At 37.6% G+C, this 69,505-nt stretch overlaps 3 protein-coding genes across 7 annotated transcripts; 2 read left to right on the forward strand and 1 right to left on the reverse strand.

The window, feature by feature from the left end:
* The first annotated feature begins 28,496 nt into the window (after nt 1–28,496).
* Nucleotides 28,497–29,796, forward strand: LOC133795246 (elicitor-responsive protein 3). Its single transcript, XM_062232702.1, has 5 exons — nt 28,497–28,563; nt 28,682–28,747; nt 28,847–28,985; nt 29,093–29,228; nt 29,650–29,796. The coding sequence occupies exons 1-5, from the start codon at nt 28,497–28,499 to the stop codon at nt 29,794–29,796; spliced, it is 555 nt and encodes a 184-aa protein (XP_062088686.1).
* A 2,250-nt stretch (nt 29,797–32,046) lies between these two features.
* LOC133796715 (rop guanine nucleotide exchange factor 3) lies at nt 32,047–34,869 on the forward strand. The gene is made up of 7 exons (XM_062234354.1): nt 32,047–32,640; nt 32,739–32,855; nt 32,940–33,097; nt 33,214–33,288; nt 33,398–33,697; nt 33,903–34,247; nt 34,396–34,869. The coding sequence occupies exons 1-7, from the start codon at nt 32,295–32,297 to the stop codon at nt 34,516–34,518; spliced, it is 1,464 nt and encodes a 487-aa protein (XP_062090338.1). The 5' UTR covers nt 32,047–32,294; the 3' UTR covers nt 34,519–34,869.
* A 3,324-nt stretch (nt 34,870–38,193) lies between these two features.
* On the reverse strand, nt 38,194–50,959 carry LOC133796713 (mediator of RNA polymerase II transcription subunit 12). Of its 5 annotated transcripts, none has more exons than XM_062234352.1 (13): nt 50,555–50,954; nt 49,297–49,488; nt 48,731–48,790; nt 48,301–48,406; nt 47,909–47,977; nt 47,749–47,802; nt 47,425–47,532; nt 46,614–46,763; nt 46,167–46,508; nt 43,584–46,006; nt 40,548–43,088; nt 39,503–39,833; nt 38,194–39,221 (listed from the first exon to the last, which is right to left on the reverse strand). In XM_062234352.1, the coding sequence occupies exons 2-13, from the start codon at nt 49,419–49,421 to the stop codon at nt 38,769–38,771; spliced, it is 6,762 nt and encodes a 2,253-aa protein (XP_062090336.1). In that variant the 5' UTR covers nt 49,422–49,488; nt 50,555–50,954; the 3' UTR covers nt 38,194–38,768. The 5 variants fall into 5 exon arrangements, 3 of the variants coding, with proteins under 3 accessions (XP_062090336.1, XP_062090335.1, XP_062090337.1); XM_062234351.1 differs by having other exon boundaries at nt 49,297–49,519; XM_062234353.1 differs by lacking the exon at nt 50,555–50,954 and adding an exon at nt 50,253–50,267 and having other exon boundaries at nt 49,297–49,519.
* Between the last annotated feature and the right edge of the window lie 18,546 nt (nt 50,960–69,505).

Below are 69,505 nucleotides of genomic sequence, written 5' to 3' on the forward strand. Positions count from 1 at the left end.
TGCAATAGGTGCAATGGTGTTAGAATGTCAAGTCACTAAGATATTGGATGACATAAATAACAGAAATAGAAAATGGGGAATGAAATAGTTTTATCACTTTGCAGCCATTTTAAATTGGTTTATCAGAACATAATCATAAATTTGGTTCTCTAAACAAATAGTCAATGTAAGATAGCCGATGATGATTGAAAATTTTCAGTTATATAGGGTTGAAGACAGCCTGGTAAGATGGTATCTTGCTGATGATATAAATATTTTTGTTGTTCATGGGTTGAAGATATACATATTTTTATGACTTGGATTCTTGTGAAGAAAGTTTTTGACTGACTCTAACTCTTGTGCACCAAGCATGTGTAGAGTTGAGTTTGAAAAACCACTTGGTTTCAAGTAGATATATAATTAAATCACTCTAAATTTTAATCATTATCTAAAAAGAAAGAGATATACTCATAACTAAGATTTCCCCTTATCTAAATTAAATTTTCAGAGCTGAAAACTCTTAAAATGTCATGCAGCACTAATCCAAATGAAACGGGGCATAACCATAATGATATCGTGATGGTGGTGGTGATGTTATGGATAAATCAGGATAAATTTGCAAACATTTCCCATCATTGTGGGCACATCCAATCAGGCAAAGATTTGAATATGGTTTATAAAAAGTGATATAATTATCTCTTAAGTAAGATATTGCACAAGCAAAAGCAAACCCCAAAATTAATATAAAAAGAGGCATAATGATAACTTAAGGCTAAAAACATTGAACCGAATGCCAACAAATTGACTGCACTAATTCTAATTGCCCCAGTACTTAGAATTGTGCATATAAATTTATTATCATAATGGAGTTCATAAAAATGAGCATGACACAGGACTTGATGATACAACAAAACAAGTGCAGTACTTTAACACAATTTGTACAATATATTATTAAGTAATGGATTTGTACTGCTGACTTTCACCTCGCCCCACTATCTTTTTTTTTTCCTCTTTTTATTAAAAAGACCAATTTCATATAAGAGCTCTCCCCACTATCTTTTAATAAAAATAAAAATAAAAAGGCTTTGTTAGCTTAATACCACTATATAATTACAGCAAAATAGCAAACCCATTAAGCCATTAATAAATTTGGTGTGCTCATCAGTCATAATGAAAACTAAGAAGTCTCAGCCTTAATTATGCGTCCATTATGTATATTTTTATATAAATACATATTATATGCACATTAGGCCATTATATTGTATATTTTTCTTTAATGGCATCTTAAATGTAAATTAAAAAGATAAATTGCTACATCATTTAGTCAAAAAACAGTATTACCTAATTGATAGTAATTCTCCCAGTTAACATTTAAGAAAATTAATAAATAAATGAATGAATAAAGGGGTTTGTTGAACTGGACCATACCAAAATGTTTACATAACTGTCGGGAACCAACCAACGAAGTGTTCTATAAAAAGGAAGTGAAAAAGTTAGACAAGACAAAACGACATGTAGTTTTAAAGAACAGCAAAAGTTTCGTAAGTACTGCAATTACGTGTCAGATATACGGGAAAAAAAAAGCAAGCAAGAAAAGAAAAATAAAATAAAATGATGTCGGTTTCATATATACATATTTTTTTTGTTGCAATGAAATGTCGGTTTCATATATATATTCTTCCTCTTTTTTACAGATATGTACGACATTTAAAATTGCTACCCAAAAGAATGTCGTTTCGTTTTACTTTAGAACGATATGCAAACTTCCGAACGACAAACAATATGTTTCTTTTTTCTCATAAACGACAGAAGATAATGTAAGATACGTCAGTGTCAAAATTAAGAGAGAACATCCCGGCAAAAACGAAATTTCGTTTACAACACATTTCTATCCAACTGAAATGTCAACAACCGGGTATTTCAACTATTTAGTCAATTTTCTAAAAGCACGTGATATAATATATATTTTTTTAAATAAATTACGGAAATGTTGTTGTTACAACATCATTTTTATAAATTTTCAAAAAATTCTAAATAATTTACAATATAAAAAATAGAATTTTTGATATTTCAATTTACCACGAGCGTTGAAAAAAAAATACAAATTTGTTTTTGGTATTATAAACTACTTTAAATTTTTTAAAAATTTACAGAAATGATATCGTAATTACAACGAACAACGTTATAAAAAATTATAAAAAAAATACTCCAAACATATAATTTTAGGGACATAAATTGACTGAGAAATTGAAATAAGATGTGGACCATAACACTCTTTGCAAAAAAAGAATAAAATAATTTATTAATAACATTTTAGAAAAATTGAGAGACAAATTATACATTATTCATTACATTAATATTATATTATTTATACATATAATTAAATTTACATTGTAATATAAATTTTTAAAATACTGATTTATTCCCATCATTATATTAGTTTATTGGTTATAATATTATAATAATATGGTATATTTAAAAAACTTACTATTTTTTAACTCATTCACTATTAGACTCCTATTTTTTAGTTAGTCGGTATCATTCCTTTAATTTCTCTGTCATTTAAATTTAATGTGAACATAAAATTTGAGTTTTAGATTTTACTTCCGGAAGAATAATGCTCTATGTGACGTCCCTAAGGTAGGGTACGTTCGCCACATACTCGTAATTCTAGAGTTTACGAGTATGTTAGGCACTTGACCAAAAGAATTAAATAAAATGATACGAAGAAATACAGAAAAATTTTAAACTTTTGTATAAACTTATTAGTAGAAATTATTACACGTATGAATACTTTAAATTTAAGGCAGCCATATGAAAACTCTAAACCATTATTGCATTGTTACTGAGTCCGTGCTCCACAAGTTACTCAACAGCTAAAGCCACACCTGGAAAAATGTTGGAAAATAACATAATGAGCTAACGCTCAGTAAGCAAATCTCATGCATACACATACACATGAATGTCGTGAGTTTGTAGTGCACATATATTAATATGCTGACTTATATACTTATGCATTTCATTTATTGCTCATGCACTTTCAAACTTTAATTTTATGCTCTTTCTTTTAGTTTCACATTTTTATGGGCCCAATATCACTTGTGCACACTGTTTGATTCGGCCAATGCCTGCAGGGCTTGTTACACATATCATATAGAATCCCATGGGTTCTCCTCCGGCTAGCCATCATCACAGCTAGGCTCATCATAACACTCATTTCATCGTTGCCATAGCTGCCATACTTATTACACATATGGAGGAGAAAGACGGAAACATGGCAAACACATCTTAATGGTCAACTCTGACCTAGCCCACACTAGTGGGCAGCCACTATAAGTCTTATAGACTTCCGTCTTCTTTACTAAACTTACTTGATTGCTTCATTAAAACAGTGGCACCCTTTTTAAACATCTTATTATCACTTTGCTTAAGCCTTGTGTCATTAAAATGTTCACTTCACATAAGACATTTCAAGGCATTTCACAATTTTCCTCATATTTATATGCATGGTCTTATATCACATAATAATGTATCACATAACTGTACATGCCATGCATACATGCTGATGCTGAAATGTCAATGTTCATGTTCATGATTCATGTTTGATGGTATTCAATCAAAGCATTGTATCACATCTCATATAACTCAAAACATCTTTAGTCATAATACATGAAGCTTTGAGTTGGTGGCGTTGTTATACCTTAACGTAGAGCTATGGCTCAGGTCTAAGGTTTCCAGCCTAAAAACTTAAACGCTTCATATATCATAACATATAACAAATCATGAACTTAAAGTAATCCACATATCCATTAACATAAGAACACATACTTGCACATAATTCATATCACTCTTAACCAAGTAACACATCTTTCACATATCACGGAATTCATCAATTACATATCACACAACACCCTTATGGTGTTCATATAACCATTTTTCACATACTTATCATATGCATCATCATCATACCATACTTAACTCATCAGATGTACACAATCAATGTAGTGATGCATCTTACACTTAAGCACAAAATGTGAGATTTACTTACCTTAGGTCCTTAGCTTATTTTAAAATTGCTCAGCAAGAGTCAATCAATCAAATCCATACAAATCTTATTCAAGGCACATCATTTATTAAATTCTATCAAAATCGTAAATATACACTATTGATAGTGTATATTAACAATATCATAAACTATATGAATGATACTAATAATTATTATCAACGTAATACAAATAACTCTTCATATAAAACATTGCTCATTTAATAATGTACTCTCATGATAATAATAATAATAATAATAATAATAACAACAACAACAATAATAATTATCATCTATAAATAAACTTATTTCAATAATAATAACAAAATACCTCAATAACAATACATATATGAATGTATATATATCAAATAGTCATTTTATAAAAAAAAATCATATTTTTAACATAAAATTGTAATAATCAATATAATGATAATAATATAAATATAAATATTTATATTATTATTAATTAGTCATAATATCAATTCCAGTGATATAATAAATATATTTTCTCCAAAATTCACTAGTCTTACAAATATCAATAATTATAAGAAACTAATATTTGATACTATTTTAATATTTAAATATTAATAAAAATATTAATATACAATAATAATGGTTAAATAATAGGTTTACTATAAATCACACTTTTCATATATATATATATATATATGAATCTGTATTCTTGATTTACTTAACAAAACAATAACAATAATAATTAAAATTAATTAATCATAATAATTTCCATATTAATAGAAAATCAATTAAATATGTATTTTTATAATTTATTTAATATTTAATATTTTCTAGAAAATTGGACAGCACAACGGCTATAAAGTGGACAATTCCAAAATCAAAATCTGTATAAAAAATACATATAATCTCAGATAGCTAGTATAATTACAGAAAAATATTCCATATATCAAGAATATATAATTATATACTATAAATACACATAATAACAATTATTCTAATTAATCACAATTTAATCACAATATATAGGTCAAAGAAATTATACAAAAGTGATCGGGTTCCACAACAAGTCAAACGATGATTTTCTGAGACTCAAAACGTACTTCAAAACCTCGAACACTAAGTTTCGACCGTCGGTCTATGGTGGATCGCGGTGGCTCGTGGTGGGCCCACCACCCAACTATAGTAGATGTAGGAACTAGTTATTGGGTTTTGAAGCCCACAACACGAGGAACACGATGGTGGTGACGGATCGACAAACGGATGCCCGAGGTGGCCGAATCGCAACTTTGAAGTCGCGGGGTGGCCGAACTTAAATCGACCAGTTGAGGTGTTTAATCGGCGAGTGAGCTCTAGATTCCCGCGTGGTCGATAGTTCGGAGGCCTCTGAATCTAACAGTCCGGCGCGTGGCTATAAACGATGATCGCCGGTAGACGTTCGGTGGTCGGGCAGACGCACGCACGTGAAAGAGAGAGATTTTCTGAGGAGAGAGAGAGAGGGGCCCGGGTAAAAAAAGAAAGGCTGAAGCCTTTTCTTTTTTTTTTTAATTTATTTTTAAAATTATACTTGGACCCAAAATACTAAAATTCTTTTCAAATAAGCCCTTTAGCAAAACTTTCTTAATTTTATAAAAATCCCCAATTAAAATTATATGACATTTGGGTCCAATACTTGACTACTCAAGTTTCTCTCTCTTTAATCTCATTAAAAACATAAAATCATATTTTAAACACTATTTTTCCATTACTATTTCTTAAATTTGTAAACTTGTACATTTTATGTATTAAAACTCTGATTTATAATAAAAAAATGTATAATGAAAATGTTGGATATTACACTCTATCTATTAAATAATGTTTTCTTCGGCTTCATAAAATTTAGGTTGAAAAAGTTTTGGTTTTTTTTTTTTTTGTTTATACTTTTTTTAATACTGTATTTTGTTCCATCACTTGTATGAACTTTGTGTTTTGATAAATAATTTTTTGAATCTTATGTTTTGTAAAATAGTTTAAATAGATACATATATCTGATTTTGGTCAAAACTTTTAAACAAAATCACAAATAATTCACCAAACTAATAATTTCGAACAAAAACACAATCAATTGGCCTGACAATTATGTTGTTATATTCAATTTTTTCTTCATCAAAATTGGATTTAAGGATCTATTTGAACTATTTTACAAAACACAATGTCCAAAAAATAATTTGTCAAAATACAGAGTCCAAACATATAATAAAACAAAATAGAGTCCAAAAAAATATAAATTTTTTTTATATATACTATGAATTTGTTTTGATTTTTTATGTATGCATTTTGTATGTTTTTTTCTTGGACTAATTATTGCTATGTTTTTTTTACGTCAATATTGTTTTTTTTATCATGAATGGTATTTTAGTAGTTTGCTTATTTTTATTGAATGTATAAAAAATCAAATATTTATGTTTATTAACTTTTATTATTAAGATTGTGGTTTTTTTATTTATATGTTTTTTTTATGATTCCAAATGTTAATTATATTGATGCTTCTAGTTATATCTCTTCTATATAAAAAGTGTGCAGATAACAAATAAATTTTGTTTTGACAAATTTTTATTTTTTTCGTTAACTTTAACGGAATATTCTTATATTTAATATAATATTATTATATTTAACAGTAAATTGTAAACATGACTTAAACTTGAATAAAATTAAATAAATAAATAATTAAACAAATTAAAATATGATATTTTTGAGATATTTTACAATGATAATTATTTAAAAATAATAAAATCATACATTTTGTAACTTAAAAAAATTAATTAAACTTGATATTATATAAACATATAATATATAATATTTTGTGTCACTGTCAAATTCAAATACTAGAACAAACATAAACTTATTACAAAAATAAATGAATTAATTAATTAAAATATGATATTTTTAAGATATTTTAAATAATTAAATCATATTTATTTAAAAATAATAAAAACATACATATCATTTTTTTATTTTATAAATTTGTGTGATAGTTTGTTTTTTATCAAATGATTGAAGCTCTTTTTTTCATCAAATTCACCAAAGGACATTGCGAGATATATTAAAAACTAAAAATAATTGATGCTTATATACTACTATCTACACTATGACTTTTTATATTCTTATTTTAATTCTATTATTAATTTCTTTTTAAATATTATTATATTTTATATATATATATATCATGTAGCCATATAAATATTATATTTATATCAACGTTGTGTTTAGATGTTATATATGTAAAGATTATTGATATAAATATTTATATAAAATAGAACTATAATTCATTTTATTATATATATATTTTTTTTAAATAATCAACTAGTTTTTATTAAAATTATAGACAATGTTTACAACTTCAAAATTAAGTAAATATATTGCACGTTACTTCTACCTAGTATACATATATATATATATATATATATATAAATTATTATGTTTAATTTCGATAATATCAAAAATAAATATTATTGTAGGTTTTACGAATTGTAATTTTTTTTTTTTTTTTTTGTATATAGTTTGTTTTGTTTATTTCATTTAGCGGTTGATTTATAGGAGTTTTTTGATGTTTTTATTTTTAAACATATGTGAGATTTATACTTCATACTAGAGAATGAGTCAGGAAGAGTAACTTTATACATCTGAGGACGATGTCATCAAGCTCATAAGGATCCTCCCAAATAACATTGTAATAACGAATTGTATTTTTTCAGTTTAATAATAAACATAAATATTTTTATCTGTAATAATATTGTAAACAAAATTGTAAATTTTATTAATAAAATAATCAATAAAATATCATGTTTATTTAGAAACAAATTAGTTTGTGTGTTTACATTATATCTGTAAGAAAAATTACAAAAGTGTTTATATTATATATGAGCAATGTTTATTACTATGTTCATCATTATAATCAACAGACTAATAAAATAAATAACTTTGTTTACTTAGCTATAGTCAGTCAACCTTTATAACATTTTTTTCTTCAGAAAATATGTTAATCTTACATGATCATGGTTGATTTATTGTAACACTTCCAACAATTTTTTTTATGAATATTCTATAATAAATAATGGTGTATTGATTTCTATAATTATTTGACATTATTATATATATATCTTCTATATAAAAATAGCGTAGATAACGGAAATTTTTTGTTTTAACGGTTTTTTATTTTTTTCTGTTAAAGAACGGTAGATAGTAAACATGACTTAAACTTAAATAAATAAATTAATTAATTAATTAAAATATGATATTTTTTAAATATTTAAAATAATAAAATCATACATTTTATAACTTAAATAATATTTAATTGAACTTAAGCTTATTAATATTATATTAAATATATAATATATAATCTTTTGTTATAACTAAAAAATTCAAAAATTAGAACAAACATAAACTTAAACAAAAATAAATAAATAAATTAAAATATGATATTTTTAAGATATTTTATAATAATTTAAATAATTAAATCATATTTATTTAAAAATAATAAAGGCATACATATCATTTTTTTATCTTATAAATTTGTTGGAGCTCTTTTCTTCATCAAATTTTTTATACCCAGATTTCGAGCCATGATTAAATGTAACCTCGAAAATTGGATTCGCAACGAATGAACTCGTAAAGTTTGAAGTATGCTCCAGGACTAAATATCGAGCCTGCAAGACTGAGACGACCTCGAATGTGGTGGTCTCGAAATATTCACAATCTCGAAGGGTAGCTCCCGAGACGCATCTATCCTCAGGGATGACCTCGGATCAAGGGTTCTGAGCCTGACGCGCGTATAATCTCGAAGCCATGTGACCTCGGGAGATGTCATTAGCTCGAAAGCTGATGAGAAACCTGGGAGAATAAGGCCTTAGGGATATATGATAATAACCTTGAACATCTACAAGTGTTGTCTATAAGGGACGTGTTCTGCATTTATTATTGTAAATCCCATAAAATCATGGGATATTATTTGATTAGTTATACGTCCCCTGGTCTTCAGGAGACGTTTCCTTTTATATCGGATTGCAGGCATTTAAAGCCATTTAATTTATTTACACAAAAAGAGTAACTACCCAAAATATGTGAGATAGTATTCTGCATCCTCCTCTATAAATAGAGAGGTTATGCACCATTGTAAAGGACCGAAATTCTGAATCTTGAGAGAAAACTCTGAAGAATCCATGCTTAAGAATTTTCAGAGATAATCTTGAGTTTAATAACAAAGACTCGTGGACTAGGCAGATTTAACTGCTGAACCACGTAAAAAATCGTGTTTTGTATTGTCATATTTTAATTAGTCATTACTAGTTATTGTTTACGTGCTCTTCTTTCACTGTTAACGAAAAGCGGCGTCAAAAGTTTGGTGCTTTCATTGAGAGCCTTAAGCATTCATTCCTGAAAAGTCATGGCCACTAATAATCAGAACACACCTGAAGAAAATTAACCAAGACGTCCTGGAAACAGCCAATGGAAAACCCGGATGTTGAAGAGAGAAGTGGATCTTCTGATTCCCGGGGACCACCTCCTCCACCAAGAGATGAGGATATCTACTACAATCCTGAGCGGTATGTTCCTATTGTGGAACTTGAAAACCGGCAATTGAAGCAACAGTTGGCAGAGGCCAACAGACGGAATGAGGAGTTGGCAAGGATAGCCGCAGAGGCGCAGGTGGCTCAGCCCCCGCCTCCGCGCGAAAACCAAGTCCCTCCTCCAAGGAACGTGCATGTTCCTCCCCGTAGACCCCGTGGGCGTCCATGAAAAGATGCTGCCACAAGGAGGCAAGCTCAACCTCCGGCACCAGCAGAGCCATCCGCTCCACCTAGGCCCCAGAGGAGTACTCGGGCTCGGGCCCCGGCTAACCCGCCTGCGGAAGTGCCTGCAGGAACTGAGAATAACCGAACCCCTGCAGAGGCTCGGACTCAAATACCTGGGAGCGCACCAAATGCGACCGACCCATCTCGGGCAAATTCTGGACCGTCTAGGCAGCGACATGGGTGGCAACCACCGTCGCCTATACGGTTCCCTCCATCACCCATAAGATATCCTTCGCCCCCCCCCCCCCCCGACAGGAACGCTCAACCCGTTCGAGATCAGGGCGAAGGGCGTGTGGGAGGAAGACAAGGAAACGGGGAGGCTTTCCAGGAGCGGAGAGGCGCCCCATCTGAAAAAAGTCAAACATCTCGGTCTCGCACGGCGGAGACGAGGCGACGTGGAAAGAATCCATCGCGAAATAACCAGGCGACGAGTTTCACCAGTGATGAATCTGGAGATACCAGGTCGATCAGTAAGCATGACCGAGGTCGTAAGAATACTGGAAGCCGCAGAAATCGTCTCGACCTGCGAGATCACCTGAATCAGATTCGGGGTAATTGTGACCAAACAAATCTGGACTTGAGGGATCGCTTGAATAGGCGTAGAGATCCCTTGCGGAGACGCGAGCCTGGGATTGTGATCAATGACAGCCGATTCCAGACAGTGCCTCTTGCGGACCCAGTCCAAGAAAGAATTGACCAGCTTGAAAAGGCTTTTAAGCTTTTGAAAAACGAGCAAAGGAATGATCGATATAAAGACTCTGACGAGGATCTCGAACTGTTTGCTCCTCATATTTCCAATACTCCTTTTCCTCAAGGGTTTCGGATCCCTCACGTCCCAACGTTTGAAGGAAAGACCGACCCGTGTAGCCACCTGAGCACGTTCAACACCATCATGAGAGCCAGTAACGTGGGTTACGAGCTCAGGTGCATGTTGTTTCCAGCATCATTGACAGGACCCGCCAAGAGTTGGTTCGAAAAATATAAGAGGCACTCAATAACTTCTTGGGAGCAGTTGTCTAAAGACTTTAAGAAGCAGTTCAGAGCAATGATGGGGGTCAGACTAGAGGTGTAATGCCCCAAATTTCCTAATAAGGTTTAGGACCTTGATTAGGAGGCCAGGAGGGCCATAATTGATTTATTATAGTATTTAATGATTATATGCATGTTTACGTGAATTATATTATTATATGATGGTGAATGCATGCATATGGGCTCATATGTTAACTATGAGGGTATTTTGGTAATTTGGCCACTGTGGGCGTAATTGTATATTTTGGGTGCATGATTGTGATTAATTAATATAGCCACATTATAAGGTGGATTGGTTCGAGCTAGTCGACAGGAGACGATCATGAGATGTAAGTGTTCGGTCTAGTCATAACGGGTTTAAGTTCGAGGCTCGGGTTGAGTCTCGGGGTGAATTTAATGATTCGAGCATTACCGGGAATTAAAGGGTAATGGGATATGGAATATTGGTGTTTGAGGTTATTGAGAATAGCAGGAATTGGAGGGTGTTAATTGTGATTAATGAAGTAGGTGCGAAAGGACGGTTTTGCCCTTGGTGGCTGTTAATGTTTCATTTTAGACCTAAGGGTATTTAGGTCCTTTCCCATCAAAGGATATGTATAAGCCATTAAGGCTGTAGAAGAGTAACAAAAACAGAGTCTCTCCTCTTTCTCTCCCGATAGATTTTCTTCCTCTTTTCTCTTTGGATTTTCAAGCTCAAATTGAGGAATTAACCCAAGGAACCAAGCTTAGCCAAGCTAGGGTTATGCTCCACCATTGAAGAGAGTGTGTTGCTGAGATCAAGGTGAGTTTCTAGCCACTAGAACTCTTGAATTTGCTCTGTTTTCTAAGTTAAGTTTCAGCTGGTTTTTGGGTTGGAAACTTGGGAATTGTTTGGAGTTTTGGCTAGGGTTCTTGGGGTTGTGGTCCCTAGGACATGTGGGGATGGTTTTTGGGTTTATTTGGCATTAAAAATGGGATTTGGAAGCATAGGAATCGAGTTAGAATTGAAGAAGTTGAAGAAGAAAGTTTCAGGGGTGGCTCTGTCTGGGGGTAGCGCTACAGCGCCCATCAGAGGGCGCTATAGCGCTACACAGGGCTCAGTTGGGCGGTTTGTGATTCTGTCTTGAGCGCTGGGGCGCTAGAAGGGCAGCGCTGTAGCGCTACCCTGTTCCTTCAGAACCCTGTTTTGGGTGTTTTTAAGGGCTTTTGGCTTGGGGTTTCAATCCTTAAGGCCCGGGATCAAATCTACTCACTATGTGGGCATGTTTTGAGGTCCCGAGAGTGGGGTTTAAGTTAAGACCCTATCTTTGGTAATTTTCATTAATTGGAGGTTATTTTGGTTATTACTAGGTGACCGTTAAAGGGTTAAGGATTGATCGTCCTCAGGGGTCGTTCTTGTTCTAACTCTCACTCGAACCGGAGGTAAGAGAACTACACCCTGTGTATATGAGACATGCATGGTTGTTATTGATGCATGTCGGTTGGTTATTATGTATGGCATGCATGGTTATTATTGATGCATGTCGATTGATTATTATGTATGACATGCATGGCTACTCTTGATGCATGTTGGTTGACTATTAAACGTGACATGCATGGCTATTATTGGTGCGTGTTAGATTGCTGGATTTATTGCATATGATGCATGAGAAACATGTGATTGGGACATGCTTTATATACTGAGTATGATATTGTTCAGAGCTTGAGCCTCTGTGGTTGTGCATGGTCCTAATTGTACTGGTATCTGTTTAGTAAGCATGCTAAATACCTTGTTTATGGATATTGAACATGTGGTATACGATTGGTGGCATGACTTGCTTGTGATGACACTGACTAGTCAGGGACCGACTCTAAAGTCGAGAATCACGCATTGAATGGCTCTATGGCATTAATGCTAGACCGACCCTAAAGTCGAAGAACTTATAAGCGCTTGCCTGGTCTACGACCAGATGACTATAGCCAAGGTATATGACCCCGGTGACCGTTTGTCACATGGCTAAGGGACGAAGTCCATAGTTTCGACTCTAGAGTTGTGAGGAAAGGTTATGTTGGTGACTAATCACCTTGCACCTGTCCTAATCAAATTTATGAAAAGATCACTTATCAGTTAAGCCCTGGTGACCCTATCGTCACATGGCTAGAGGGAGCGATGCTCATTATTGTGAAATTTGGCTACTGTCACCTATCTGTATGGACCGTTGGTCCTGAATGGTGGTTACAAGTACTGCTGATATTATATCATGTTATCTATTGGTATTATACCATGTTATCTGATGATATTACGTCATGTTATTTGTTGATATTATATCATGTTGGACCGTGTTTTCTTGCTGGGCTTCGGCTCACGAGTGCTACATGGTGCAGGTAAAGGCAAGAGGAAGCTGGACCATCCTTGAGTTGGAGAGCTTAGGTGATGACGTGTACGTATGCAGCTGCTCGTCCGCCACGGCCGAGGTTTAAAGTGGAACTAGGGTTGAACCCTGTTTTGCCGCTTAGAACGGCCTGTTGTAAATATTTTCTGTAATAGACTCTGAAACTATATATTCGGGATCTCAATGTATATATTAAACGTTTTAGTGAAACGTTACATCTTAACCAAAGTTTTTAATCCCTAAACTGCTAATCACACTTAGTTCACGATTTTGGCCAAATGACTCGATTAGCGAGTTTAGCACTGTTTACAAGGCACACCGTAACGGTCCCTGGAGTTTGGGGCGTTACAAGAGGCATCCACCTTAACTAACGTCCGACAACAGCCGGGCGAAACACTAAAAAGTTACTTAACAAGGTTTAATCTGGAAGTCGCCCGAGCTCGGGACGTGGATGACAGTGGGCACCTAATGGCTGTCCGAGCCGGCGTAATGCCGGGAAGTGCCCTTTGGGACGACATGCAAAGAAAACCAGTAAGGTCCATAACCGAGTTTAACAGACGAGCGCAGAGGTTTGTCAATGTAGAGGAAGCGAGGTCGACGCTCAATGCGACTTCCCAGCCCGAAACTACAACGATAAACGTCAACTCTGCCTCAACCTCGGCGGACCTAGCAGTTCCAAAGCCTATCACGGAGAACCCCTCCAAGAGGAAAAAGAACGAAGGAAGTAACCCCGAAGCCGAGGGAGGAAAGAAAAAGAAAGGGGAGAGATATTTCTCCGTATACAGAGTATACACCGAGCTCAACGAGTCTCGGGAGAACATATACCTGGCTAATGAAAACCAGGTCCCCTTTAGGCGTCCGGACCCGATGAGGAATCAAAAATCCAAGAGGGATTCCAGTAAGTATTGCCGATTTCACAGAGACACCGGGCATACAACCGATGAATGTCGACAACTGAAGGACGAGATCGAAGGATTGATCTCGAGAGGTTACTTCCGGAAATATGTCAAAAACCAGAGTACTAGTCAGGCGGCCGCGAGCCAGAGAGTAGCCGCGCCTCCGACGACACAAAACAATAATTCTCGAGCTCGGGAAGAAGACAGGCCCCCGCCGATAGATGGAGAGGATGTAATAACCATCTCGGGAGGGCCTCATCTCGCAGGAGTGGGCAGGAACGCCCAAAAGAGATATGTTAACGAGCTGAAGACTGGGGACGGGTCTCCTTATGAACCCGAACCTAGGGCTCCAAAAAGCCAGAGGATTGAGACACAACCAATAACCTTCACCGAGGAAGACGCATCCCATGTCCAGTTTCCTGACCATGATCCGCTGGTCATTACTCTTCAGCTGGCCAACAAAAGGGTCCACCGAGTTCTCATAGATAATGGGAGCTCAGTCAACATTCTTTACAAAGCAACCCTCGAGAAGATGGGACTCTCCCTTTGCGACCTGAAAGCGTGTGCAACTACTTTGTATGGCTTTTCAGGAGAAGGAACCGCCTGCATGGGATCCATCGAGCTCCCCATGACCTTGGGAGACTACCCAGTCTCGGCAACCAAGATGATGGAGTTCGTGGTAGTAGACTTACCATCAGCCTACAATGTGCTGCTCGGGAGACCCGCCCTGGTCGGGCTGGGGGCAGTTTCATCAGTAAGGCATCTGGCCCTTAAGTTCCCAACCCCTAGCGGAGTCGGGACATTGAAAGGAGACCAATTAGCAGGGAGGGAATGCTACAACATCTCCTTGAGAGGAAAGAAACAGACGAACGCACAAGCACTCGTCATCATGCAAAACAAAGACGGAACGGTCTTAGAGATTGACGAAGAGATTGATCCAAGAATTGAGGAGAAAGTTGACCTCGAACCTTTAGAGGAGCTCGAAGAAATTCAGCTCGAGGAAGCTGATCCCTCAAAGAAGGTGAAGATCGGAAAACACCTCCAAGATGAGACAAAATAGCAATTAATTTGCTTTTTGAAGAAAAACCAGGATGTCTTCGCGTGGTCACACTCAGACATGGTGGGGATAAGCCCGAATATAGCAAGCCACGCACTGAACATAGACAAAAGCTTCCCCCCGAAGCAACAAAAGCGAAGACAGCTAGACGAAGACAGAAAGAAAGCACTAAAGGAGGAGGTTGACAGGTTAAAGGCAAACCGATTCATCAGGGATGCCTTTTACCCTGACTGGGTAGCCAATCCGGTGTTGGTCCCAAAGCCCAATGGGACGTGGCGAACCTGTATTGACTACTCAGATCTCAACAAAGCTTGCCCAAAAGACTGTTTTCCGTTACCAAGGATTGACCAGCTCGTGGATGCCACGGCGGGGCATGGCCTGGTGTCGTTCATGGATGCTTATTCTGGATATAACCAGATTCCCATGCATGCCCCCGACCAAGAACATACGAGCTTCATCACGGATAAAGGGCTATACTGCTATAATGTCATGCCATTCGGGCTCAAGAATGCTGGGGCCACATACCAGCGGCTCGTAAACATGATGTTTTCAGAACAAATAGGGAACAACATGGAGGTTTATGTTGATGACATGCTTGTCAAGTCTCAACTCAACAAGAACCATGTTGATGACCTCGAAGAGTGCTTCGGCGTGCTCAGAAAGTATAACATGAAGCTAAATCCTCATAAGTGCACTTTTGGGGTGTCTTTAGGAAAATTTCTGGGCTTTATTGTAAACTCTCATGGAATCGAGGCTAACCCCGACAAGATCAAGGCCCTGATTGACATGCCCTCACCTCGGAGGCACAAAGATGTCCAAAGTTTGACTGGCAGGATGGCAGCCCTAAGCAGATTCATCTCGAAATCTACGGACGGTGGTCTTCCATTTTTCAACTTATTAAGAGGAGGTAAGAAATTTGAATGGACGGAGGAATGCGAGCTGGCCTTTCAGGAGCTCAAAAAGCACCTTGCAGAACCACCCATCCTGTCAAAACCTGAAACGGGAGAAATACTGTACCTATACCTTTCAACCACCGAACACGCGATAAGTGCAGTGCTCGTTCGAGAAGAAGAGAAGGTGCAAAGACCCATTTACTACATCAGTAAAAGATTACTGGGGGCAGAGTCAAGATACCCATTGATGGAGAAACTCGCGCTCAGTTTAATTCATTCATCTCGTAAACTCTGCCCCTACTTTCAGGCGCATCCCATCCATGTGCTGACTGATCAACCGCTTAGGCAAGTCTTGTCTAAACCAGAAGCTTCAGGTCGACTTCTTAAATGGGTTGTTGAGCTCGGACATTTCGAGATCACCTACCACCCAAGAACGACCATTAAGGCACAGGCATTGGCGGACTTTATAGTGGAATGTACTGGTATAGCCGACGACGAGGTAATAACCACGGCCCATGAGCTGTGGAAACTTTACATCGACGACTCATCAAATGAAAATGGAGCGGGGGCAGGGGTCATTTTGGTTACCCCCGCAGGGAGAAGATTTCATTCTGCCTTAAGATTTGGCTTTAAAGCGTCGAATAATGAGGCCGAATACGAGGCTTTACTCGCTGGACTTCGTATAGCAAAGGAGCTCAAAGCTAGAGCTATACATTGCTACAGTGAATCCCAACTCGTGGTTAATCAAATCCTAGGAGAATACCAGGCTCGTGGTACAAGAATGGCAGCTTATCTGGAAAAGGAAAAATTCGCATTGGAGTGTTTCGAGTTTTACGCAATCGAACAGGTTCCCCGAGAACGGAACTCAAATGCAGATGCCTTAGCTCGACTCGCCGCATCCACCGAAAATGAAGAGCTGAATGTTGTACCCATAGAACACCTATCAGCACCTAGCATTAACAAGCCAAAAGAGGAAGATGTGTGTATGATCGAAACAGAGCCGACCTGGATGACCCCAATAGCTGATTATCTCGAAAATGGAGTCCTTCCAAAAGATCGGAACCAGGCTCGAAAGTTGATGTATCAACTTCCCCGTTACACCATTTTGGATGGGAAGCTATACAGAAGGGGATATTCCATGTCGTTACTTAGGTGCGTAACCCCTCCCGAAGCTAAGAAGATCATTGAAGAAATTCATGAAGGATTTTGCAGAGATCACACCGGGGGGCATAGCCTGTCCAAGAAGATCATACGCCAAGGATATTTCTGGCCAACCATCAAAACGGATTCTTTCGAGTACATGAAGAAATGCGACAAATGCCAGAGATTCGCCATGATACCCCGAGCTCCACCATCCGAGCTGACCATGTTGACTTCCCCATGGCCTTTCGCGGTATGGGGCATCGACCTCATAGGCTCTCTCCCGACTGGCAAAGGCAGAGTAAAATATGCTGTGGTCGCTGTGGATTACTTCACAAAGTGGACGGAGGCTGAACCATTGGCGACTATAACTTCAAAAAAGATCCTTGATTTCGTGGTAAAAAGCATCGTATGCCGATATGGGGTACCAAGGAAGATCGTATCCGACAATGGAACCCAGTTCGATTGCGACTTGTTCACCAACTTTTGTGAAAAGAACGGCATAATAAAGAGTTTTTCATCAGTAGCCCACCCTCAAGCGAATGGCCAGGTCGAGGCTGTAAACAAAACTCTCAAAAGTTCTATGAAGAAAAAGTTGGAGGAAGCGAAGGGACGGTGGCTCGAAGAATTGCCCCAAGTCCTTTGGGGATATAGGACCACAGCTCGAACATCAACAGGGCATACCCCGTTCTCTCTAGCATACGGCTGCGAGGCAATGTTGCTCATCGAGGTCGAAATCCCAACGATCCGAACTCAGATTTATGATCAAAGTTCAAACCACACTCAGCTCGAGGAAACCTTAGACTTGATTGAAGAAAAGAGAGAAGAGGCTCAACTGAGAAACGCTGCTTACCAGCAACGAACTACCAGGTATTTCAACAAGAGGGTTCGGGATCGAAAGTTCGAAATGGGAGATCTGGTGTTGAGACGCGTATTCTTGGCAACACGAGATCCAGCAGCTGGAGTGCTCGGGCCGAATTGGGAAGGACCATACCAGATAGAGTCAATCATCCGTCTCGGTGTGTACAAACTTGCGAGATTGGACGGGAGCCTGGTACCGCGAGCATGGAATGGCGAACACCTTAGACCTTACTATCAGTAGTGTAGGAAAAGTGTTGCCTATAACCATGATTTTCTATCTGTATTAGTTTGTTTGCTTTTGAATTCCATCAAATAAAGATCTATTTCGTTCAATATATTTTCTCTTTTTATTTTTGCAATCTCTCTTAATTTAATAACATATGGTCACACTCATAGGATATTAAGGGGGCATCATTGGTATATATACCATCAGCTTAAAAAATAAAAAATAAAAAACATAAATTATTTGGATATAACCAGATACGCGAGCTTAGATAGTTCGGACATAACCGAATTATCAAAAACATAAAGTATTTGGATATAACCAGATACGCGAGCTTAGATAGTTCGGACATAACCGAATTATCGAAAACATAAAGTATTTGGATATAACCAGATACGCGAGCTTAGATAGTTCGGACATAACCGAATTATCGAAAACATAAAGTATTTGGATATAACCAGATACGCGAGCTTAGATAGTTCGGACATAACCGAATTATCAAAAACATAGAGTATTTGGATATAACTAGATACGAGAGCTTAGATAGTTCGGACATAACCGAATTATCAAAAACAGAAAACGTTTGGAGTTAACCAGATGTGCAAACTTAACAGGTTTGGAACAAACCAGCCAAAAAACTAATCGACAATAAGTAGGAACCTAAACCTACTTCGGGATAAGTCGAGATCGAGGCTGGAATATCTTAAAGAAAAATAGTTTTGAACTTTTAACCTCGGAGTAAAAACCGAGGACGAGGAAAAGTAACTAAGTAAAAAAGATATAACCAAACCATTCACATTACATACCATATAAGTACTTTCGGGTTCATGGTTAAAGTAATATCCGACTTTGATGAATAACGAGGTCGGAAGCGGATAATTCGAACAAACTATGCACGAATGCATCGAGTTTCGAGCCTAAATCCACACTATGTTTGTATTAATAAATAAACATAAATGATTCATCAATATAAAATGTACAAAATATTTCGAGCTGAGAAATGTAAAGCATATATAGGTCAATAATAAAAGAAATTGTATCAGCCCCGTGGGCATAAATTAAAATAATTACAAAAATAAGGGGACGCAGCCCCAATAAATGATTTCCCCGAAATCAGATTTAAGAAGGAGGAGTCTCCTTGGCCTTCTCAGTATCAGCAGCACCGGACTCCTCAGGACGAATAGCATGACTATCCTTCTGGGCACCCTTCGAAATGGCCTCCCGAGCAGCCTCTTCCTTCTCAAGCCGACCATTCCACCTGTCAAGAAGTGTCGCCTTGTGAGGACCTAAGAAGTTGGTATCCTGGTCTTCGTTGTTGGCCCACATTCGGTACATGGCCAAGTCAACCGCCTGGTCCTTCTTCTCTTTGTACTCAGCAAGGAGACAAGCTTTTTCATCCTCCATAATGTCAAAGGTGGCGGCCTTTTCATCTTCGAGCTTCTTGTTGGTCTCCTGGAGCCGAGTGATCTCCTTCTTAAGATCCGTGAGCTCGGCATTCTCCTTCTCAAGCTCCTCGAGCTTAGCCTTCAGCTTCCCGAGCTCGGACGCCATGCCCTCAAGTTCCTTAGCACCTGCATCAAGCTTTGCATTGGCTGCCTTCAGATCATCGCTTGCTTTGAGGTGGAGATCCTTCGCCTCCTGAGCATGAGACTTGCTCGAGTGGATCTCGTTGTTCAACTTATAGTTGAGCTGGGCAGTAAAGGCCGGAGACTGACAAAGGAAGAAATCATCATTAGCTCCAGGTCAATGTGATTATAACCAAGAAGTAGGACTATAGAAGGACACTTACCGTGGCAGCGAGCTCGATACTCTTCTCATAAAGGACAGTGCAGTCTTGGGTGTCGTTCAAGCATTGCCATTGGGGAGCTTCAAGACTGCCAAAGCTTTGGCCGATTCGGGACATAACATTCGAGACCAGCGTAGACCCATGGGACCTAGCGGCATTGTCAACCACATATGCATCCATGTGGGTAGAAACTGACAGCTTCTGAGCTTGAGAAGCAGAAGGCTTTCTAGAAGGTGGACCAAGTGTCGATCGAACCACTACAGGGGCTCGGTCGTGTTAGAGGCATCGACCTGCGAGGTCGATGCCACAGTTGCGGCACCGACCTGCGAAGACGGCGCCGTGATGGAGCTGGTAACAGGAGGAGCTGGGGGAGGAGGTGTCTTCTCGGTCCTTTTGGGAACTTTGGTGGGCCGGTCCACCTTTCGCGATGGTGCCCTGGGACGCTTGCTCCTTTTGGCACCACCGCTCTCGATGATATTGTCAAGGTCGGAGTCCATGGCACCTGCACAGTTCCAATCGGAGTTAGGCATAATGATAATAAGCTTGGAAAATAAAAAAATAAAAACCAAAACCAAGTAAAGAAAAGACCTAACTGGAACTCCTCCCCGAATTAGAGCTCGGGGACCATGAAATTCCCCCATCTTCAGAAGAAGCGAGGGGAGTATCTTCCCTATAGGTGGGTGTCAACCTCGAAAGGTCCCTATAATCGTTGGTTCCGTATTGGACAGCTATCCCGTTCCACACCTCGTCCGAAGTATACATGGTGTCATACTTCCCGAGCCCACTATCAAACCTATGAACACAGTCGTCTACCCAACTCCATATGTAGAAGTGGTATCCATCATATGGGCATGAGACTAACCTATTGGGTTTATGCTTTAGTAAGGTGGGGGACCACATTCTCGAGGTAAGGAGGGCTTTACCTTCATCTGAATCTGAGCTCGAGGCTTCGTCATTAGCCTCATTCCCCGACGGCGGACTCCTTATGCGAACTGGAAGTGGGGGCCTCACCTCTCTCCTCGGAGGGAGGACGCTTGTGGGCAAAGGCACCTGCTCCCAGTGTTCATACTTTTTATTGGACCAGTCAGAGGTGGACTGGCCCTCCCCCAAAAGTCCGCATTTTCGGAGCTTATCCTCATGTAAAAGGTACAGGAGAGACCTCCTACCATGAGGGAGTTGGAGCAGGGTCTCCTTATGTCCCTTCATTGCCTCGTCAGGAGAGGGACGCTGAAAATTGGCTGAAAAGCAAGACACGTTTCAACTAAGTACGGACTATCTAACAGCTAAAATCCCGAGCACAGAGATAACGAAAACTGGAATACTTACGAATCCGCCTGAACGAGTAGTATCGAGACGGGGACAGACCGTCTGTCCATAAGAAGGCTTTTTTGAAATCTGGTGGATGATTGGGGAGATCTTCAAAGACCTTCTTCTCTTTGGGGTAGCTCGAAAGATAGTAAAATTCATCTCCTCCCCGAGCTCGGGAGGGGTTGCTTTTCAGAAAAAAGAGATATAAAATCTCCTGAGGCGAAGGCCCTTCCCACTCCAGCTCGTGGTATAGCGACCTCAGGGCAGACAACACCCTGTAAGAATTGGTGTTGAGCTGGAATGGAGCCAACCCAACAAAATCCGTGAAGTCCTTGAAAAAAGACTTCAAAGGCAACAGTGCCCCCGCCCTCATGTGTTCCTGGCTCCATGCCGCGTATCTCAGCTTGGCGTCACGGTCCCCGGGGGCGAAACAGCTTCGTTCGTGGGCGGCCGGAGCTTGACACTTCAAAGAACCTGACAAGCTGAGGCCATGGAGGGCCAAGATGTCAGTTATCTGACTAGTCGAGGTAACCGAGCTCCAATAGTGCTCGGCCTCGAACATTTCTTTCCTCGACTGCGAGGAAGAAGGCTCCCCCATTAGTGAAAATTGAAGTTCTCCTGGACTATACGCGACAGTGACCTTTAATGCGGGGTCGAGGGGGATCGGCCTAGGCCCTGAGTTGGACTCTGGATAAAGGGCCTCCCGAAGAGTTCTCCTCTTCTTCTCTATAACCTCGTCTATTTGACAGTGATAATGAGCTTGAATATCCTCCTGCTCGCGCGCAAGCTCGTACTCCCGAATCCGACGTTGATTTCGAGCGAACAGCGACTCCAGGCTCGGGGTTTTTGGCGAGTAAGGGATTGCCAGCAACGACCCCCACCGTCTTTCCAGATTTTGTGACATCTAGCGAGAAAGAAAAAATGGTGAAGGCCATGCATGCAAGAATTACGAGCTCGAAAGAACGAGCTCGGAGTTTAGGAACAAAATGAGCTCGATACTAAAACCCTATAAAAAAGTCAAAACGTGTGTTCTACGGGAAAAAGGAGGAGAGTGGACATAACTTTTTGAAAATCCCGAAGTATCAGGGAAAAAAGGTGGCGGTTATTCAGAAAAGGTAACATGGGGTATCGTGCGTTCTTTAAAAACCAAGATTTTGTACCCAAATATCTTGGTGTGCAAGATACGTCTTTTAAATTTTGAAAACCCAAAAATGAAGAAACCATGTTTGGGTTTGTTCTACACAAAAAATTGGATTTGAAACCAAAGATTCAACACCTAGTATGGGAACGTAAATGTAGAAGCCTATTGATCAAAAATTTCCTAGCATATAATACTAAGGAAATATATTAGCGCATTCCCAGAAATAACAAGAACACCATGGACAGAAACTGGCATAAGGGAAAATAAAAATTGCACACTTACACAATAATGGCGATTGCAGAGAGATCGTTGACTGAAGGAGAGGCTGCAAATATGAGCTCACGGACTCGAAAAAACCGGAGGTTCTTTGTTTTTTCGGCTGAGAGAACATGCACGAGAAAGAGGTTCTCTGGGATGGCCTCTGGTTTCGTCCTTTCCTTTTCTTTGTTTTTGATGCGTGTAAAATAAGAGGAAGAAGAAGACCTTGAGTATATAAAGGAAGAAAAGTGATAAAAAGGATTAATCTGGGCCATTGGCCAGGATCTTCATGAAATCCGACGGTCAGGGGTAAGTGACATGATGGGGCCGAAAAGATGGTAGACGAATGATCGTGGGCATGTTTCCAAGGTACTCAAGTGCCATAAATGAGCAATACCCAACTGACGCATGTCCATTTTCAAGTGTATGACGGTACAGTTCCCGAAGAAAGTAGTTCAAAAGTTTCATTCTCTTAGGATTCGAACAAATACTTTTGAGGGGGCAAGATGTTATACCCAGATTTCGAGCCATGATTAAATGTAACCTCGAAAGTTGGATTCGCAACGAATGAACTCGTAAAGTTTGAAGTATGCTCCAGGACTAAATATCGAGCCTGCAAGACTGAGACGACCTCGAATGTGGTGGTCTCGAAATATTCACGATCTCGAAGGGTAGCTCCCGAGACGCATCTATCCTCAGGGATGACCTCGGATCAAGGGTTCCGAGCCTGACGCGCGTATAATCTCGAAGCCATGTGACCTCGGGAGATGTCATTAGCTCGAAAGCTGATGAGAAACCTGGGAGAATAAGGCCTTGGGGATATATGATAATAACCTTGAACATCTACAAGTGTTGTCTACAAGGGACGTGTTCTGCATTTATTATTGTAAATCCCATAAAATCATGGGATATTATTTGATTAGTTATACGCCCCCTGGTCTTCAAGGGACGTTTCCTTTTATATCGGATTGCAGACATTTAAAGTCATTTAATTTATTTACACAAAAAGAGTAACTACCCAAAATATGTGGGATAGTATTCTGCATCCTCCTCTATATATAGAGAGGTTATGCACCATTGTAAAGGACCGAAATTCTGAATCTTGAGAGAAAACTCTGAAGAATCCATGCTTAAGAATTTTCAGAGATAATCTTGAGTTTAATAACAAAGACTCGTGGACTAGGCAGATTTAACTGCTAAACCACGTAAAAAATCGTGTTTTGTATTGTCATATTTTAATTGGCCATTACTAGTTATTGTTTACGTGCTCTTCTTTCACTGTTGACGAAAAACGGCGTCAACAAAATTCACCAAATGACATTGTGAAATACATGAGAAACTAAAAATAGTTTATGCATGTATACTACTGTCTACACTGTGACTTTTTATATTCTTATTTTATTTCTATTATTAATTTATTTTTAAATATTGTTGTAATTTATATATATATGTCATGTAGTCATGTAAATATATATATATGCCAACGTTGTGTTTAAATGTCTTATATGTAGAAATTATTAATATAAATATTTATATATACTATAGAACTATAATTCATTCTATTATATATATATTTTTTAAAAACATTGAACCAGTTTTTATTAAAATTATAGATAGTGTTTACAACTTTAAACTAGGCAAATGTGCATTGCACGTTGCTTCTACCTAGTATATATAAAAAGTGTGTATTTAACGATTTTTTTTGTTTTAATGGTTTTTTTTTTTTGTTAACTTTAACGGAATACTACAAATATTTAATAGAATATACATTTAAAACTAATTAAAAATAAATATTTATTAATTATGTTAATATAAATTCAAATATTATAAAATATTATTATAATAATATTTAATACAAGACTATATATTTAATAATTATATTAATATAAATTTAAATGTTATAAAATATCATTATTAAAATAATATATAATACAAGACAAGATATTTAATAAATAAATTAATATATTTAAATGTTATAAAATATCATCATTAAAATAATATATAATGCAAGACTATATACTTAATAATTATATTAATATGAATTCAAATGTTATAAATATTATTATAATAATATATGATATATAATCTTAATTTTTATAACATTTTAGTAAAATAACTATTTAGTTATATTAATAAAAATTTAAATATTATAAAATATTATTATTATAATAATATTTAATACAAAATTAAATATTTAATAATTATATTAATGTAAATTCAAAAGTTATAAAAATATAATTATTATAATAATATATGATACATAATTTTTATTTTTATTAAAAAATTTATCATTTATATTTAAAAAGAAAACATTTTATTTTTATGTTACTTAATATAACTTATATGAATATATATTCATTTTAAATAATAAAAAAATTATAATGTGTGTACAAATAGAATAACTATATAACTACGTAAGAAATTAAATAACATTTCTCTCTAATCAAGAATAAACAAGTTTTTTCTCCAATTATTGAGATGTGATTTAAATAATATCATGAATGTTTTGTACCTTAAATATGGTGGTTTATGATCCAAAAAGTTACCATTTTATTGTTTTATTAAAAAAAAAAAACCATAAAAAATATTTTGGTTTTTTTTTTTTTATATGTTTGTATCATTATTTTATAAATAATATTATTTATTTATTTAAAATTAATATGAGAATCATAAAAACTTAATAAAAGTAATTAATAAATTTTCTAAATTAAATTAAGTAAATGCGCATTACAGCTAGAAAGTTATTTGATTCATCACATTAAACAACATTAGATATCTTTTATTTTGGTATATAAATATATTTTATATTATGCTATGCTGTAGAGTTAGTTTATTTTTTATTTTTTGTCAGGAACTAGTGTATTATCTTTGATTTAATTGTATAAAAAAAAACCCTTCACTCAACAAGGTCCTATAGACTCGAATGAGAAGAAGCAAAAAAAAAGATTCTAAATTTATGGTGAAAGAAATAATTATACATAATATGGTAAACTCGCTTTGCGCTTGCGTGAACCAGGCGAACATAGGCGTGGAGGAGAGATGGAGTCGCTTCGAGAGGTTGGCCGAGCCAGGTCTCCACTTCTTTTTCTTTTTCTTCTTCTTCTTTCTTTCTTCTTCTTCTGTCTTTCATATTCTTCTTTTTATTTCTTCAAATATGATTTTATTCTTCTTTTCTTTCTTTAAATCTGGTTTTATTCTTCTTCTTCACATCTGATTTTGTACTTCATATTTGATTTTTCTAGGTTTTTGTTTGCTAAATCTGTTTAAGTAACCAAATACCATAACGCCTGATTCAATTTATTCATATGAGATTTTTTTTAGACCTAGGTGTAACCAGTTACAATAACGAAAAATTTAGATTCTTTTGTTTAGATTTGATTTTGTTTTCACACCTGACTAAGTAACCAGGTACCATAGCAATTGGTTCTTTTTTTTAGATTTGATTTTTTTTCAAACCTCGTTGTAACCAGTTACGATTATGATTAGTTTAGATTTTTTTGTTCGAATCTTATTTTTTTCCAAGTCTGGCTAAGTAACCGGTTACCATTGCAACTGTCTTTGTTTTTTTTTCTTTTTTTTTTCAGACCTAGTTGTAACCAGTTACCTTCAAGATCAATTTAGTTTATTTTTTTCATATCAATTTTTTTTTCTTCCAAATCTCACCAAGTAACTAGTTACAATTCAGTTGATATTTTGATAATGGTACATTACTTAAAAAAATAAAAATTATTTTTATAGTTGTAACTAGTTACTACAACACCTCTTAAATAATAAAATTGATTTTTATAGTTGTAACCGGTTACCACACATCATTAAAAAAAATGGACAGTGGCATACGATTATTATCACAAAAAAAAAATCAAAATTGTTTTGATAGTGGTAACCAGTTGCTGTAGATAAAATGTTGATTGAAGAAGATAAAAAATTGAAGAAAAAAAAATGAGAATAAAAAGTATGGTGATGAATATGTCTCAGTTTTTTCTCTCAAAGAATTATGTAAAAAAATATTTTATCAAATATAAATGATAAAAATGAACACAAATAGATTAAAATTATTACAATAATCTCAAAATATAAATGATACGTGTTTGATGATGATTGATTTCTTCTCTTTTTTGGAGGAACAATGGTGGAAGCAATTGATGATGATGATTGATTTCTATTGGTATGGACTGTTGTTACTTGGTTGCTAAGTACTCTGTTTCAGATAGTTTGTGGGCTTCATTCATTTGTACTAACTTTGTTTTGTATCCAATTTGAGCTCTACTCATTAATAGTTGAACTTGAACTATTGTTTGCTTACTATTTCATTTCATTGTTCGGCATCCAGTTGAGGATCTTGAACATAGAGAATAGAAATGATAAAAAACTGCACAGTTTGGTGGTCATGATGAAACAGATCTTGAAAAAGAAAGATATTAAAATGAGAATCCTTGTTCTGAATTTTTCTCAATGGATGATTTTCTCTTTTTGAACTGATTTGCAACACCACTTTTTCTTTTAAATAAAAAAATATTTTATCAAATATAAATAATAAAAATTAACACAAATAGATTAAAATTATTAAAATAATCTCAAAATATATCAAAAATAGGTACTAAAAAAAGTATAAAAGATAAAATATAGTATACAAATAAAGTTTTACAAATATATGGGAAAAAAACTCCCATAAAAATGTAAACAAAAAAAATATTCCATAAAAAACTTAAAAAAAAAAACTGCCATATTTTTCAAAGTTTATAAAAAAATCCATATTTGGTATAATTTCCTCAAAAAAAAAATCACATGAATATAGGCCTCAGATAAGTAGCCCACTAAGAAGGATGGAGGCCTTTGGGGGGACCTCTTGGCATTCCAATGTAAACTGAGTCATCCCTACCACACCCGGGAGCAGGAGGGGAAGTTATCCACCCCAATATTAGTAAAAATAAAAGAATAAAAAAAACTAATTATACGCATTTTAACAAATATATTTATATATAATTTTTAATAAATAAAGTATTATTTTTTAATTTCATGTATTACATATTGTCATAATTCAGAAGTTGTGTAATATATATCTATAAATAATGTGTAAAATAAAAAGTATATTGAATAGGGTTCAGATAACAAATTATATTCAATACTGAAGGTGTATATTTTTTTTTATATATATTTGAACTTTAAAGTTTAATTACATAATAAAGATAAGGTGTATGCTTTTCATTTTATGGGCAACAAATAGATGATTTAAACCAAAGATATTAAATAATTTCAAAAGAAGGTACAAAACAAGTGAACTTATTATAGTGTTATAAGGACTTTGAATTTGGTCCCAGCTTAAAATGTTGTCTCAAAAAATTTGTGAAGGAAGGATTCAAATGTTTAATCTCTATCTGAAATATGATTATAATTTCATTGATTCTCTAGTCCTAATGTTAATCAGAAACAAAGAAGAACAATTAATCATACTTTGAGAACACTAAATGAAATGAGGTAACAAAACGTATGGCTCAATTTAGTGTGTGAAGTTATAGTTTGAAGGTATTGAATATATGGTTTTCTATAACCACAATTAACTTTTCTTTAAAGTATAACTTAAAACGCCTATATATTGTGTTAATTGCACAAATAGTTATTGTTTGATTGAGATACTGCCCTGCCTATATTAATATACATAAATATGCATTTCTCTATTAAAAAGCACAAATACTTTCATGAAACGTCACATTCACATTCATAATCCAAAGAAATGAAAGGGGGAATTCTTGAAGTACTTCTTGTCAATGCTGAAGGCATTAGACACAAACATCTTGTTGGTAAGACCACTCTCTCTCTGTCTCTCTCTCTTTTAACATTTTTTTTTTTTCATTTGGAGTGGTTTTCTAATAATCAATTGGAGATAATTGAGTGACTAAATTGAATTAGGTTTTGTAGGGAGATCAGACTATTATGTCTTTATAGAGTGTGGAGAGCACTTGTATAGAAGCAAAATATCATCAGGTGCTGTTTGTGTTTTACTTCATTTTCACTCCCAATGATTCCATTCCATGCATGTCTACCTTATTTTAGTGTCACTCTTTTTTTTTCTTTCTAATGCAGGTGAAGATGAAAAGGCTTGGTGGAATGAAAAGTTCACTTTTGAATTTCCAATGTCTGATTGGAAAAAATTAACCCATCTCAAGTTTAGAATTATGAACAGACAACTCTTCTCTGATGGTGAATTTGTGGGTGAAACTATGTAATATTGCCTTCTCAAACAAAGTTTTATCCTTTTTAATCACTGTTGAGTACATACAAAAATGTAGCATTTTTAATCTTAGTGAATATTTTGGGTGTACTATGCAGAATTTACTTAGGTGGAATAATCACAGAGGGGTGTGACAGAGGGTTTTTAGAAGTGAAACCAGGCCCATATAATGTAGTACTTGAAGATGACACTTACAGAGGACAGCTAAAGATTGGACTCAAATTTATTTCAAAAGTAAGTAATAATAATAGTGTTGTTTGGTAACACTTTTTTAAACAGCTTTTTGTTTCTTTAATTAAAAAAGTAAAAATATTTTCAAAAAATATGTCTTGTAAAACTGTTTTTACTTTTTTAAAATAATATCCAAAATTTTGAAAACAATATAAATTACTTTTAAAATTTATTTAAACAAATATTTTAATTATAGTCTAATTAAACATGTTTTGTTACTACTCTTTTATGATCTTCTCTTTTATTACTCTCACTTCAATTTCTCTGTCACCACTCTCTCACCTCACTTTCTCTTTATTTTAAAAACTAAAAAGTAGAAGATACCAAACATATTTTTATTTTAGTTATTTTGCTTTTGTATCAAGAACAAAAAGCAAAAATACACCCATTATTAATCATATCATTCTGTTAATATTCATTGCAGAAAAATGTGATAGAGAAAACACAAGAGCACATTACAGAGGAACATAATAGGTCTACCGAGTGTGGTAGAATTGTTCATTTATGGAGAACTTTATGGTGGTGGTCTTCCTTTTTCTATTCAAGGGATTCAAATAAAACACAGCCGTAACCACATTTATCAAAATAAAAAATCCTAATCTCTGAATACTTAGTTGTGATTTTTCAGACTTTTGGGTATTTCAATTTGGTGATGTAATTAAGAATTAATTACATGTATTTAATTTCTCACTCTTTTTTTTCACCCTTAGACCTCAGGATGTCCTGGAAATTGTATTGAGGTACTTGACATTTTAAAGGTGCATAATCGATGTGTTTTTATGGCAATTAAATCCCATTTATTAGAGTATTTTTCGACATGTGAGTTGGACGATTGATTAGAAATGAGGGATGCTCTAGAAACATGATAAAATCGCTATTGTAGCATTCTCGACCAATAATATTGGTGATATAAATATATATATATTTCATAAATTTTAAGGAGAAATAATAACATTATAAAATGAAAGATTAATACAATTTAAAAAATATATATTTGTGTGTTCTAAACTGTATTTGCTTAACTATATACACGTAAAGCATATAAACAAGCATGCATTGATATATGAGTTGGAGTTAGGTTCATGCATTATTAGTTAGAAAGAAGTATTTGACTTTGATTATTAATTAAATTTATATTATATATATATATTTATTATGTATTTATATATAAAGACTTGAAAAGCCATAAGAACATGAAGAAACGAGCTACATCGACTACAAAATGGAAGGCACGTCTCTATAACATTATTAGAAGTTGACCGACAACATTGGGTGTTTTTTTTACATATCTATATAATTGTGTATTTATTATAATTCATTATTATCTTTTTCCTTTCAGTATTTAACTACCTAATAAAGAAGACTAATACAAGTTGAAACGATTTTCATGAGCCTTTAAAGTATTCAAAGCTAAGACCAATCTAACCACTAAATCTTAATGTAAATTCCAACTATATTCATGCAACTTGTATATTTCAAAATTCAGAGATGTTGATTGTAAATCCTACTTATATTAACAATAAAAATAAAAAAGACAGATGATCATAGGTTACTTTTTTGCTTTTTTACCTTTTTTTTTCTCAAGGAATACTTTTGGAGTACTATATATTTTGAATTTTTAATAGTATATAGAACATAATTTTGTGGAACAATATCCCAAAAAAATAAAATAAAAAGATAATTTGACCTTGCACTTAATTATAATTTCATTTGTCAGATAAAACTTCTTTTAACGAACTAGAGATAAATATTAATCATGACTCGCATGCATGTCTATCTTAAAACTGTAATATTTTACTTATTTTTATTTTTGCACTCTTCTTCATAAATTAAATTATAGTACCTTTGGTCCCCTCATGGCCTCAACCAAATAAATAATTTATCTGTCCTAAAAAATGAAGCAGAACAAAGAAAGAAAGAAATTAAAAAATAATCATATTTTGACCTTCAAATTCATATAAATGCAAATAAATACTAAGGATTATTTTATTTAATTGAGTAAACATATTTGATAAATGAATATGGTCATTCCCTCCAAAAAAGAGAGAAAAGAATATGGTCAAAATTTGCTCACCCCTAATTCTCACATATATTTCTCTATATAATATTTTGGAATTATTTGCTTCATTCTCTGACACATATTATGTATTTAATTTTTAATTTTTTTTAAAAATGAATTTTTAATTTTTAAATTTGATGATACACTATTATTTTCTTTTTCCCCCACGTAGTCAGAATCATAAAAAATAATAAATAAACACAATAAACAACCCAATAGACTCGTATATATCAAGGTCCAACTAAGATGCACTCTTCTGCATGTCGTGGGTTTACTTTCTCAGACACCAAACAGATTTTAATCTTTAACTCTCCAGGCATTTTTCTTTTTGGGTTTTTCTTCTTCTTCTTCATCGTCTGTTACTCAAAGACTGTAAGATCAGACGGTTGATATTACTCCTTTTTTTCCAAAAGAAAAGCTTTTCTTTTTTTGTTAAAGACAAGGTTTTGGACCAGCTTGGCCAAAGACATGCTTAGGAGGGAACTGTTTCAAACGGTCTTAGTTCAACTCTTCAAATTCAAATACAGCCATTAAAAGGTAAGTAATATTCTAAAGATTGGTGTGGCCGTTACCTTTAGAAAATTTTCAAATTTCAGTTTGTTTCATCTCAAGAAAGTTCTTCCAAGATTGCCTTTTTATTTATTTATTGTCACATGAACTTTAGCTGCATTTGTTCTGTAAAACTGTTTTAGTTTCTGATCAAGAAAACTACCTATAAGAAACCACTGTTTTGCTCTTTTATAACCAAAAAGAAAAGAAAGATTATGCCTCCTCTTTTTTTACTTTTGGGTCCCTTTTCCTTTTTTCTAATTTACAGTCCAAGATAGATATATAGGCAGTTCCCGGGTCTGGATTTTTGGATTATATTAGAGTCCCACCAAATAGGATGTTGAGAGAGTGACTATGAAGTTGTGAACTTTTTAGAACCTACTTACCTAATTTGTGAAAAATTTCATGATTGTTTGCAGGTTTTGATTATATTTGACTAGAAAAAGTAGTTTCATTCAGAAATGAACAATTTATCAAGCTTTGAAGAAAGTTATGATCTGTATCAACCTTCTCCTTCTTCCTTGGATCAAATTGACAAATCAACCACCGAAACTCCAGGGTACTCAACAATTAGTGGTGACTCTTTTGCTTACTGCCGGACTAATTCAGAGACCTCTGCCTTTTCTGAGCCTACAGATGATCAAAGCTATTCAAGTGAGCCTTCTCCTTCATGTTGGCACGCCTTGAAGTCCTTAAAGTCTGGCGCCGGAGTTAATAACCATTCTGTTCTTACCAGAGTAGGCATGAAGCAACACAAGTCTCTAGTTGGTGATCACAAACTCAATGATCAAGAAGTGTTGGATTCAGGTATGTTTTGATAGCCTTTTCAAGTTATATTTTTATACTAATTAGTTTTGTCTTAAAGACAGGAATATACTGACTTGAGTGAATGAAATTTATGGCAGAACTTGAGTTGATGAAAGAAAGATTTGCAAAACTTTTGCTCGGTGAAGACATGTCCGGGAGTGGGAAAGGAGTTTGTACTGCAGTTACTATCTCAAATTCCATAACCAATCTCTATGGTAAATTAAATCTTCTATTGAGATTAAGCAAATATGACTATTTTCTCTTTCTTGTTTCAATCTCACATCTCTTTTTATATTCAGCTACTGTTTTTGGACAAAATTTGAGACTAGAGCCTCTAAATTCTGAGAAGAGAGCTATGTGGAAGAGAGAAATGGACTGCCTTCTATCTGTATGTGATTACATAGTAGAATTCATCCCCGCCACATCACAAAATTTGAGAGATGGAACAGCCTTAGAGGTATATACATACATGAATGATTCATGGGCTGAAATTAAATTCATTTGGTTCTGCTCTACTCTTGCTTGTTATGAACCTTTTTCTGATATATATTTTTTTCCCTTTTAATCTCTCAGATAATGACAAGTAGACCAAGAGCTGATATTTATATAAACCTGCCAGCTTTGAGAAAGCTTGACACAATGCTTATTGTAAGGATCTCTATCAAAGGGTCCAAGTGATATTTTGCACCATCTTTTACTGAAATACAGTAGCTCGGTTTCCTATCAGAGTCTAATATATACATGAATTCTTTGGCAGGAAATTTTGGACAGTTTCCAAGACAGAGAATTCTGGTATGCAGAACAAGGAAGCCTGTCATCCAGTTCAATTGGTTCAGGTCCTTCAGGATCATTCCGGAGAATTGTTCAGCGGAAAGATGAGAAATGGTGGTTGCCAGTTCCATGCGTTTCTCCAGATGGCCTCTCTGAGAAAGCAAGGAAGCATTTGAGACACAAACGTGACTGTGCCAATCAAATCCACAAAGCGGCCATGGCCATCAATAGTAGTATTCTTGCGGAGATGGAAATCCCAGACACATACATGGCAACTCTTCCAAAGGTTAGCCCTCTTTACGGTTTATATAATTTCACTTTGAAACCTCTTATTATGTTTCTAAGCAAAGCCAATGAGAATTTATGCCACTGTACAACAAGTCTTTGAGATCTCTCATTGTTCTAATGCTAATGCAGTTCAAAAAATTCTTCGTTTCACTATGTTTCTTACTAGTCTAACATGCTTTTTCAACAAATGTTGTTATTTCTAGAGTGGCAAAGCATGTTTAGGAGATTCGATTTATCGGTACATGTATTCGGCAGACAAGTTCTCCCCAGAACATCTCCTTGACTGCCTCAATCTTGCATCAGAACATGAAGCGCTTGAGCTAGCAGACAGGGTTGAATCTTCAATGTACACATGGAGACGTAAAGCGTGCATGAGCCATTCAAAGTCATCATGGAACATGGTTAAGGATCTCATGTCGGACACTGATAGGAGTGACAAAAATCATGTTTTGGCGGAGAGGGCTGATAGTTTATTGTTCTGTTTGAAGCAGAAATATCCTGAGCTTTCTCAGACAACCTTGGACACCAGCAAGATTCAATACAATAAGGTAAAAATATAATGATATCTCGGAATTCAAACTCATATTTGAGAAGAAATCTATCCTTGTACAAGTATAATCCAAGTAAAAAAAATTCAAAACCATGATTATATGAGGGAAATATTTATACTCATTCGGGTTATATCCAATTATGCAGGATGTGGGACAAGCAATATTGGAGAGCTACTCAAGAGTGTTGGAAGGTTTAGCATTCAACATAGTTGCATGGATTGAAGATGTTATTTTTGTAGATAGATCTGTTAGGAACCAAAATAATTAGAGAGTTCATAGGGATATCTTAATCCCATAACTATTTTTCTTCTCTAACCGTTTATAACAGGAAAGTGCAGATGTTATAGCTAATGGCTACTCACCATGCATATATGTTAATGCAGCTTACTTTTTTTTTTTTTTTTTTTTTTGTAATCTTGAGTTTGTACAATATCATCAATATATTTCACAATTTTCAAAATTATGTATCTAAAGCATTGTATCACTTCATTCTCGCAGTAAAATAATAAGTTTTGATCAGCAGATTAAAAGGTTAGCAAAGATTGCATCTTCTGGGTTTCTTGAAGAACATGACTTGATATATGAACATAGTTTGGAGCAACATTCTCCCGCATTAAAACATGGACACTATGATGCCTAATTAATATCAATCACTAAGGGAGTGTTTGGAAAACGATTACATGTTTATTTAACTAAGTAATTATGTAATTGAAAGTAATTGAAGTGCCTCAATTACATTCTCTAATTCCAATGGTCCTGTACGAATTAAGTGAAAATACATTGTATAATTAATAAATACTATCAGTTTCAAATTGCATGATAATAAGAATTCATTCTTAATTACCATTCGGCATACAACATTAAAATATAGTATATTTACTATTATGGCCTAGTAATTCCAAAGAGTCAGTTAATATTTGTGTTCCAAATAAAGTATATTATATTTTTACTTGATAGAATATTGTCCTAACCACTTAAATCTTTATTTCCAAATATAATTGATGATATATGTCAAATTTTGATTGATAGAACAAAGAGGATAATTAATGAGGACGATTTGACATTGAATATATATACAGGGAAAAGTAGCAAATATGCCAAAAATTATTACTAAGATCATCCAAGAGCGTCTCCAACCATAAAAATTAATTTTGTATCGAATATAACACAAAAATGATGAAATTTTAGCACCATATCATTTTCTCATTCCAAATAAAAACACTAAAAATTAACAAAAAAATATATTCTCTAATAAAATATAATATTTTTATTATTATATTATTTTCTTAATTTGTATAATTATTGTTGTACCCTAAAATTAGCACGAGCTTCATCACTCAGCTAGGAGTATAGTTGGCAAATGAATATATGGAAAAAACAGATGAGTAGAACATCTAGCTAATGATGATGTGAGTTGTTCTGATCAGGACTTGGCAATACGGCTTTCAGTTAATTATCAGGTCCCCCTTAGAATGACGGTCCAATTCGAGACATGTAGTGGCCAGATTCCCTTTAGAGCGCTCCGAACTTAATCTGAACTAAGATTCGGATTCTCTTCGATCCTCAGCTCAATGAATATATTCAGCTCGTAGAAACCTGGTCTTGACGCATACTGAAGGATCCCAAGAGACTCGGAGGCACTCTATACGCTCATTAATGTTCAAGTTGTATTGCACATTTATTGTCCGAGATAACAGGAGTATACTTTGTGAGGCAATCGTATCCCTATGTAAATGAGAATTGTCCTTATTAAATGTTTACTATATTTATGCACACAGTTACCCAAACCTGTACAGGAAATTCCACTATAAATATCAGGAATAATGTACAGGAAATGGAACTGCTTTTTGCAATACTGAATTCTACAGAAATTGTGAGAGAGTAATAATATTGTCTCATAGACTAGGTGAATTTTTAACCACTGAATCACGTAAAATCGTGTGCGTGAGAAATTGTTCATATAAGTTCATTGCGATTTACAAATAAGCACTAATATCCTTATTAAATTTCTAAATCTACTGTTGGCGAAAAACCGAGTCAACAATTATAATATGTATATATATTTATAAAATTTTATTATTATCATATCTAAAAAGTAAAAAAATAGTGTCTTACAGTGATATACAGTGACACATCAATTTATTGTTCTAATATAGATAGGGTGGAAACAAGACGGGCAAATGGCAACAGTGCTCCCCCCGCCCTATCCTCGCCCCCATCCCTGCACATTCCTTGTCGGAGGTGGGGCGAGGAATCCCTGTGGATAACCATTTATTTAAAAATAAATAAACAAAGATAGATTACCTAAAATTAATTTATATTACTCTATTTTAATCACTCAAAGTATTAAATATGTCCAAATTAAAATTAAAAATATTTAAAAAGTTACTAATGTACTACAAAATCACATAAAGAAACATGTAAAATAAATTAAAAAAATATTATAAAATAAATAACAAATTAAATGAAGCCCCGTTAGAGTGGGAAGTGTTATCCCTGTCCCCGTCTCTATCCCTGTCCTCGCCCCATTTAACATTCGAGATTAGAAAATGGCCCTCATCCCCGCCCCGTTCCCGTTTAGGCGGGTACATGCGGAGTCCCATCCCCGTGGGGAAAATTTCCATCATTAACTATAAACCACATCATATACATAGCTCATTTTGTCGTCCCAATGGATTGTATATAGTGCAATATTAGCACCAAATTGGTATTTTGCAATTCCATTGGAGAAGCCTTAAGAGTTTATGCGATTTTGGTGTAATTTTTTCACCAATTTGGTGTAGATTCCATCATTTTTAGTGTTACAATTCCAAGGATGACACCAAATATTGTACCAAATAAAATATTTTGCTTAAAAGATCCTATATTTTATTTTCTTTACATTAATACCCAATAACTAATTTATGAAATAATTATGTATTGTCCACAAATGAAATAATATATCATAATTATTACATTTTAACAATTAATTACTAACTATAATTTAAAATCTTAAACTAATTTAGTAAAATTAAACGTTTATTAAATTAATTAAACATTACACATAATCAAAAGTGATAAAAAATATATATAAATAAAATTGAAGATATTATGTAATCAAATTTAATTTGAGGGCTAAGATGTTAGGTTATTTTTTAAAGTAAAAAAAAATGTATTATATTTATATATAGACACCCTATTAATTAAAAAAATTAACTTTTAAAATCATTTTTAACACTTTTTTTTTTTTGACATTCTTTAATTTCTTTTATTGTTAATTTCAATAATTTTATTTTATATTGTTTTCATAATTTTTTTTTAAAAATAATGTAAATTTTTTTAGAAAAAAAACTTACTTTAACAAGTTTATAATATTTTTTGTTTTAATTTTTATTTATTTAAAATATATATTATTTATATGTACTTTTTAGAGTATGAAAAAGAAAAAATATTAGAAAAATGTGAGCTGAAAAAATATATATTATATATTAATTTCTAATTAAAATAGTTGTCTTAATCAAATCTTGGGTACAAACATAATGCCCAAAAAAATTAAGTGAAAAAAAAAAGTTCCACACCATATTTGATGTGAAATTAGGTATTGAAGCAAGGATTCCACACCATTTTGGTATTTTACACCAAATTGGTGCATGAGAAGCCCTATATATAAAGTAATATAATCAGTATTTAAACAAAGCAATTTGTAAATATTTATATTTAATAATAATAAATAAATCAAATGAGAGAGAGAGAGAGAGAGAGAGGTGTTGATTCTTAAATTTAAAATGGAAAAAAAAAATACAACTACACCAGCAGGCTCACTTTACAAGTCAATGACCTGAACTAAGAATTTTAGAAAAGCTAATCAAATCCAAGTCCAACGGGATGGGATTACCAAAAAAAAAAAAAACTTTCATGAACTCAGAATTACAGAAAATCTAGTATTAAAAAAAAAGAGGGAATATGACTATAACAATTGCTTCATAAAAGAAAATGGGCAGAAGCCAGAGCAAATGCATCTCATCTTGGCAATAAGAATAAACGAGTACTTAACATGCAAATTTGACATATACATGTACAAATAGGCGTACACATATGTGTGCTGTTATTATATGCAGTAGGGGATAGGAAGTAAAGACTCGAATAGATATGACAACAAACAGCTACAGGTCATTCTTTAGAGATTTTACTTAAATCAATTGGTAAAGTGAAACAATTATCTCTATATATACAACAGCCTCCAAACTGCACAAAGATGAAGCACAGTTTGGATGTGAGATAATCAAAAGGGTTAGTGGTCAAGCAGGCTCGAGACTGGGTTGGATGGACTGGCATGGGAAGTTGTATCTTCAAATTCCTCCTTCAAACTCAACGGCCCGCCAAAAAAATTCCCTCTTTGCAGATCCTCTGTTGTCAAAGAGGAGGTATACAAAACATGGTGATCTTGACACCAATTGTGGACAACAAATTAAAACATTAGATTACCTGAAGAGGGGCTTACTCACTCCAATCAAATTCCGAAATGGAGTGATGTTAGATTCAGCTGTCATCATCCACAGCACCAATGTATGTGAGATCCTTCCGTCTCACCCTTACAGCCCCTTTAAGCCAACTAGATGCCCGAAGATTGGCATGATCACCGCTGCTTATCAAGCCACTGTTACTTGAAGATTGGCCTGATCCTGTACCATCTTCCAGGAGTGTCCATGGGTCAATTTCTGTATCGTAATCCTGCAAGGGCGATGACTTAGACTTCCCTGCTATGTTAGATACAGGTCGAGCTAAAGGAAATTGATTCCTGTGTGATGTGATTAAGCTTCCTGAGTATGACCCAGAAGTTGAGATGCTGGATTGAAGAGATGCTAAGGCTGTATTTGGAATAGAAGGTAGCTGGCAATTGACAAAGCACCGGACAGAGGGAAGGAGTACTGGCATTGCGGTCTGAATACGCCACCGAATCATGTCAGGAAGTTGCATGCGATCTAAGTCACACTGTATTGCCAATAATATCTAATTAGATTGACAAAAAATAAAGATCGTTTGCTTGGTCTGCAAATTCTTAATTCAACTGGTTATTTTCAGAAATATTCATTGAATTTTGATGATTAAAAAAAGTTCAACACCTACAAATTTTTAAAGAAAATGCTATAACAAAAATTCCAAGAAAAAAAATGGACCAGAACAACATCCCTTTCTGGCAGTGTGGTAAAGGGAGAAGAAAAATTTAACTCAAAGCAACAAATTCACGTGATAGAATGATGAAAGTAACAAACCTGCAATGTTTCTGCCAATTCACGATCAAATATAGAAACATCCTTTGCATGGTCATTGGTTGACTTGGAAGCAGGCTTTGACCTCAGCCAGCTTGGTTGGCAACTGCTCAACAACCCATGTAGAACCAACAATAACCGATCAAAGAGACTTTCACCTAGCGAGTCAGCAATGACAGGAGTGGAAGTTTCTGTTGAAGATTCCACCTCATTCTTGGACAAAGTTTGAATGGGATTATAGGAAAGCTCTACATCCTCGTGCACCACTCTATTCCCTAAAAGACGGAGTATTCCCGAAGCAAGCATGTGTCTCATGTTCCTTCCCGATGGCTCCCTGACATATCCAAGAAACACAATCTCAACACAATAGTATAATTAAAACATTTATATATATATATATATATATATTACCACTGATATTATAAATTCCTAATCATTCACAAGATATAACACCTCGCAGGTTCAAATCAGATAAAAATATTCAAAAGAATCAGTTTTTCTTTAGGAGTGTTTTTGCGACAAATAAGTTGAAAACAATAACATTCATCAAGGGATCTTCAATTTATTTATTTATTTTATATTGGGTCTTCCTGCTGAAAACTATACGCTTCAAGGGGCAAGAAGCTCTAGCATATTTATTAAGTTCGTTCCCATGACAAACTAAAACCAATCCTTCGTGAAAACCCAAACCTTGTGAGAGCAACCTTACAATCTTTGGGAGCCAAGAAACTTGAGCATACTTGTTTGGTAAGTCCCAATGAGGTATTGAAGCCCAAACTCGTGGGAGCAAACCATAAATTAACAGCTCGATCTTTCCCTCATGGGTTTATCCAACTATATTTTAAAGCAGATATAAATAACTAATTAAAATAATTGCATCTTCCATCAGTAATAGGTAAAATTCAATATGTGAACATAGCATGGGCTCAAAATCAAAAACAAAATTTTTATGAGTATAAAAATAGAAGTCAAATAAAAAAATTAAAAAAACAGAAATTTCAAATAAACAAATGAAATGGTACAGTGAAGTAAAATATCGCATGCTTACCCATCTGAACAAATCCCAGGAAGCAATCTTAGAAGTAACTGCAATCGCAACAACATAGAAGCTCGCAAAGCTGCAGGCGGAGGTGGAGAAGAATCTGCTGAACTTGCTACTGCTCGTCTGGATAGTCCAGGACTACCACCCCTAATAGCTATACGGTTATTTCCTCTGCTCGTCGGACCTTCAATTCCAGAAGGAGATGACCCTGCTTGCCTATCCATCCCACGAGTAAAAGCATTTATCTGCTGTTCAATATTATTCAACTGTTTAATCAGATCATTTGCAAACGTATTGCGGGAGTCATCAGAGCTTTGATCTATGCAGGGAAGAAGTAAGTCGATGAGAGCCCTTTCTGTCACATGCTGCTGGGTGACATTGAAGCCTTCATCAACGACTTCTCCTTCTTCAAGGGAGATGGCTTCAAATTTCTTTTTGTCCCCAGTTGTCACAGGGTGAGAATCAGAATTATACCATCCCCAAGACTTACAAAATTGGCTTTTTGTTGAAAGAATTTCACTCTCAGCTATATTAATAAGACGCTGTCTAATAGTTTTCCTTCCCAAAAGAACATCAGCGCCACCAAGGAACCACTTAGCATGCATTAACATAGAATCCTCTAGAGATCTCCCAAAACGATGAACCACATCTGCGAAAAGGGATGCAGCATCAGGCCTAACCAATAACCTTGTGAGAATGATCTGGATAAAATTGTTCTCATTTTCAGAAGCAGCAGCTTTTCCCGGGCTAGGTGTTGAAGAACGTATGGCATCTGCCAGGGATATATCTTGGGTACGGAGCTTCTCGACAAGAGTTTGTTCATTCAAAAGAAGCCGAAGCTCTATCCATTGCCAACGAAACTTGGCAGGTTGCAGGGTATCCAATACATGTGCAAGCTTGTCTTTAAGCTTTCTCTCAGTCTCAGCAAATTGAGTTTTAAATTCACCATGTCCTGAGACCCGATTTCCATCCTCTGGCATCTTACAGTCAATGATAGCATTTAAAAAAAGCCTTGCACGTAGAGGAACAAATGCCTTGGATTTTAAATGCAAGTCAGAACCACCTAACTCGAGAATGGCTGCGAATTCAGCATCACTTCCATCTGCAGCTACTAGATCATAAAATCCCTGACTATCTCTCAAACATGCATCTCGAAAAGGTAAGTGCTTTATGGCATCGTTAAAAGCCAGAGTTAAAGATTGATACAATTGATTAATATCGTCACGGGTTGAAAGGCTTGAACTCAACATGAATGGTCGCCATATAATAAATGCAAATATTGAATATGCAGGTGGAAATACTAAGACAACAGGAAGCATATTCTGCATCCTGGAAAGAGCTACTATGGAAGGTTCACCCAAGAGTTCCACAACCAATCCATCAGATACAGTTCTGCAGTTTCCAACAAGCAGCCTAAACCAGTGAACATAAACTTCAATGAAGTTATCCATCTTAAAACCCATTGAACGGGCACTGCCATTAGAACTAGATCTTGTACTCCTTATAAATTGAACTATATCCAAGCCTTCCTTCAATCTTAAAACAGTTACCATTCTCTCCAGGCTAGTGACCCCATGAACCACTGCCCCAATAACAAGAGCAGAAACAGCAGCTGCAAATTTAGTAGCTCTACCAAGAACCACTTTTGTGGAATTGTTCGCATTTTCGTTGGACAAGCTACTGTTTGACTCATGAGATTCAGGAGATGACTGGAACTGATTTCGAGATGCCTTTCCAGGAGCAAAGACCACAGCAAGGGCTGAAGAAGCTTCAGTTGCAAGGGCTACCTCAAATACACGGGTTTGGCGCTCACCAAGTGCTTCCTTAAGTAGGCCTAGACATGTTATATGGATACACAATAAACGCTTGGCAATGTTTATAGAATCTGTAGGAGATGGAGCATTTGGATAGCCATTTCCAACTCTTAAATCAGGCAATTTTGCAATACTTGGCCCAACATTAGCAACAATGGCAGAAACAGCAGAAGACACCAAAGATGGGTCCCCCTCCTGAGCAGCACCACCAGTCTGCCTAATGCATTCCATTAGGTCTGTAATTATCCTCTGTGCTACCTGATATCCATCATCCCACTTTTCTGCAGCAGAACCCTTAGGTGTCCCAGCAGCAAAGACCTTTCTCTCTTTACCAAAAAACTGCTGAACATCCTCAACATTTAAATTCCGTTGCACAATATCTCTCATGTTTGCACCTGCTCTGGATAAACGGCCACCACTAATCTTTTGACGGAAAAAGTCATCAAGATCTTCAACTCCTGCAGGAACTCCAAGCGGAAACTTTTGTTCTCCATCTGCGGACCGTCCAGACTCAAATTCAGAAACAAGCCTTTTATCACATGTTGCCTTAAAATTTTTCTCCCACTCAATAACACTAGCCACATTGCCATATCTTCTCAACAAATACCGTGCATATACCAAAACTGATGAACCTGAAACTCTTCCATTAGAGGCCATTACAGCTGCAGCACGATGCATTGCAGCTGACAATGCTTCTGAAATAAGATCTTGTGCAATAAGTATGTTCTCATACCTGAACCAGATTTATAGTCAGGGTATTTAACTTGAACCAATTGCAACACTCAGCCACTATTACCAAGCTAAAAAAAAGGGCTAAGCAATTATGTAAACATAGCTTTAGAGTTTCATGTAAAATAGTTTAAATGCATTTTATTCTGAATTTATTCATTTTTGATGATGTTGGCGTGTCTTACCAACAATATTCTTGGATCATTTTCTCATTAAAACAAGTTTCTGTGTCTTTCTCCAAAAAAAAAAACACCAAGTCATTGCACATATGCTGCACGGTACATCTCTTTGAATGCAATATGCATAATACTACCTTTGTTTTCAGAGAGGAAAAAATCCTCTAAGTGACTTGATGAAATAGAAATTTTATATGTTATCTAATCTTGTGTTTTCTGAAGGCGACTAAATGATTTCAGGAAATAAAAAGAAAAAAACAAGCCCCCGGTACATATGCACAAACAAACAAACATAAAGACAAGTAAAAACTATAGCTTTTCACCTTCGAAGTGATGATACCAAAAATGCCTCTCCCACTTCACACACTTGGCTTTCTGCATTTCTTGGCAACATGAGACTGCTCCGCCCACTATGGATTGTGGAACTAGGGCTACCAAGTACCTTAGGCAGCAACCAAAGGACAAACTTGACGGCCAACACTAGATCGTTTGAAACATCCATCATATAGAGTATGGCAGATAGTTCGTCCTCACCAAGCTTCCATCGGATGCCATTCCTGTCATCAACAGAAGTGAATGACCTCCCTAATTGTCCAACCTTGGATATGGATTTTTCAGCCTCTTCAACAACCTTCCTAACAACAGTGACCAACCACATTGAAATTGTTCTCTTCTCTACAAAACGCAGCTGTTTTAGTGCTTTCCCAATTGAAACAACATCTGTGCAATTGTTAGTTTTGATCCCTTCAGCAGACTTGGAATTTTCTCCTTCAATTCCAGATCTGTGATGAGGGCAGCTTACTTTATTATCACAAACATGACTTGTAGATGCTCCTTGGCTACCCTCAATCCTAGAATTTGCTAATTGAGCAAGACTTTGAGTCTTACGGGGTAATTTCTGCCTATTCCTGGGGACCTGCTTATTTGACTTAAGCGGAGGATCGACCTTCATAGATTCCGAAGATTTAGATCCCTTTTTCACCCACCAGGTATCTTCATCATCAGATAGAGTCGAAGATTGTCCTTGGAGACATGAGCTTCTTTCCTCACCCAGTTTTTGTCGCTTTGCTTTTTTACATTCTTCACACCCAGGTGTGCCTTCTCCCAAATCCATCTTGTTAAAGAGTGCCATAGATGACCTTTTTACACCAATAAGTGTTTCATCAAGTCCTGCATCTGTGGATTTCAGTAAAGTGTTTGGTAGCTGTAACACTACTGAGATTGCTTCCTTCAGTTCTTCAATATCAACCTCATGGTTTACCTTTTTACCTGAAATTAAATTTGATGACTGAACAGATTTCCACTGATCAGCCGAAGTTGATGAAGCACCATCCTTCCCGGAGATTGAACAAAACTTTTGCTTTTGAGCTGATATATTTGTTTTATTAAACTGTTTATTTAGATTGCAAAGAAGTCCACTAAGTACTAGTCTTCTCTCATTTGAGTAAACTTGTATGGCCTCCAAAAATTCTGGCTCTTCAGCTAGCCCTGCCTCCTTCAGTGCATCATGCACAAATATCCCAGGCAACTGTTTCAATAATCGATAATGCCTCTTCCGTCTATCTGCCTCAATCATCGATCCATTCATTTCCATGATTCCACTCACCATAAGCTGCCTTACATAAGCTTGTGGGTAAAATATCCCAGCACGTATCAATTCCACTACAAGCAGCTGAAGACGCTGAAACCCTTCCCCTTTGCATGATTCATGCTGATCAATCCAACATACTATGATATCATGTAAAGGACCTGGGCTCTCAAAAATTGAAGATATGTTCATACCCCGTTGGTCTCCATATTTTAAATTACTTTTGAAGGCATGCAAATCTCCCATGGTGTTTTTGACAGAAAATCTGTTCTGCTGACTTGAACATCTTGTCAGAATATTAACTCCAAACGGGTTGTCACTCTTGGATCGAAGTGAATTCTGCAAACCTCCTAGCCTTAACTTCAAAAGTCGAATTGCAACATATACTTCAGAAAAATCTTTTCTGCCAGTGAACTTCAGCTTATCAGGAGGAGCAGTCCGAAAATCCCTGAAATCACATGTTGCCCATTCACAAAGTAAAAATACAGAGCAAACAAATGATAAGTTGACACTCCCAATCCACTTCAGTGATGATCTCAAGCAGGGGCTGACTTCTGCAATCCAGTGTTCACTGGCAACTCCTTCACAAAGATCTTCAAAGAGAAGCTTATAAGCCCCTCTGACATCACCTTGAATACGAGATCTATCTAAAGCCTCTGCAACTTTAGCCACACTATGACCAGGATAGCCAGGACGTGCAGCTTTTGAAAGATTATCAGCACGTTTCTGAATAGAAGAAACAACATAGTTAAGGGCCAAGGATTGGTACTGAGCATCAAGACCTTTACTCCTAAACAGAGATGAAGCTTCTGATGAGCCAATTTTAATCTTTCTCGCATCCTCAGAAGATGACTTTGACAAACTTCCATCTGTTACAACATGAGAAACAACACAAGATGGCAATGGAAAGCAATCCAGAGCTACAAATGTATCAGGCACAGCAACTATTAAATATCGAAGCATCTCAATCAGTGCAGAGGTTGTGTATGCCTTTCGGGAATTATCTACAAGATCTGATCCACCCGAAGAAGGTTCACGTATAAAACGAACAGCTATTCCCACAAGAGTGCGCACATATGTTTGAGATAGAACAACAGTTTCCAAAACACCATATATAATGGGCAAAAGCAACTGCACAATTTCCAGTGATTCTTTATCCTGAAAGAGTGAAGTATGAAAGATACTTATGAAACAAAACAAAACTTAAACAGGAAAAAACCAAAAAAGCAATCAAATATAATAATAATACAACAAATAAAAATCCTTACAGAGCAAACGCACACAGCTATTTTAAGTAGGAGACTCAGGCAAAGAGTACCTGAAGCTGACGGAAAACCCAATCAATTACAAGAGAAGGCAGGATCAGTCCTTCAGCATGGTGCCACTGCAAAAGCCGTACCATATACCACCATTTAAAATGCAGAGAAGACTCTTCATTATCAGGTGCAGCTGAGCCTGGATCACCCCTTAAGTGTGCAGACCCAGCATACATTTGCGGTAACCGATCTCTGATATGTGAAGTAGAATGAGAATTGTTCTTTGAAAAAAACTCATCGAAGAGGGACTGCAAGTATTCAATGACTTCTTTTGTCCACAACTCAGTGCGGGACAACTGCGCTTTATCGGATGCTCCAGAAATACTACCTGAACCAGGTCGAATCTGCAAAATGCACAAACAAACCATTACATGCCAGCTTTCATCATTAAAAAAGCAAAGAATGATGGAGAAAACACAGCAAAAATACTGGTGCTTTAGCAACCATACCTGATTCAAGCACGTTACTTTGATAAACCAGGTTGCCCTAAGCAAGGGAACATTATTCCTTATTAGAACATCAAAAAGGTATTTTTTCCTATACCCATGAGGAACATGATCAGCCAGGGAACGCAACCGTTTGTGTTGTTGTGATAAACCCTGGAAATAAAAAAGAAATTTGAAACTTATATGCAACTTGAAAAAAATAAGGACTTCTCATGTTATTATTGCTACAGCAAAGCTTCTCTCTTTTTTTCAGTTAAGCTTCTAATTGCATTGTGATAAGCCCAGCCCAGATGATGGAAGATGCCAAAGTCAACAACAGCTGCCCAAATCAGACGAGATTAATTGGTAGGATTTAGTAATTTGTTAACTCTATACAGCTAAGAGTTCGTATTTGTTCTCCATATTATTATTTATTTCGTCAACCGCATAAACCATGTAGCAGATCATTAGTTGTCACACATAACATAAATGCTGAATTACTTGTATCGATTTCTATAAAGCAATATAGATAACCTGAGTCACCCTGACCGTGTCTCACAAAACATTAAGATGTTTGTAATTAGCCACGAGGTCAATGTGTTTTATACTTTAAATTGACAGCTGACACAACCTCAAACTGACATTTATTCTTTTCCTGCATTCATAAAATTTCTTAAAGCTTGACTAGGCATCTCATGGTCCAGTCCATTATGTAGATTATGCTTTTCTTCATAAATACAATCACTTAGAAGGACCATCCTATAAAGAGTTGCTATCAATTCAAAAGGCTCCTGCCTCTCTAGCCAGGGAGGAAAAATAATAAGTTGCTCCTTACCTCAATCCATTTCTTCCGGACGTCTTCACTACATTGCCTTTGGTCGGGAAAAACACCTGGCTTTGTTAATAGCGAATCAGAAAGAGGAACACCATAAACTTGACCGGCCTGCCCAGGTAAAAGTAGATAAACATCAAACCTCTATGATGATTTTCAATCCTATTTTTAATCTTACTAATTGGAAACATAAGAATAAATAACGCATTTGACCAATGCAAAAAATGAATAAATTATTCTGAATGCATTTAATGTACAAAAGAACAGCAATAATAAATAAAAATTTCAAGAACACAAAAAGAACTAGAGAAAGAATATATTCATCACCTTTCGCTTTTGAGCACGAGACTCGTTTATAGCCCTCAGACATTTCCTGATAGACTGCAAAGAAGACAAGAAATCAAAACAGAGAACATAGAACAATACCCACCAATTAGATAAAGAAAAAAAAATCCAAATCACAAATCTAGAAGAAGAGGAAAATTACCTCTTTGCACTTGAAGACAACAGGTTTGGAAAAATGTTGAACCTCAGACAGTGTTATCTCTCTTGACTCCTGGTACATTCAGCATAAACAACCATGTCAAGTAACTACTTGCAACAGTTACACCACTAACTACAAAGCAGCAGGTATAAAAACGTCACATCTACATTCTCTATTAGAATAGAAAATGTCATAATAACCCAAAAAATTATGCAGTGTTACTAACAAATTTATTAGACATTTTACCTAAAGAGATGAAAACTAGTAATGCTTAAAAGAAGAGAAAAAAAAAACTAATATGACTAACATATCCCAATTAACAGTAGTTTCAGAAAAACAGGGAAGGAAAAAAAACAATCAGAGTGTTGCAAAGTTGTATGAAAAAAGAAGCCTACCTCAACTCCTTCAACAGTCTCTCTGTATCCAGATTGCACATATTCTTTGGTAAGTGTCTCCTCTGGACAATTTAGAGTTTGTGGATGAAAGTCAGGTGGGCCAAGCCTGATATTGTAGAGCAAATTCCAGAAACATGAAATGAGACCCGTATTCAGAAAATTACTTATTAGGCAAAATACCAAAAAGCCAAAATATTATCTATCTTATGTAGTTTGGCATTACAATAAGAGGATCACAAAAAAATACAACAATTAAAAATATGTAAAGGCTATTATCAAAATAAATAAATAATAAAAAATTACGTAAAAGTCTCCAAAAATCAAATACATATTTGTTTATCAAACATCCATATTTTCCACACTACACATATATCAAATAAAAATAAAAACAACTACAGCAAAGACATGTACTATTCCATTGCAAAATTACCGTGAATTCAAGGATTCTTTGTCACACTTCAATTTGTAAGGTGATAACTGAGATGACCGCCTGGAGAATTTAAAATGAGTCACTGAGTTGTATGGAGCAAAAGAAGATCAGGTAATACAAACAGCTTGACTGCATTAACTGAAGATACCAGTAATATATAAATCGTGAGGAGGAGGCAAAAAAAAAAAAATTCTCGCAATATATAAAACTTAAAAAGGCAGAGAAGCAACCCCTTCATGGGACAATATTCCCAATTTCTGATTAGATTACATCATGATATACTAGATCTAAACAAACCAAATTCAGTGAAGTTAGAAAATTCTAATTGAAAATAGACAATAATTACTATTGGAATGCCACATATTACATTTTTACGCATGCGCCCACATGAGCAAAAATAATATACAGCAACAAATGGATACACCAATCAGGAAATACTTGTATCATAAATCACAGAAATCACGCTCAAAATATGATTAAAGAGATATACCCTTTTCTGCTACGGGATCTCACAATGGGGCTATAATCAGAATTGAAGGCAAAATGGTGTGTTGGAAATCATTTACCTATTCAGGGAGTAATTAGTTGGCAAAGAAGATGAATCAGCTCGGGTACTATCCCTAGCTGATGCCCCACCAATTGAACTGTTATTAACTGCACTAGTGCAGCCAGCAGCATGATACCGTTGCATTTCTCCCAACTATCATCGGCATACTGCCCCCAGCATTGAACTGCTAGAAAATGCTGAACAAACTAAACTGCATTGCAGAAGCACCAGTTCCGTCAATTCTGACAAAATATAAGTTATGGAGGAAATAGAAATCAGATTTTTTAAGAGGATTTCTAAAATACAACTGATGTTCATTATCCACATGCCAACCAAAAAAACTGAATCTAATTCAGGATAAAACTGTAAATCTAAGATATCTAAATGAAACTCAGTGCATTGAAATTATTTGCAAGAGTGCACACAGCATGAACTATATAAGACAGATATTCAGAACATAAACATAATGAAAAACATCTCGCAGTTAGAAATGGGATAAATGCTGGACACGAAAAATAAAATTAGTTCTCCTTTAAACAAAATATTTAATAACCAGAAACTGAAACTCGTGGGCAGAAACTTTCTTGTTTTCTACCTCAAACTAACCTATAATAAAATTGCCAAATTTATTTTCATAACAAATCTAACATGAGCTAAATACTAAGAAAATCAGGCACAAAAAATGAAGCAAAGTTTCAGACACTTTTCAAACCATACAACTGCGTAGGGGTGAAAACTGCACACATGCACATTATACTAAGGATTCTTAAATGCCCCAAATGATAAACAAAAACACTTTGAGGAGGGTTTACATTAGCATAAAGTTGCAAAAACAACATTAACAGCAAAAAGGCATCAAATAAACCAATGTAACAAATCTTCAAGAACAGTAAAAAATATTATACATGCCAATTAACAGCCCAATTAGCAAAAAGTCCGTAAACCAATTAAATCAATTTGATCTGAGATACTTACTCCACAATACGTAAAAAGAAGAAAATATTCAAAATATCTGCCAACAAAACAAGTCACCCAAGTATCTAAAATCAGTTGAAATCCTTAAAAAAAATTAAAACTAAAGCAACCAGAAAATAAACAGAACCAAACTCCAAATACCAATACAACCAAACATCCCATACAGCTAAAAATCCCCAAAGATAGTAAAATCCAAGCTATACTAAACAGCTTATTAAACACAAAACCACACTCCAAATCATCAAATCTAATCAAATAAAAACAATACAATACCGAAAAAGAAAAAAATTTGAAATACGAACCACAACTAGGGTTTTGAACAAATTCAAGATGCAAACTTCATGAGCGACCCGAACGAGCTAACGTGAAGCTTCAGATTGAGTTTTAAGCAGGAAGTTGAGCTAGGGTTTTGATGGCAAAATTTAAAAAATAAATAAATTGAATCAAACTAAAAAAGGGGGAAATATTGGAATGAGAACAAAGAGTTAGATTGCGATGACAGGAAGAATAGAGAGAAAAGGAGAGATTCAGGATTTCGGAATGAAGAAGAAGAAGGGTCTCGGGCTTTGGGCTTTGACTCTTAGTTTTGCTGATGATGACGACGACGACGATGGCTCTGTTCTTTCTAGTATTAAGTTAGCGTTATTGGGCTACAATTTGGGGAAGCTTTCTTCTAACATCTAACTTTCACTGCATTTTTTTAATTATTATTTTAATACTTGCAATGACCAAAAAAAAATCCCAAATATTCAGGTAAATGAGTATTTATACCAATCAGATTTGACATTTGATTTAAGATTTACATATTAATATTTGAAATTTTATTGTCCTAATTTAGAACCATGTATTTCACTTATTTTTAAAAAATAACTGGAATAAATCTATATTTAACTAAAGTTAAATATTATAAAAGTAATCCATAACCAATGTGTATGTAAAGGCTTTTTAGGATTTTCACGTTGATTATGGCTATTACTACTACTGTATTGTGCTCTTAATTTTTTTTTTAAGCCGTTAAAAAAAAATTTGATATATTCAAAGTATTGTAAAATAGAGCTTCTGTTAACTTTTTAACATATGTGTGGCTACTAGAATACCGATGTAGTTATTTATTTATTAATGTGTCTTAGTCACATCAGCACTATATATATATAATTTTAAATTATATTTATTTTATTAATGTGGTCAATTTTATGATTGATTAATATTATCATTATATCAATTATTATAATCTTATATTAAAAATATAATTTTTTTATAAAATAATTATATAAATATATACATTCACATATATATTGTTATTCATGTATTTTATTATTAATATTATTAATACGTTTAAAAAAAATTTAAGATTAAAATAAATTTATTTATAGACGAAAATTATTATTATTATTAATGTATCATTTAAATTACATTATATTATGAGCAATGTTTTGTAAAGAGGATTATGATGTATGAAGAGTATTAGCATTATAATTATAATAATTATTATTATCATTTATGTGATTTTTGGTATTGTTAATATACACTATCACTAGTGTATATTTACGATTTTGATAGAATTTAATAAATGATGTACCTTGAATAGGATTTGTAAGGATTGAATTGATTGACTCTTGATGAACAGTTTTAAAATAAATTAAGGACCTAAGGTAAGTAAATTTTATATTTTGTGCTTAAGTGTGAGATGCATGACTACATTGATTGTGTATGTCTGATGTGTTAAGTATGAGACGATGATGCATATGATGAGTATGTGATGAATGGTTATAAGAGTTATGTGTGGTATGAATATCATAAAGGATTGTATGACATATAATAGATGAATTTCGTGCGAAAGTTGTCTTATTTGGTTAAGTTTGATCAGATTTATGTGCAAGTATATGTTCTCATGTTAATGAATATGTGGATTACCTTCTACGTTCATGATTTTGTTACCTTTTATGATATATGAAGCCTTTAAGTTTTTAGGCTAGAAACCTTATACTTGAGTCATAGCTCTACGTTAATGTATAACAACGCCACCAACCAAAAGTTTCGTATATTATGGCTAAAGTTGTTTTTAGTTATATGAGATGTAATACAATGTCTTGATTGAATATCATCAAACATGAACATTGGCATTTCAGCATCAGCATGTATGCATGGCATGTACAGTTATGTGATACATTATTACGTGATATAAGATCATCCATAAGAATGTGAGAAAAGTTATGAAATATCTTGAAAAGGCTTATGTAAAGTTAAACATTCTAATGGCAACAAGACTTCAGCAAAGAGATAATAAGATGTTAACAATTGTGTTACTATTTCGATGAAGCAATTAAATAAGTTTAGTAAAAAAGATGGAGGTCTATAAGGCTTACAGTGGCAGCCCACTAGTGCGGGCTAGGTTAGAGTTGACCATTCAGATATGTTTGTCATGTTTTCGTCTTTCTCCTCCATTTATATGTGTCATAAGTATGGCAACTATGACAACAATGAAATGAGTAATATGATGAGCCCAGCTGGGACGATGGCTAGCTGGAGGAGAACCCATGGGATTTTATATTATATGTGTGACAAGCCATGTAGGCATTGACTGAATCGAATAGTGTGCACAAAAGATAATGGGCCCATAAAAATGTGAAAGTAATGTAGCACCTCAGAATTTTACTTAGTTAGATAGTATTATCTTACGCTGTAGTATTCTAGTTTTCATGGATATTGGTCCAAGTCGGGAATTAGTTGGAAACTCGTAGAGCTAGTTATGAATTTTATAAGTTTAGCCTATAGTTTAGAAATATTAATTTTATCATAATGTTTGATTAATGTAGTTGGTCCTAAAAATATTATTTATTATAACCTAAGGTTTAAATAGAATAATTAAGAATGTAACATTTATCACATGTGTGTTTATTAAGGATTTACGGATTTTAGATGAATAAAATAATCAATGATAAGTCTATGAAGTCTAGAACCTTCCCTCAGATGTTGGGATCTCATATTACTCAGTCAAAGTGGTTTAAACAGCTTTAAGTGTGCTTAAAATGTGAAAAAACGTGGTTTAGTACATAAGCGTAAGTCGATATATCGCAGTTATAGAGGCTGATATATCGCCTATTCTAATACGGAAAACACGTCGACTTTGCATGAACGAAACCACGGAGCCTTGGGAAAATAGAGCAGGCGATATATCGGCTCCAGTAGCCATTTTTAAAATTCCGTGGAATCCGAAGCTAGAAACAACCCTCAACAGCTTGGACTTGTTCTTGAACGATTTTGACTGAGTTCTAGGCATTTGTTGAGCGGAAAATCCCATTTTTATTCATTTTAATAAGAGTTAGTTTCACTCATTGAACTCTATAAATAGGCAGCTTCACTCAGTCATTTTCGTCATCTTTCAAACACTTTTCAGAGCATCTAAGTTGCTATTTTTGTTCTAGAGAGAAACACTAGGATTTTGGGGTTAAAGCTTTCAAATCTAAGTTTTTCTAAACACTTGGGAAGCAAGCTATAGTGTGATTTCAGTGTTTGAGGTATAGATCGAATCTCTAAGTTATCTAAGGTACTCTTAATCCTCAGGTTTAGTCAATTTCTATTATTCTTATGTTTTTTTTCTTCAAATCCTAACTCGTTATAATGGTTTTTGGTTAGGTACTTTATTTATTTGAACTTAAGATTTTCGGTAAGTTCTTATTTTGATGGTTTAGATCTTCTCTTCATCTTCTTTTCTTTAGGAAACTTATAGTTTTACTATTTGGTTTTAGAAGTTTTTGATATCGCACTTGTCTCCAATATTTCAATTTGGTAAGGAAAATAAGTTAGATTTTATGTGTGTATTTGTATGTCTTTTAGTTACTTGAGAAATATGGTTGCTTAGATAGCAAATCCCGATATTTTTATCATTATCGTAGACTATAATTGTGTCTAAATCTACCTCTAAAATAGTAGTTAAGAGGATTATATCGGTTTCTATCACATACTACGGTAATGAGTTAATGGCCATTAATATTGTAGTCAATTTTATATTTTATGTTTTATGTTTAATAGTTTTTCCTTACTGAGCATTAGGCTCATTCTTTTTTTTTAAGATTGTGCAGGTAAATGAACATGGAAGGCGGGACATATCTAAGGTGGCTTTGGCTTGTGTATTGAGCGAGGAACTAAAGGAATGAACCGATTGGATTGATCGAGGATGACGTTGACATTTTGAGTCTTTTAATTATGTCTTTATGATTTCCGCCCTTAGTACTTTGAATATTTAAATAAATGTTATGTTTTCTTTATTATTTTATGTATAAACAATGGGATCCCGAATTTTTTGATTTTCTATATATTAATAAATAAATTTCTATTATTTTATGTATGTATCCAAAAATAATAATTATGTCTTAATAGATTTAAAGGTTCGAGATCTTTAAATTAGTCGGGTTTTTACAAGTAAATTCATTAATTCATTCATTTTTAATAAGATAATAGATTTTTTTATTTCTAAATTATTTTTAATTTAAAATTACACACATGGCACTGACGTGGCCAAGACATATTAGCGAGTAAAGAGTCACGTCAGCATTATGTTAGCCACATGTGTTGAAAGTTAACGGAAATCCTACTTTACATCACTGTGAATATTTCAGGGGGAATTTTTAACGGCCTGAAAAAATTAGGGGGCATGATACGGTAGTGGTAATAGTTCGGGAAGTGAAAATCCTAAATATCCTACAGTTAAATGTGATTCAATCATATTCAAATAATCCAAACATGCTAAGTTTAGAAAATATACTAGGAAAACAAGTGCACTTCTATAGGTCTATTGCCAATACTCTTATTTGACTAAAATTCTTATGAGGAGTGCTGACAACAACCTCTTATTTCAACCTTTTGGTCAACTTCTGTCTCCGAAAAAATATGTACCGAAGTATTTTCTTCCAAACTTGTTTACAGTGGTGTTCGTTGTAGTCACAATATATTGTTATATTATTTTATAATATAATGTAAAATTATATTATATTATAATATAATGTTTTAGATTAAATAAATGTGACAAAGTGTGTCACATATTGTGTTGACGCGGTTCTTCGCCAACAGGTAATTAAGAAAAAAGAGAAAGTGATTAGTGCCTAGGTTGAACCGAAATAGATAAAATCTTATAAATGAAATGGTGACTCAAGATACGTTTTTTGAGTGGTTCAAAGGTTAAAATATTTTTACTCCACTAGTCAGTATTATTGCTATATACTGGATATTTGATTACAGGGTCTTTCTTACAATTGAGAATCCAACCCCTATCAACTCCCAAGGTCTCCATATTTATAGGAGAAGGAACCTGAGAGTTGGTAAGAAGGTCATCCCGTGACCTTCTTACCTATCATGTCAACTCTGTGACATTCATGATTAATTCCTAAACCTGACACATAAGTGTGGTCAAATCAATAAGTAAGGAGATAATGGGTCGCACAGCCCAACCCAGTCGTGGGTGTCTGAATACGCACGTTCCTGCTGCGTGTCCGAGAAGTCAGGGATATATCCAACACGTGATGTCTGATATATGCACGTTTACCTTACGTGGTTGACTTTATAAAAGGGCACAACCTCCAACTCTAGCTCGCGCCACGAGCTAGATGTTTACCTTGACCTGCGGCCTTCAGGGTCCAGATTCGGTCCTTAGGCAATCTTGGCGAACCCTTAGGTTACCCCGAGCTAAGGAGGTAGGACCTTACGATGGCAGCTCCGGTCCTGGGGATGTCTGCCTGGTAATCATGATTAGGCCGTACCTCAGCTCGCCAATCAGCCCGTGGGAAAACCAGGGCGTACATCTGCCCCCCAAGCCCCTGCTCGTGGTACACGACGTCGTGTAAGGCCACAGTAGGGGCTTTTAGGCTTCCCCGTGAACTCTTCACATTCCACCTTTTACGCAGGCGCCTAATACGTGGAGCGTCGTGGTTGGGGATGGTACGTCTTCCGAGAACCGCATTTAATGGCCTAGCCTATACCCAGCCGTCGTTTCGTATATCGAGTGGAGGGCCTTGGATCCCACATCAGGGCAATCCAACGACCCTCTTCACGTGACCCTTCACGCATATAAAAAGGGGTGGCCACCTTACGCATGGGCCACCCTTTCATTCGAAATTTCTCATAAATTCTCTTCTTCTTCTCCCTTCATCTCAAAAGAAAAACCCTCTTCTCTCCGTCGGTCACCCTCAGCGTTCAAGAAGCTCAGGCGTAAGGATTCCTTCAAAGCTTTGGAAACAAATACTCCGACGAAGCCCCAACCTAGGCGACTGGTATACCCACCTTCCAGCCAAACACTCTGTAAGTCTCCTGACTATGCATGTTTTGAAAATATTTTTCACTGTAGCTTAGGTAAATATTTACTGTAGCCGCATGCAAAGGTTTACTAGATTTTGTGGGTAAGAAGGGTGAAAGCCTTTTAGGTTAGGGTTTTTTTTTTTTTTTTTGCAGTAGGAAATCGCTTAGGAGTATGGTTTACAGGATGCCTTTTCTGGGGAAAATTTCTGGGCAGGATTTTTGGTACTTTGGGTGCAAAACCGGGTAGCTTAGGGGACATGCTTCACAGGCGGTTTTGCCTTTCATGCCTATTGGAACTTTCCCTCTAAGGCAAAATTTTAACCTGACCCTCCTGACACATGAATTCCGAGTAATCGGGGATCTGTTGGGAGCACAGGTGCATGTTCATAGAACCGTGTGGTCTCACTCTCCACGGGCTGGGCTTACCTCAGCTCGTGCAAAGAAGATTTGATTTTTCCTCATGCCTAGATCGCCTTTTCTGAAATCTTTTCTTTTGTTCGCTAGGCGACCAGATGGCACCGAAGAAGAATCCTCCAAAGAAGATCGTGGGCAGCTCGGCTTCCCAGCAAGACAAGGGAAAAGCGGTGATGCCCGAATCTCTAATCCCCAACTTTGGGCCCGCGGTGGAGCAGGAGCTCGAAGTGGCTCCTGACGCGTTCTTTGAGGCGGAGAGGATCGTCTCAAAGATTACCAACCAGACGAAGGTCAACAAAATCTTCCTCTCCCACAACATCGGGCTGGGGAGAGCATCAATGATTGCCCGACCTCCCGCAGAGGGCGAGCAGAGCTGTGCGCCGCTTGACGAGGCCTTCGCGACCTGGAGCGACGAGCACTTCAAGGCGGGGGCCTTCCTCCCGCTCGATCAGTATTTTGCTGACTTCCTCAATTACGTGAAGTTGGCCCCCTTCCAGCTCCCCCCCAACTCTTATCGGCTGTTGGCGGGGTTAAGATATTTATTCTTGAAACAATAGTGGGAGGTCCCCACTCCTGCAGACATTTTGTACTTTTTCTGCCTCAAGGCCAGCCCGGATCAGCGAGGTCGAGGCGACGGGTTTTATTACTTAACCCGATTCCCCAACACGGCTGCGATCATTGAGCTGCCCAGCCACCCCAACGACTTTAAAGATCAATTCTTTATGTTGACGGGGTTCAGAAACTGCGAGCTCCACTACTTCAATCGTCCTCGTAAGTGCTTTTCATCCTTAGCTCGTAAGTTAAGTATCATTTAGCTCCTCATGTATCCCTTTCTGACTTAGATTAATCCTGCAGCTATCTTCGCGAGGACAGAGAAATCTGTGACCCTCGGGGCCCAATACGAGAGACTGGCGGGCTTGCCCCCCAGCGAGAAGGATTATCGCGTGCTCGTAACAGACGAGACGATGGTGGCCTGCAAGCTGATTTTCCCAAATCAGACTTTAAACCTAAGGAGGCCCCGGGGGCTTCCCCCAACCCGCGACACCAGACCTACCATCGTGGAGGAGGTCGCGGGGGACGAAGATGAGGAGGACGAGGACAATGAAGTTCCCCTTGTGAGGAACAGGAAGCGGGCGTTGGAGGTCGCCCAGAGGACGGACGAGGAGAGGATTCGGTCCAGAGCAGTCGCGGGTCCTTCTGGCCAAGGTAACCCTTATATGTTTAGGAATTTAGATAGGGCCATTGCCGACCCCCGGCTAACTAGGTTCAATCCCAGACAGATCTTCCAACATCACCGAAGGGATCCGGACCTGGACACAACCCTACTCCACTGTGTCGACCAGCTCGTGTTGGATTACCAAGATAGCCGACCTAGGGGTACCGTAGTCGTAGATAACACCCTAGCCTCTAGGTCGATCTTGTTTGAGGAGTATGGGACCAATCTTCGGTCATGGCCATCACTCCGGAGGGGTGTCGTAGCTCCGGGGCTTAGGCAATATGTAGAGGAATCTAATCCGGAACCAGAGTCGGATCCAGAACTTGCGCCAGCTCGGGAGATAATCGACCTAGATTCTCCCGCGGGAGCTCCGGAGCCGATGGTCGTAACCATAGGTTCTTCTAGCTCGGGGGGTAGGATTCCTTTTAGTATACATATACTTGATTTTCTCATTTTTTCCCCGTTTGTTTTTGTTTCTGCAAAACTACTAACTTTGGTGTTAACCAATTCTTTGATTTGACAGAAGAGATGTCTCAGCCTGAAGAGAGTCTGCGAGGTGCGTTCTCCAGGGGGAACCCCTCAGCGGGGCCTCTAGGCCAAAAATGAAGAAGCTCCGGACGTTGAAAAAAGCCGCCAGAACCCCAACCAAGTCTCCTACAAAGGAGAAGGAGCAGCCCCCCGCCGCTCAGGTCGTGGGAACTAATCCTCCCGCTGCTGGGGGGAGCAACATGCCCCCACCCCCTCCGCGAGCTCCGACCACCGCCCGGGACGCAGGAACGGAGCTCGAGGCTTCGGCGATTGTACCCTCCAAGGTACTCATCCCAGTCAACCCTCAGGACCTGGAGAAGATTCCAAAGGCCTTCCGGGGAACAGTGTATGAGTCGGCGAACTATGCCGTCAGCCACATATACAAGTTCAACGAGAAGGAGCTTCGGGCCATCGAAACCAGGAGCCCGATGGGCGTGCTGGAGTCTTCACTGGGCATGGCCTTGACGGTAAGCTCACCTTATCCTTTAGTGGTTTTTTATTATTTCACTTTGCCCTGTTTTTTCTCTCTTTTTTCTAAGGCAATTGCCTCTCCACTTTCACAGAGTGTCGTTGCCCTTCATCGGAGCATCAACAGGACCAAAACTCAGATCGAGGAGATGAGGAACGAGCACCAGACGGCTGTGTTCACCCACCAAGCTTCTCTGCAGGCGGCTAAGGATGCCTTGGCGGCATCGCAGGTCGAGCTGGAAGGGACTTGCCCAAAGCTTCAAGAGCTCGAGACCGCCCTCGCCACTGCACGGACAGACCTAGATGTCGTGAAGGCGGAGGCCAAGGCCGAGCTGGAGACCGAGCGGGCAACTTCAGAGGCCGCCATGGAAGACATGTTCTATCATTGCTGGGCCTATAACCAGGACGCCGACTTCTCCTTCCTGGCAGCGAACATCTGGGAGCGCTTGCTGGTGAAGTTCCGAGCTCACCTCGATAAAGAAGCGCCCTCCGAGACCGGGGAAGGCTCCGGCGCAGCCGAGCAGGGCGACACAGCGACCTCCAAGGGGCCACCTGGCGGAGCTTAGGGCCTTCCTCTCTCGTGCCCTTTCCTTCAATATATATATTTTTTTATTTTTGTGTAACCTTTGCATGAGGTGCTTCCACCTCGAGACAATTTAACTCAATTTTATTGTTAATTGATTTATTCCCCTTTTCCTCTACGCATTTTAGTTACAATTTTGAAAAACTTAGTTCGCGTTAATCTTTATCTATATCTCGCGCTCTTTAAGAAGAACAACAATCAATAGAATTAAATCAACTTCTAAGTTTTATGACCTGGTTATATCCAGGAACTTAATTTGAAAACTTAGTTCGTGTCAATTTTTATCAATATCTCGAGCTCTTTAAGAAGAACAACGATCAATCAATATGAATCAACTTCTAAGTTTTATGACCTGGTTATATCCAGGAACTTAATTTGAAAACTTAGTTCGTGTCAATTTTTATCAATATCTTGAGCTCTTTAAGAAGAACAACGATCAATCGATATGAATCAACTTCTAAGTTTTATGACCTGGTTACATCCAGGAACTTAATTTGAAAACTTAGTTCGTGTCAATTTTTATCAATATCTCGAGCTCTTTAAGAAGAACACCGATCAATCGATATGAATCAACTTCTAAGTTTATGACCTGGTTACGTCCAGGAACTTAATTTGAAAACTTAGTTCGTGTCAATTTTTATCAATATCTCGAGCTCTTTAAGAAGAACACCGATCAATCGATATGAACTAACTTCTAAGTTTTATGACCTGGTTAAATCCAGGATAGGACTTAGTTCGTGTTAATCCTTACCGATATCTCGCGTTTTTTAAGAAAAACAACGATCAACCGGTATGAATCAACTTCTAAGTCATTAAGACGACCTGGTTATATCCAGGTATCATATGCCCCCCAAGTAACTAGGAAAGGGTCTTTCGTGGTTACTTTAGATTACACTTGAAAAACATGTACAAATATAAACAAAAAGTTGATTCTCATTGCGTAATACATGAAAAATGGCCTTTCAGGCCTTACAAGTGAATCATTGAAAATATCTCTTTAAATGGATGGCGTTCCAAGTCCGTGGGACTGCCCCTCCATCAAGACGAGCTAACTTATAAGTTCCCTCCTTAATGACCTCGATGACTTGATATGGTCCTTCCCAGTTCGGTCCCAAGACTCCCTATTTGGGATCTTTACTGGCCAAGAAAACTCTCCTGAGGACCAGGTCGCCAACGCTAAAGGTGCGATTCTTGACTTTTGAGTTGAAATAACGAGTGATTTTTTATTGATAATGTGCGAGCTGGAGCTGCGAATCTTCTCGTCTTTCATCAATCAAGTCTAGGGAAGTGCAAAGTAACTCATGGTTTCGATCCTGGTCGTATGACTGGACCCTATGCGAAAGTACCTTAATCTCCACGGGGAGGACTGCTTCACTCCCGAAGGTCAAGGAAAAAGGAGTATGATCCGTAGGAGTTCGATGCGAGGTCCGGTATGCCCAAAGAACCTAGGGGAGCTGTTTTGGCCAGACCCCATTCGCTTCATCTAGTCTCTTCTTTAGGCTCGCTCTGAGAGTCTTGTTGACAGCCTCGACCTGGCCGTTCGCCTGAGGATAGACCACGGAGGAGAAACTTTTCACATTTCCGTACCTTTCACAAAATTTTGTAAATAGGTTGCTGTCGAACTGAGTCCCATTGTCGAAGACAATCTTCTTGGGCAGTCCGAATCGGCAGATAATGTTCTTAACCACGAAGTTAAGAAATTTTTTGGAAGTTATCGTTGCCAAAGGTTCCGCTTCAGCCCACTTCGTAAAGTAGTCGATGGCCACCACGGCGTAACAGACCCCGCCTTTTCCAGTAGGGAGGGCGCCAACCAAGTCGATCCCAAAAACTGCAAACGGCCATGGGGAGGAGATCATCTTCAGCTTTACTGGGGGAGCTCGGGCAACGGTGGCAAATCGCTGACACTTGTCGCACTTCCTCACGTATGAGATTGAGTCTTTAGACAGAGTTGGCCAGTAATAACCTTGCCTCAGGACCTTCAAGGCTAAGCTTTGCCCCCCAGTGTAATCTCCGCAAAAACCCTCATGCACCTCCTGCAGGATGGCCTTTGCTTCGCCTGACAGAACACACCGTAAGAGAGGTAGGGAGTGCCCACGTCGGTATAACACCCCATCTACCACAGTGTATCGAGGAGCTTGATACAGAACTCGTCGCTCATCATTATGCCCTTCAGGCAGCTTTCCCTCGATGAGATACTCAAGGATGGGAGTCATCCAGGTCGGCTTAGCGTCAATCATCTCGACCTCCGCCCTGGCTTCCTTGATACTTGGTTTCTCCAAGAATTCTACTGGCACTAGCCCCAAGGTCTCCGTCTCCCTAGAGGTGGCGAGCTTGGCGAGAGCGTCTGCGTTAGCGTTCTGCTCCTGAGGTATCTGCTCGATCGAGCCCCGCCCGAACGCGGACAGCTCAACCTTTACCCTTGCTAGATAGGCAACCATCTTGGGCCCTCGTGCTTGATATTCACCCAGAACCTGGTTTACCACAAGCTGGGAGTCACTGAAGCACTGGACGGAGCTCGCCTTCAGCTCCTGAGCTATCCTTAGCTCGGCCAGCAAACCTTCGTATTCGGCCTCGTTGTTGGAGGCCTTGAATTCGAACCTCAGAGCCGAGTGGAATCTGTGTCCGTCAGGGGATCTCAAAATGATCCCAGCTCCAGAGCCATTCTCGTTAGATGAACCATCCACAAATATCCTCCATGATGCCTGGGCCGAGGCGACCTGGATTGAGTCTTTTGCAGGATCTTCCTGGAATCGTGTGCACTCGGCTACAAAATCGGCCAGGGCCTGACTCTTTATAGCAGTTCGCGGAGTGTACAGAATTTCAAACTGGCTGAGCTCGATTGCCCACTTTAACAAACGTCCCGATGCTTTGGGTTTTTGCAAAACCTGCCTTAAAGGCTGATCGGTCATGACGTGTATCGAGTGGGACTGGAAATACGGCCTGAGCTTTCGTGAGGCCGTGATAGGGCAGAACACCAATTTTTCCATCAACGGGTACCGAGATTCAGCTCCGAGAAGTCTCTTGCTTATGTAGTAGACTGGCTTCTGAATCCGGTCTTCTTCCCGGACCAATACGACACTGGCTGCATCCTCTGTGACAGCCAAGTAGATAAAAAGAGGCTCTCCTGTTTTTGGTTTGGATAGTACGGGTGGCTTGGCCAGATGTGCTTTCAGGTCGAGGAAAGCGCTTTTGCACTCTTCTGTCCGCTCGAACTTCTTATTTCCTCGGAGCAGGTTGTAGAAGGGCAAACACTTATCGGTGGACTTGGAAATAAACCGATTGAGGGCTGCCACTCTTCCTGTCAGGCCTTGGACATCTTTTCACGACCTGGGCGAGGGAAGCTCGAGCAGTGATCTGATCTTGTCGGGGTTTGCCTCGATTCCCCGGGTATTGACGATGAAACCCAGGAATTTTCCCGATGCGACTCCAAAAGTGCACTTCTGTGGGTTTAGCCTCATGCCATACTCCCGTAATATTTTGAAGCATTCCTCCAGGTCGGAAACATGGTTATCGACAGTCTTTGACTTGACTAGCATGTCATCTGGCCTGCGAACATTCTATTCACCAACCTTTGATACGTAGCTCCGGCGTTCTTCAGCCTGAAGGGCATGACCTTGTAACAATAAACGTTAGTCGGGGTCATGAAACTGGTGTGCTCCTGATCCGCCGGATTCATGGCGATCTGATTGTAGCCTGAGTACGCGTCCATAAAGGACATGAGCTTGTGCCCCGCCGTGGCATCCACCAGCTGGTCAATCCTTGGCAGTGGAAAACAATCCTTGGGGCAGGCTTTATTCAAGTCAGAGAAGTCTATGCAGGTCCGCCATTTTCCGTTGGGCTTCGGGACCAGCACGGGGTTGGCGACCCATATTGGAAACTTGGCTTCACGGATAAAGCCACATTTTTTTAGTCGGGCTACCTATTCCTCCAAGGCTTCAGCCCGGGTTGTTCCTAGGCGTCTCTACTTCTGGGATTTCGCAGGAACGCTTTTATCCAGATGAAGTGTGTGCATGATGACACTCGGGCTGATTCCCACCATGTCCTCGTGTGACCACGCAAACACGTCCAGGTTATCCTGCAGAAAACTGACCAGCTCTGACTTCCTCTCGCTACAGAGGTTTTTTCCGAGCTTGACCATCCGTGATGGATTCTGCGGATCAATGTTTACTTCCTCGAGCTCCTCAATAGCTTGGAGCTCGGATCTGTCCTCGCCTATTCGGGGGTCAATATCTTCACTTAAGACGATATTATCCCCTTTGGCGCTTTGAGGTTTTTCAATCTCAGGACCAATCAAGGGGTCCCGAGATTCCTCTTCACCACTTTGGATGTCCATTGCCAGCTGCCCGGGTTTAGATTTTCCCTTCATGGAAATGCTGTAGCATTCCCTGGCAGCGAGCTGATCGCCATGGACAGTGCAAATTCCCGTGGAAGAAGGGAATTTCATCGCAAGGTGGCGAATGGAAATGACGGCCTCGAAGGCTATGAGCGTAGGTCGTCCCAAAATTGCGTTGTATGCAGCGGAGCAGTCGATGACCATGAACTCGAGGAGTTTCGAGACTGTTCGAGGTCCTTCTCCCAGGGTGATCACTAGCGCGATCGTCCCTATGGCCGCCGATCCTTCTCCCGAAAAACCATACAACATCATGGAGGTCGCCTTCAGCTCGGCGACAGTCAATCCCATCTTTTCTAACGTGGAACGGAATAGGAGGTTCACCGAGCTCCCATTGTCGACCAGCACCCTCCTAACCCTCCGATTAGCAAGCTGAACTGCTACGACCAGAGGGTCATTGTGCGGGAACTGGACATGGCCCGCATCATCTTCTGTAAAAATGATTGGTTGCTTCTCCAATCGTTGTTTCTTTGGCAGGCGCTGCTCCGAGACGAACCCTTCTCCATTGTGCGCCTTTAGTTCGTTCACGTACCTCTTTTGGGCACTCCTGCTCGTGCCAGCCACATGAGGACCTCCAGAGATGGTGGATATCTCCCCTCCAACCACAGGAGGAGGGACGTCCTGATCTATCTGAGACCCGGGCTGACTGGCTGGGACTTCTGGAGCGGGTCGACTTGCTGGAACCCTGTTCCACGCGTACTGAGCCAAAGGGCCAGCTCGAATGAGGGTCTCGATCTCATCTTTTAAATGCCTACAATCATCGGTGTTGTGGCCAACATCGTTGTGAAAGCGGCAAAACTTGGAGGGATCTCTCCTCCCCTTTTGGTGCTTCAACGGCTCGGGCCTCTTCCAGGGGAGGCGAGTAGAATTAATTAGGAAAATACTCTCCCTAGACTGGGTGAGCTCTGTATAAGTAGCGTAGACGGGCTTAAACTTGTCTACGGACTTATTCTTCTTTTGGCCGTGTTGGCCGCCTTCACCATTCCCTTTTCTTTTGCCTCCACCAAGATGGTTGTTCTGTGTGCCGCTTTGGGTCGCTGCCACGACCTCCATCCCCACTCCAGCGGGCTGATCAGGGACCTGGCTGGTTCCGACAGCTGAGGCTTCGGCTTCCTCCAATTTAATCCATTCATGGGCCCTGTTAAGGAATTCGTTAACCGAGCTGACTCCCTTTCTTTGTATGTCTTTCCAAAGATCCCCTCCGACGAGGATTCCAGTTCTCATGGCCATGAGCTTGGAGCTATCATCCGCGTCTCTGGCCCGAGCAGCAACGTTCACAAATCTGCTCAGGTAGGCCTTCAGAGTTTCGTGCGGGCTGCTGTCTCACGTTAGCCAAAGAGTCGGCCTGAACGCGGGCAGCCTGGGAGGCTCGGAATGCCCTTTTGAAATCAGCCGAGAAAGTTTTCCAGGAGCTGATTGACTGTCTTTTGCCTTGCTTGAACCACTGCTTGGCTGGTCCAGTCAGTGTGGAAGGGAATATCAAGCATCTCAGCTCGGGGCCGATGTTGTGAGCCATCATCAGGGTGTTAAACATCCCTAGGTGATCCGACGGGTCTCCGTCTCCATTGAACTTAGACAGGTGCAGCATACGGAATCCAGGTGGGTAAGTCGTTGCTGCTATGCTGGGGGCGAAGAGCTCCATCTCGTCCCCTGAATCATATTCATCTTTTTCTTTTTCTGACAGGAGCTTCCTCATCAGCTCCTCCATCTGGCCCAGGCGCTCGAGGGTTTGGTCCTGATATCCTTGGTTATTCCGGGGCTGTTCAACAACTCCGGATCCATTGTACATATTTGGTGGGTTATTGCCCCTCCTATCTTGAGATAGGTTATTTGGGGCATTCCCACCGTTACGTACTTCGAACAGGGCCCCCCTGAGCGAGCATGGCTGTTTCCTCATACTGGCTCCCCTCTATGAGAGTTAAGGCGATCTCGCAGGTCGCCCCCCTAGGTGGCTTGTGGACTTTATGCCGAACTCAAACGCTGACGCAGGTCCCCGCTTGAAAGATCACTCCGACGACTATCGGTCCAGTAGCTCCTGCTGGAGAGGTTCGGAGCTTGCCTTTGGGGCTGAGGATCTGGAGTTTCCTTTGGCGCCCTGCTACGTCGGGACGGTCTGGCTGATGGCGGGTTTCGCCTACTACTTCCATAGGCCGGGATATCTCGGACGGGCCGAGGAGGAGATGGATATCTGATTGGAGACGGAGGATGTCTGACCGGAGAGGCGATCCTGGTTCCGTCAAGTCGGATCAAGTTCGGTGGGGGCCTTTCGGCCCTGCCAACTTGCCGGTCCCATGCCTGGCGATCTGGTTGAGGTGCAGGTCGGCTGCTGGGGACGGGCTGACGCCGGGAGCCTTCCTCGGACCTCCTTCTGGAATTTTTTCGAGCTGCCCTGGGCGCACTCGAGGCTGGTTGGGAGCTAGGAGTCGAAGTTCTGACCAAACGGCTGTACTGCTGTTGTTCGGTTCTAGGCATTCCTCTGAAGTCTGCCTCTCGATGGTGTGATGAAGGAGTGGAGTTGGCTGTCGGAATTCTGTCCGAGCGGCTATGCCTGGACCAATAACCCCGGCGAGACTTAGGAGCCTCGCCTTGCCTCTCTCCGACGTTAGCGTCGGTTGTGAGAGGGGGTAGTCGGGCCAACACATCCTTAATCTGCTGGCTAGCTATTGCTAGCTGGCTCCTCAGCTGAGCATTTTCCATCTCCACCGCTGTGTAATAACATGGGTTCGGATTAGGTGGCCGGGGCGCCGAACTTCCAATGTCGTCTTGGCCCGCCGGCTGCTTGCCGGACCGTTGTTGGACTTCAGGAATTTGTTCAACAGGGATGGCAGTATGATGAGCCTCCTGCCCATCATGCTGTTCCGTCTCGTTGCCCTGCCTGGATCGAGTAGTCACCATAGTTGGATGTTTGTGACAGCACTAATCGAACTTGCTCTCAACGAAAGCACCAAACTGTTGACGCTGTTCTTCGCCAACAGGTAATTAAGAAAAAAGAGAAAGGGATTAGTGCCTAGGTTGAACCGAAATAGATAAAATCTTAGAAATGAAATGGTGACTCAGGATACGTTTTTTGAGTGGTTCAAAGGTTAAAATCTTTCTACTCCACTAGTCAGTATTATTGCTATATACTGGATATTTGATTACAGGGTCTTTTTTACAATTGAGAATCCAACCCCTATCAACTCCCAAGGTCTCCATATTTATAGGAGAAGGCACCTGAGAGTTGGTAAGAAGGTCATCCCGTGACCTTCTTATCTATCATGTCAACTCTGTGACATTCATGATTAATTCCTAAACCTGACACATAAGTGTGGTCAAATCAATAGGTAAGGAGATAATGGGCCACACGGGCTAACCCAGTCGTGGGTGTCTGAATACACACGTTCCTGCTGCGTGTCCGAGAAGTCAGGGATATATCCAACACGTGATGTCTGATATATGCACGTTTACCTTGCGTGGTTGACTTTATAAAAGGTCACAGCCTCCAACTCTAGCTCGCGCCACGAGCTGGATGTTTACCTCGACCTGCGGCCTTCAAGGTCCAGATTCGGTCCTTAGGCAATCTTGGCGAACCCTTAGGTTACCCCGAGCTAAGGAGGTAGGACCTTACGATGGCAGCTCCGGTCCTGGGGATGTCTGCTTGGTAATCATGATTAGGCCGTACCTCAGCTCGCTAATCAGCCCGTGGGAAAACCAGGGCGTACATATTGTAACATATAATAGAGGGTTACAATATTTAGATATATGAGATATATCCAAATAATGTAACATATTTGGTGTTACAAATTTGTAATTTCCAAATATTACCCTTTATTGTGTAAAATTGTTGTTACACAATATTGAGATGAATTTCATAAAACCATATGTGATATGGCTGTTATAGATATGATTTTCACCCCAATAATGTGTTTTGGGAGTTACAAAATCATTTGGGGGGGTTTGGAACCGTTTGGAAAAACAGCACAATTTTTTGTGCTGAAATTGGTCAGTGGCTGCAGCCACCAACGTTCAATGGCCGCGTCCTGTGGGACAGAGGCCAGTGGGCGCGGCCACCATTGTCTCTGGCCGCGGCCACAGGCCAAAAAACAAACAAATTTTCAGTTTTTTCAATATTTGTTGAACGGTTCAAAAAACCCAAATAACTCCCAAATCTCTTTTTTAATTTCATATTAATCCAATTAAACATTGGTAACAACCATGGGGTTGGTGGAATTTGAAATTCAAAAGGTGTCTCTAAACTCTATAAATAGGAGCCTATAGCTCACTTGTATGACACACCATTTCTATCCATTAGAGCACTTGGCTATAAACACCTTGAGGCTTGATAATTCCAGAAAGCTTTTCCAATATCTGAGAGAGATCCCTTAGTGCTTGAGTTAGGGGGAAATAAACTTTTGGACAAAGGTTTTAAACCTTGTTCAAGTTGGTGATCCCCAATCCTCTTCACTTAGGTTGTGTAAGTGAGAGTTTGATTGTGTTTCTGTTCTTCTTTTATTCTATTGCTTTTCTTCTTATTCTCTTGTTCTATTTACATGTATATTTTGTTTAAGAGTTGTAATCTTTTCTTTTGGTCTAAACACTTTATTTTACTTGTAATCTTTTGCTTAGAGTTGTATTCTCACTATTCTCTTCTTCATCATCATCTTCTTCCTTTTCTTTGTTTATTTGTAATTTTCAGTTATAGAGTTGTAATCTTATTTAATCTATCATTATTTATTTGTAATATATTGCATAGGGTTGTAATATTATAATTATTTCCATTGAGGCAAAACAATATTTTCATAACATATATATCCTGCAAATTTTCGAAAAATTTCGAATAATTTACAGTGTTGAAATTAGGTTTGTATTTTTTCGAACACGTGTGGTAAACCAGAATATCGAGAAATATCATGAACTCTGTTTCCAATACTGTAAATTATTCAGAATTTTTCAAAAATTTGCAGGAAGGATGTTGTAGATACAACAAACACCGCCATAAAAAAAAAATAGAAAAAAAAAGACTCCAGCATGTGTTTTTGGAGGCAGAAGTTGACTAAGAGGTTGAAATAGGAGGTTGACCAAAACACTCCTCAATTCTCATTTATAGTCTAATTGTATTTGTGGGCTATTGAATTTCCCATTTAATATGTATAATGTGATAAATGACTCAAACTTATGTTATTCTTAAATTATACATATAATATTTTTAATATTTAATTTTGCTATAATATATATAATTTATTTATATGAAATTAAACAATTGATATTTCGTTATTTAAAGGGAGAATAATAAAATTATTGTGAAAATTGGTTAATAATTAACTTATGCAAGGATGGAGGGATATTTTCTACTTTTTATTTTACTCATGGATATACAAGTACCC

This window comes from Humulus lupulus, chromosome 8 (genome assembly GCF_963169125.1).
Source record: "Humulus lupulus chromosome 8, drHumLupu1.1, whole genome shotgun sequence".
Lineage (NCBI taxonomy): Eukaryota > Viridiplantae > Streptophyta > Magnoliopsida > Rosales > Cannabaceae > Humulus > Humulus lupulus.

Bases quoted from the DNA above. Each gene is read 5' to 3' on its own strand.
- LOC133795246 (XM_062232702.1), top strand. From the start codon at position 28,497: ATGAAAGGGGGAATTCTTGAAGTACTTCTTGTCAATGCTGAAGGCATT. The intron at 28,564-28,681 runs GTAAGACCACTC...TAGGTTTTGTAG, and splicing joins TAGACACAAACATCTTGTTG to GGAGATCAGACTATTATGTC. The intron at 28,986-29,092 runs GTAATATTGCCT...TGTACTATGCAG, and splicing joins GAATTTGTGGGTGAAACTAT to AATTTACTTAGGTGGAATAA.
- LOC133796715 (XM_062234354.1), top strand. From the start codon at position 32,295: ATGAACAATTTATCAAGCTTTGAAGAAAGTTATGATCTGTATCAACCT. The intron at 32,641-32,738 runs GTATGTTTTGAT...AATTTATGGCAG, and splicing joins TCAAGAAGTGTTGGATTCAG to AACTTGAGTTGATGAAAGAA. The intron at 33,098-33,213 runs GTATATACATAC...TTAATCTCTCAG, and splicing joins GAGATGGAACAGCCTTAGAG to ATAATGACAAGTAGACCAAG.
- LOC133796713 (XM_062234352.1), bottom strand. From the start codon at position 49,421: ATGCAACGGTATCATGCTGCTGGCTGCACTAGTGCAGTTAATAACAGT. The intron at 47,978-48,300 runs GTAGGCTTCTTT...TGAATGTACCAG, and splicing joins AGACTGTTGAAGGAGTTGAG to GAGTCAAGAGAGATAACACT. The intron at 46,007-46,166 runs GTACTCTTTGCC...TCACTCTTTCAG, and splicing joins GGGTTTTCCGTCAGCTTCAG to GATAAAGAATCACTGGAAAT.